Source organism: Lycium barbarum, chromosome 3, assembly GCF_019175385.1.
Source record: "Lycium barbarum isolate Lr01 chromosome 3, ASM1917538v2, whole genome shotgun sequence".
Classification (NCBI taxonomy): Eukaryota; Viridiplantae; Streptophyta; class Magnoliopsida; order Solanales; family Solanaceae; genus Lycium; species Lycium barbarum.
The window spans coordinates 30,131,199-30,203,287 of record NC_083339.1 but is presented as its reverse complement, the minus strand read 5'-3'; the positions used below and the strand labels follow the sequence as shown (position 1 = coordinate 30,203,287).

The 72,089-nt window shown below is 36.7% G+C and overlaps 2 protein-coding genes across 2 annotated transcripts; one reads left to right on the top strand and one right to left on the bottom strand.

The window, feature by feature from the left end:
• Positions 1 to 27,928: 27,928 nt before the first annotated feature.
• Positions 27,929 to 32,372, bottom strand: LOC132630921 (protein trichome birefringence-like 34). Its single transcript, XM_060346503.1, has 5 exons — positions 31,922 to 32,372; positions 31,058 to 31,235; positions 29,818 to 30,014; positions 29,340 to 29,498; positions 27,929 to 28,763 (listed from the first exon to the last, which is right to left on the bottom strand). The coding sequence occupies exons 1-5, from the start codon at positions 32,323 to 32,325 to the stop codon at positions 28,412 to 28,414; spliced, it is 1,290 nt and encodes a 429-aa protein (XP_060202486.1). The 5' UTR covers positions 32,326 to 32,372; the 3' UTR covers positions 27,929 to 28,411.
• Positions 32,373 to 46,150: 13,778 nt separating this feature from the next.
• On the top strand, positions 46,151 to 47,777 carry LOC132630640 (uncharacterized). Its single transcript, XM_060346201.1, has 2 exons — positions 46,151 to 46,926; positions 47,186 to 47,777. Exons 1-2 carry the CDS (start codon positions 46,151 to 46,153, stop codon positions 47,775 to 47,777), a joined length of 1,368 nt encoding a protein of 455 aa, XP_060202184.1.
• Positions 47,778 to 72,089: the final 24,312 nt, after the last annotated feature.

Sequence of the window (72,089 nt, the reverse complement as noted above, 5' to 3'; positions counted from 1 at the left end):
TCATACAAACAACTGGAATGTAAATAACTAAAATGAAAAAAAAAAAGAAATCAAAAAGAAGATTACCTCTTTGATGCGCAACCCTAGTCGAGTGTTTGGAATTGGAAGTTTTTTTTATCTCCCTTTCACCTCACAACTCAGCCACAAAACAAAGAAAAGACTCAGAATTTTTAACTTAGGACTCAAGATCACAGTTTCAAAGCAAAGTTGCCAAAAACTAGAGAATCAAGTCCTTTTTTTTCGTGAATATATGTATATATCTCTGAAAGTCCTCTTTTGTTTGCAAAGTTGGGGTTCTATTTTATAGAACCCCTAAATCATAAAACCCTAATTCCAAACGATATGGGACTCTTCAAATTTTAACAATAACATGCCATTATAAACCATATCAACGGCTAAGAAAGCGAATACACAGATGAAGGGTCAGATTTAACCTCCAAAAAAATCGATCTTATCAGTTCCTCATGAACCAATAACAACCCAAGATTAAAATTCACAAACAACCAAAAGTAATTAAAGATTCACAGAGTTTTTACCGTTGAATCTACTAAAAGCAAAGCAAAAAAGGTGAAACATACCATGTTTGGACGATATTTGATAGCAAAGATGTAAAGCATTAAATGTATTATTCAAAATGGCTATACCAGACCTGCTAAAGCATGGTACATCTGAAATCTTGCCACAAATAGCAAGGGTGACGCAGTCGTGGGTCCACCGCCTCCATGACGGCGCTAGGGTTACCAAGAGAAAAAAAGGGAAAGGGGAAGCGGGGCCTGTTTGGCTGAGAATAAAAATGAAAGGGGTTTTTTCCCTCTTTAATTAATCCTTGGGCCGAGTCTGGCCCTTGTTAAGCTGGACTCGGCCAGATATTCTTCTTTTAAGAAAAAAAGGGTCCAACCTTCATATATATATATATATATATATATATATATATATATATATATATACATCTGAAATCTTGCCACAAATGGCAAGGGTGACGCAGTCGCGGGTCCACCGCCTCCATGACGGCGCTAGGGTTACCAAGAGAAAAAGGGGGAAAGGGGAAGCGGGGCCTGTTTGGCTGAGAATAAAAATGAAAGGGGATTTTTCCCTCTTTAATTAATCCTTGGGTCGGGTCTGGCCCTTGTTGAGCTGGACTCGGCCAGAAATTCTTCTTTTAAGAAAAAAAGGGTCCAACCTTCATATATATATATATATATATATATATATATATATATATATATATATATATATAAAGAAATGTGCAAATCAATAAATGGATAAAAACTAAAAAGGGTGATTACCAAAGCAATTTAATAAAACTAAATAATTAACTAACTTTAAAAAAAAAAAAAACACGACTGATTTTCACAAAATATTGGATTTACAAGTATGGCCTTAATTGAATTAAAACATGAATTTTTTTATTTCAATTATGGCCTTATTTGACTGACAAATTGATTTATTTAAATTGTAGCCATAATTAAACACATAATAAGCAATTTACAAATATAACCATAATTAATTATCTAAATTAATTATAATTAATTTGAGAATTGTCCATATAATTGATTATGCAGAAATTAAAATTTGGGGGGTAAAAATGATTATTTATTTCAATTATTTATTTTTCCTTGAATTAAAATGTGATAAATATTTGCTGATTAATTTCTGATAATTTGAACAATTAAATAAATAGCTATTTTACACTATTTCCTGGTTGAAATTAGTAAAATGCATCATTAATTGTTGTAAAGTAATTTCCAAATGGTTTATTATAGAAATTATTTTACCAAACAATAAGGGTAAAATATTATCTGCATAGTTTATAAAATCATTCTGATTTTCTTACAAAAAAACATATATTGCCCCATTTAATATTCAAGTACTTTGAGCAAATAAAAAAAATTATGGGAGGTCAAAAATTAGGTGTCAACAATCACAGGGAGTTCTCACCTCTTTATGATTATGTGTGTTGCATTGGGGACAATGCAACGTTATTAGTGGGGGTTGGGTAACCCTAGTCTCTTGTGGGTTGGAAATCCGAGTTGGATGTGGATGTACTTTGATACTTTTGATATTGTTTATGTTTGTCGGATATTATGTAATTTTTTTGTTTTAATGTTCTGTTTTAAGTATTTATGTAAAAATATGGTGTGTGTTGCCCATGTTTCTTTTATGTTGTAGTAGTAGCTTTAATGGTGTGGAGTCGGCTTGTCCCAATGATAGATATTTGGGCGCTTTCTTAAGGGAACTAAGCTTTGTAGGGTCAGGATGTCAGCATGACTTGTTTGGTATCAATACATTTAGAGTATTACATGTTATTGCGCACCCCTCCAAAATTTTATTTGTTGTTTTTATGAGAAATGATGAGTTGTGGCAATATAGGCCTCACCTTATGACTCTTGAATACTCTTTTGTTGAATGCATGAATTGAGCTTGTCTTAGAAATTATTGACCTATCTTGAACAATGCATGTGCCATGAGTGGTAATGTTTTGCATGATGACTCCTGTGATCGCTTTTGTAAACTAAAGCTTGCTCGATTTGTCTATCTAAACTAGTCTTGATTGTGTCGATTGGAGAAAGCATCTTAGGCAATCTTTGAAGTTCCTAATGGAAACCCCTTAGCCTTGTTAGACCACCAAATGCATATATGTATCATTAGTTAACCCTTTTGAGCCTTTAAACCACTTTCTTGTTGGCATATTACAAGCCATAACACTTCTTTCGTTTACTTCTTTTGAACCCGTCCTTCCTTGAACTTTAAGTCCCAACGTAGGCTTTTAGCCTAAGTTGGGGGTGAGAGGCCGTGTGAGTAAGTTGACCTAAATAGAGGTGGATTGGCGGTTGGCGAAATTTGATATGTTGCCCTTGCACAAATAAGTCCAAGAAAAAGAACAAAAAGAAAGAAAATCAAAAGAAAAGATGGATGTTTTCATTTAGTGTTAATACCAACAAGACCAATAAGTGCAAAAGGGCTAAAAATAAATAAGGCAATAAAAAGATGAAACGAAGGAGAAAAGGTGGGGAAGGGAGTAAAATTTTGGTGAATCAAAGAAAGGACCTATATAAAGTCAAGTGTAGAGTTCAAGGAAGGGAAAGTCGCTTTTGTACCCAGATGTGTAACCTACCCAACCCAACCCAAAGCCTTCACTACAACCCGAAAAGCCCTTTGTGATCTCCAACCGAACACTTTTGAGTTAGAATGGAAAGAAAGTAAGGGCAAGCTTATGTGTTGATACTTATGACACTTGAGGTTCTTTGTGAGTGAGAGTGTTTTCCTTTTGTCCCTAGATATTGATTGAAATTTGTGTGTGAGGTACTTTCTTTCTCGTGAGGTCACATGTGTTGTAACATTAGACGGTCAATGAAACCACTCAAGTAAGTCAATAGAGTGTGAGCGTGAAAAGAGTAATTTCTAGACACAATTTGAGGCTTGTGGTTGTCGCACAGTCATCTTGACTATATTTGTGAAATGACAAGAGGGGATTGATATGTTTATATTAGCATGTGTGTATTCTAATTATTGATACCAACCGATAGTCAGATGCATCCTATGTAGGTCAGTTGAGTAGTGTGTGAGTCGTAAGTCTTGTGTTGTTTGCTTGAGGACAAGCAAAAAGTTAAGTTGGGGGTGTTGATAAGTCGTGGATTTTATGAATTTTTACATCTACTACTTATACTTTTAAGTAGTCTTTTCAAGTATTTGTTCGTGTTTTCATAGTGTTTTCGTGCGTTTTCAGGTTTATAAGTCTGAAAGCCTAAAGTGAACAAAATGATAGAAAAAGAGCAAAACTAGCATCAAATGCACAGGGAATGCGACACCGCATCTGCGATGTGCGTTCGCAAAGTCCACCACAAACTCAGATTATTGAAGGTGTGAAAACCATTAAGATGCGATCATTATGCGGCACCGCATTCTCATTATGCGGTCACATACTCTCAGCTTCTGGCAACCAATGAACTCAAGAGAAGAGGAAAACTTACGGAGCAAATGCGGCATCGCATATTCAGGATGCGGCCGCATTCTCGAGAGAGTGAGAACATCAGAACGCAAAAGATGGGAAGAAAATGCGGTCGCATTCTCGATATGCGACCGTATTCTCGATATGCGACCGCATTCTCTTTTCCACAATGGCTCATTTAAGTTGTTTTGGCTACTTTTTGACTTTCCATATGAATACTTTTACCTAGCGCTTTGTGTAGGACATTGAATATTCTCCACTTTTACTTTTTGTCTTCCATTAGCATTAAAGGCAAACCTTGTTGGGTAGTGAAGATTCTTGCACCCTTTTTGTCATCTTCTACATTAAATCATTGTAAGAATTATGAATACCTTCTTTGTCTTTGGTTTGTATTTAATGAAGATGAGTAGCTAAACCATTTAGCTAAGGTTGTGGGACCAAATATGTTAGTTATGCGATTGAGTTTCATATTCATACTCTATTTTATATGTTAAAGATGTTTTCTATTAACTCTTCAAGCTTTAATGTCTTTTAATGGTTGCAAACACTATTTGTGCCTATTTACTTACACTTTTCTTGGAAAAGAGAGTGTAAGTTAGGAAAAGAGTTATCGGCAATAATTTGGGGTTTTACACCAGTAACACCCCGTAAATTTGGGTTAGGTGCGAAAGTGTAAAACTAGTAATAAGATTGATATTTTGGCTATATTAATCCATTCGGGAGAATTTGGGTGATAAGCAGTCGTTTTGAAGTCAACCCAAATAGTGAAGTTCGTAAGAGTTCTCAAACTCGTCTAAATTTCAGTAGGTCTGACTTCTAAGCCAGTTTCATGAAAATAGGTTGGGAATTTGGGAACACTTCCTCAATGAAACTGTAGGTCTTCGAAATACCTTTTCAACGGTAGGTCGCCCAGCTCCAACGGAGCTCTGTGCTAGGAGTTATGCCCATTTTACTGAACATCGTCTATGCAGTGTAAAAATTAGTCGTGCGCGGCACCCCAGGCTAAAGTTTCAGCAAACTCAAAATTTTGACTCCGTCGAAATGGATACACAGTGTGCACTGCCCTGGGCGACGCCCCAGGCCATTTTATGCCTGAAGCGATTTTTTCCCGAAATTTATAAAAGCCTAACTTCGTTATATTCATTCCCACTTCGTTTTGGCTGACTTTTTAAGAGGAAACAACCCTAGGGTTTCCCCAAAATATATAAGGTAAGTTCTTGATTAATTCTCATCATTACTTCTGTTATATCCCGCATTTTTGTGCAATCGGATAATTTAAGATAATCGCGGGAAGATAACAAGCAAGGCCTTATTCTTATTTTGTTTGGCATATGAGTTGTTTATGAAGAATTTAGAAGCGAAAATATTAAGAAAGGCTAGGGGCAGAAAGGTAAATTCGCAATATGACTCGTGGAAATATGGAGGAAGGCGAAGGGCAAAATTGGAATTTGGAAAAAATTTAATTTTTCATGAAGTGCAAAATAAGACAAAAAAAAATGGGCTTATGTTTTGGGCCATGTTGGCCGTCCCACTTAGAGTGGGCTTAGCCCACTTTGGAGCTTAATGGATAAATAAAAAGATGACTTAGTCATCTTATTTCTAAAACTTTCTAGACATTTCAAGAAAACAAAGAACAAGAGAAAAAGGGAGAAATTCCCTAAGGCCATTCGGCCATAGCAAGGGCAACAAGAACCTTGGAAAATATTTCTTCAAAAATCATTCTCTTCCACCCAAACACTCCATTGAAGGGTCCTTAACAAAGTGGAGTTGTTATTGAAGCAAGAAAAACACATATTCAAATAAGTTGCAAATCCTAGACAAGTGAAGAATTAAGGAACAAGGTAAGAATTCATCCTTCCTTATATGTTATGGATGTTTGTGCATGTTGTAGTGTATGAAAATGAATGAAATTGTGAAAACTATGGATGTAGGGTTGAGGCCGTGTGGTGGCCATGATTGTGTAACATGTGTGTGGCCGTGTATATTTGGTGAATTATGAAGGAATGGTGAGCAAGTTTTATTTAGTATTTTGGTTGTTGTGTTGTGGATTTTATGTTGCAAGAAAAAGCTTAACGAGCTTAGTGAAGTTTAGTAGTTGGAGGCTTGCCTTGGAAATGCATGTAAATTGAATATGATGTTCTTGCATGTGTGGAATATAATGTTGTTAGTATGATGTTGTTAGTACATAAATTATTAGGTTGTTATTGTTTTTATTGGAGTTGGAAGGTCTTGAAGAAAGTAGTATATTGATTGAGATGTTAGAATGTATCTTGGGTTGATTATTGAAATTATTAGTATGATTGTTGACATTGTTGTTGATAGTTTGGCCGGGTTGAATTCCCGAATTGTTGTTGATTAAAAATTAGCCAAGTTGAATCTTTGGGGATGGTGTATTTACAGGGGAAATGCTGCCGAAATTTCGGTAGACAAGTGTTACTTTAAGATTCAATCCTAAAATCTCTAATTAATGTTTGGTAAATATGACCAAATTGTAGATTTTGGCGAATTTGGAACTTGAGTTTGGAGTGGCGTAAGAGGCGGAAAAGGTATGTAAGGCTTCACTCTTCCTTCTTTGGAATGTCTTAGACATAATAGGCTTGGATACGAACCTCGGGGACTACTCTATTTCTAGAAATCTGAGTCTGAATTTGACCCTTATTTATTCAATAGAATTGAATTAGATACTCTAGGTTTAGTTGGAAAAGTAGTTTGAATATATGCAACTTTCACAAACGGAATTGGAATGTCCTAAAACTTTTGTAGGTAATTCCATCAAGTCTAGGATTCTAAGGCATAATTTTCTTTCTAATAATTCGTAATGTTTTCCAAAACGTCTATTCCTCTCCAAGACAAAGGTGTATAAGTTTGTAAGCTTTTATGACTATACTGATGAACGTGCTTTTGTAATGATAACGATGATATCAAAGAAGAGGATAAGTCTAGAATGGTTATGATAAGAATGGTTTCGTGTCAAAAAGTCTTGAGTTAAAGATTCAATCCGAATATAAGAATAGTGAGCTAGTTCTTGATTTTAATTCCATTCCTTTATTATGACTGCATTTTCAAAAAACTCCAAGGTCTAAGAGTCGGTGTTTCAGGAGGCTTATGATCTTATTCTATGTTTTCCTCTTAGTGTTATCCTTCGTTGATAGTCTCATCTTATAACTATCGTTCCTTCAAGGTGAGACAAGCGGCCATGGTTATTCCATAAGGTAATCGGAGGTTAACGACCTTACGTCACTCCGATGGATATATGACTTTCTTTGGGCTCTCATGCATGCTATTATATGTTATAAGTATATGTATATGTATATGGGAAAGATGGGGAAAAGGGCAGAGCGCTATAGACGCTACCCACCTGATCAGTTGGCGTAATATCATCCCGGACGCGGGATATATGGGTGAGCCGACGTATTTCAGCGCTATGTGGGCGAGCCGACGTTGTTCGGCGCTATGCTATGACATGATCTGATATGACATGATATGATATGATATGATATGACATGATATGATATGATATGATATGATATAAGTTCTATTTTCTATGTCTATGAAAAAGAAATACTTTTTAAAAAGGGAAAGACAAGCATACATGGTATCCGGCCTAAAAGGCATTCCTATATACAGGTTACTTTCTTATCTCAATACAGGTTCTACGATCCCATGATATTGTTATTCGTACCTTATGTTTCCGTTTATATTATCTTCCATGCCTTACATACTCGGTACATTACTCGTACTAACGTCCCTTCTTGTGGACGCTGCGTTTCATGCCGCGCAGGTCAGCAGGTAGACAGATTTGACTCCTAGGAGCTTCATCAGCAGTATTGTAGCAGCGCTCCAGTTGTTCCGGAGCCTCAGTTTCTTGGTACTACTTTTGTGTACATAATCGGGCACGGCAGAACCCGGCCCTTCTTATGTATATATGTACTTTGTTTAGAGGCTCGTAGACAGATATGTACAGTTAGATCTTTTGCACTTTTATTTGTTCTTGAGGTTGTATAATATGTTAGCAGGGTTTATTAACACATGATTATGATTATGCTATTAATGATAGTATTAAGTAATGAAATAACGATATCACTCATACGACCCACTTGGTAAAATGAATAAGATACGGGATAGGGGGTGCTCGGTACAAGTATCGGGTACCCGTCGCGGCCCCTAGTTGGGTTGTGACAACTTCATCAATCTAACATGAAATTAACACTAGTTCATCTTCCAAAAACCCTAGATTCTTGAAACCCAAGAAAGAGAAGAAGAAAGGGACGTTTGGGGTCGTTGAGATTACTTCAATAAGGTATGATCCCTGAATTTTCTGTTGTTATTGAAAGGGTTTAGACTAGTGTAGGTTATCTTATGGGATTAGAATCCATGATTGATTCATGAAGTATTCAAGAACACGTTCTAGACATGAAAACCCTAGTTTTTCAATAAAGGGGGTATATTGGTAGAATTAGATTAAAGCTCTAATCTTTTCTCATCTAAAACCATTGTAGTGTGATTGTTGAATCTTGGAAAGTGCGTTTGAGCGAGATTTGAGGTATGTCTAGATTTTGAAAAATCTTTCTTGAAGTATGTCTAGATTTCCAAAAATCTTTCTTGAAGTATGTCTAGATTTTCCCAAAAATCTTTCTTGAAGTATGTCTATATTTCAAAAATCGTCTTTTCAAGTATGTTTACTTTTGAAGTACGTCTGTATTGTGAAAGCATGATCTGTATTTGAGAATCCTCCCTTGATTGTTTGTATAAGTCATAACTCTTGTCTGGTGGAAGTTCTTTTGGAATTAAAGATGATTTCTTTTAGGCAAGGTCATGCGTGTGTAGGGTCAAGCCCGCATCGAACCTTATATGAACTATACTACTTTGTGAAACTCGCTTTTTCCATTATTGGATGATTGAACTTATTTTTCTAAAGGTTGGACCTTAAACTTGTTTTGTTGTTGAATGGATTTCTTGAACTTGAAAATTGAATAAGAGATTTGAATAAGATTCTAAATCGGTTATGACTTGAAATGCCTCTTTTTTGAGATGATGACTTGAGAAGTGAGATTCGGCTCTAAGCCATGATTGATGATTCGGTAATATGCCATGATTTGTATTTTGTTTGTGTTTGGGCCTGTATGGGCAAGCTGTGCTAGTCCAGAGGATGATTAGCCGTTATGGATCCTAACGTATCGATACAAGTATTGTTGTGTCAGTCCTGAGGATGATTGACCTCCATTGCTTCCTAGCCCGGAGTATCTATTGTTGTGCTAGTCCAGAGGACAATTAGCCTCCGTATCTTTCTAGACTGGAGTATCTATTGCTATGCTAGTCCAGAGGACGATTAGCCTCCGTATCTTCCTAGACCGGAGTATCTATGGCTGTGCCAGTCCAGAGGACGATTAGCCTCCGTTGCTTCCTAGCCCGGAGTATCTATGGCTATGCTAGTCCAGAGGACGATTAGACTCTGTTCCTTCCTAGCCCGGAGTATCTATTGTTATACTAGTCCAGAGAATGATTAGCCTCCGTGGTTTCCTAACCCGAAGTATCGATTGATTGATCCGCCTGTGAGTGGCTTGTGTAGTTCTTTGATTAGCATGTGAGTGGCTTGTTTCGTATCTTGTTGCCTGTGAGTGGCTTGTGGTGATAGTGAATTCGTCAGTGAAATACTTGGCCTGGTAAATGGTAAGGAGTTAAGTTAATGTGTCTGTCATTGTTGGATTCTTTGATGACTCTTTAATATTGCTGACTCACTTTATTCCTGGGTTTGAACTGTTATTTTCATTGATATCATTTTATTGATTTTATTCATTATATCTTGTTTTGTTAACTATTTGCCCTTAGACACTCACTGAGTACCCAGTACTCAGGCATACCATTGTTGTTTTTTATGGTATGTTAGGTATCATTGAGGAGCAGGTTCGTGATACGCTTACGACTTAAGAGAACTTGCTGCTTTCGAAACTATTCGGTGAGCCCACATGATTGTTCGTGGGCACCATTCTATTTTTACTTTTCATATTTGAGTTTCGGGCTTCGTCCCGATGATTTAGACATTACTCATTATCTTAGAAGCTCCTTAGATTGTCAGATTATGGGTAGTGTGTTGGAGTCTCGTATGACTCGTTGGGACATTTGTGCCACGTTTATTAACTAAGTATTTGATTTCACTTTCGCTGATTTTGTTTCATAATTGTGATCTTAAATTTTATTTAGTTGTTTATCACTTGTTTAATTAAAATAAATGAAAGATTATCGAAAAAGGATTCGACGTTATTGATTTATAAGGTTCTTCCGATGTTATTCATGACGTCGGATGTCGGTCATGTCTAGGGTGGGTTTTGGGGAGTGACAACACCCATCTAATAGCTTGAACTAGGAATAGGAAAGTTATTTGAGACTAAATGGGTGTTCTCATGTGCAACATTCTAAGGCTTGGAAAAGCTTAGTGATGAAATTTGCTAATTTGGTTGGAAGACTTTTAGTAAGAATGTAGTAACCCATGGTTTATTACATCTATGCATATAAATAAGTTGATTTGATACCCAAGCGCATTACTTTCCATTAGAACCACAACCTTAGTCCCTTTACCAATAGTTACATTTCATAACAACAAATCTTAGAATTAATGATCAAACTCAAAACCAATCATTATTATAGTCCCCTTTCCCTTGAAATATAGGCTAATAGTCGAGCATTACACTTAGCAAGTATATTTCTTCGTTGTATTCTCTGTGGATTCGACCCCAACCTTATTGGGTTCTATATTTAACAATGACCGCTTACTCCTAATATTAAAGGTGTAATTTGGGTGTATCAATGAGGCTTTGGTAAGTTTACCCCACTTAAACTTAATTAATCTTCTTATATATTACGATACAAATTTATTCAATTATTAATATTTGCAAAAAAAAATACAGCTACGAACCGTACAGACGCTACACTGGGTGGGTATTGACCATATGGATTCCCCCAAGACAGCAAGATTTGCAGCCCGGATCGTTGAGCTAGTCGATAGTGGTATGCGACAATCACAAGAGCTCGGACGTATCCATGAGCGTGCTCCAGAGATACCGTATTAGGCAGCAGGTGGTCATGGTCATGGTCATGCTCGTGGAGGCGGTGGTGATAGAGGTGGTAGTGGTGGCAGAAGGGTGTCAGAGGGGGTGGGGCCAAAGGGGTTGATGGCCGAGGGGGTAGGGACAGAGGGGCTGATGGCCGAGGTAATGGCGGTAGAGGCCCCCGTATAGTAGATGAGCCTGACGAGCATGCTACCGTTCCTGCTCCAGCCAGCAGCATTCGTCGACTTCAACGCTCCCGTTGACTTCAGAGCGTCCGTAGACTTCTTACCGACCGTCGCCACCTCTATATACGCCGGTGGAGCTATATTCAGATCATATAGACTGGGGATCAGTAGAGGCATTAGTGTCCGCCTAGCCGCCAGTTTGTCATCCACAGGGTGAGCGACCAGTTTGTGATCTACAAGGTGGCAAGGAGCTGGAGTACGACTACACATTCATGGACTTTGACATGTTTTAGAGACAAGATGTAAGTGTTTAAAATAATTATTTTAACAAATTAAAATACTTATACTGATTATTATATAATTTTTCATTTCTTAGGATCCAGCTCCCCACCATTACAGCTCCGGCTCCGGGGCCCGCTCGGGAGACCACTAAGGATCCAGCTGAGGAGCCCTCTCATCAGCCATCTCAAAAGCCCGTCGACACACAAGTTTTATTGTTTATCAAAAGATAATATATTAATTAAATCTAAATTAAAATTAATACTAATTGTTTATATGTTATTTCAAGTTCATCCTTTTGCGCCTGTGGACCCGTCTCCTGATGCTGATGAGATTCCGACCGTACATAGCGTACGTAAACCCTATAAGAAGCATACTATGCTCAAGGGCGCAAGGAAGGGAATGAAGGATGATCATGACATAAAGCATCATATTATTAAGAGGAAGAAGGGTGATGGAGATGATGGTAAGGGTGGTGGGGGTGGTGGAGATCGCCTTAGGCCTAGAGTTACTCTAAAGGCTCCCACATGTGGGACATAAGGTTACTCTAAAGGCTCCCACATGTGGGACACATTAGAGATTGTATATGTGTAAATAAATTGTACATTTTATGCTAATATTATATTATTATTTTCTTAATGATAATTAGTTATCTTAGTCTTTATTATCGTTTATTAATAACTCGTGCGATATCCTAAATTAATTGTGAAAAAAATCTCGACATATTCCAAATAAAGTAATGTCTTGACTAAATAATGAAACGCTTAAATCAAAACCTTATAAAATAAAACACTTAAACCTAACAATAACAAGTTTCCAAACAAAACTTATTTTTGGGCACTTTACAACCCCTCAAACGACGATCCAAACGTTTAGGTATACTTGATGTATTGAACCTACATTATTGTTCGCAGGAAAAGATATCAGGTTCTATATAAAATATTGATATTTCGGAGTTTTGAGACATGAATAATCTTTGGTCAAAGTATGGAAAAAATGTGAATTCAAAACTTTGAAATTATACAAAGTGTGGGGAAAATAAAACTAACACATATTGCGCACAAAATTAATGCGCAATAGGACTTAACTGTAGCCATCACAGTTAACGCCTATTGTGCACTAATTTTGTGCGCAAAAGGCACTTTTGTAACTTATTTTTTTTGTGGGTTATTTTGGATCAAAATCCCACTTTTGGGGTCATTTAAGCTGCGGACTCCAAGTTTAGGGGTGATTTTATGCATTTTCTCTAAAATTTATACCTTTAACTAAACAAGGTATAAATTTTATCCAAACTTAATCCTGGGTATCCCACCTTATCCCCAATACCAAACGACTCCTTAGAGATATACAAAATTTATTTAAAAACTTTAACCCTATTAATTTGGGGACTCCTAATAAAATGTTTGATTCCGTGAAAGGAACTAATGATATTATTAGAGTCCATTGCATTTTGCACCCCTAACGTGTGCCCTCTTTTGCGATTTTCACCCTATCCTATTTTTATTTTTTTATGACTTGCACCCTAACCTCTTCAATTTCTTGCAAAACAATAAAAACACCCTTTTTATAAATTTAGCATGAGGTCAAAATAGGAATACAAATAAGAAATCATGAAATTAAAAAAAAAAAAATGACATTATATTTAAAAAGAGTTGAAACAATTTTTTTTTGTCTCGTTCCCCTTCCAAATCAGTCTATCAGCCACCTAACTTTGCTAAACATTAATAAGAACATTTGCCCATGCTTCACCCACATAGAAAACATCGAAAACCCCTTGTTAGTTTTATCCTCTTTTCCTGAAAATAGAAAAAGGATCCAAGAACCACATTTTGATTTATTGTTTTGCATTTGCAGGTATTTTGCTTCTACTGTTGACAGCAGCAATTGATTTATTAAGACCTCTAGCGTGTGGTGATGGATCCAATTTCTGTACTCGACAAACCAATATGTATTTTTGTATGTGGCTCGGCCACTAGCATCTGTACGGATTGTGGGTACACATTTTACGATTGCACCTATGGGAGCTTATCAATTTGATAAGCCAAAACATCATGCAATGTTTTTTGATTGGTACATATTCATCTTTTACTTGTGCTGGGTTTTAAGCACCTCGTTCATCGGCTATATGGAAGGACAATATCAGTTGCATGATGGGATTTTGGTATACCTTTGGCTTGTAACATCCTTGGCTTGGCAATTTTCCTTGCTGGCAAATGTTTGTATCTCTATACTCCATTGCCATGTTAATTGTTAAGGAACAAAGAGGCATAAAAAAAAGGGTGGTTTCCTTGATGGAAAACGTTTCAGGATTTCTTATTTGTATTCCTATTTTGTCCTCATGCTAAATTTATAAAAAGAGTGTTTTTGTTGTTTTGCAAGAAATTGAAGAGGTCAGGGTGCAAGTCAAAAAAAATAAATAGAATAAGGTGCAAATTGCAAAAGAGAGCACACGTTAGGGTGCAAAATACAACGGACTCGATATTATTGCATATCCGACTTAATACATGGAAGATCATATAGTAATTACTCCCTACTTAGTTAATATGTTGGACAAGTTAAATATATACTGTCTCGTCTGACACTTTATTTACACCCACAATATGTACAGGACAAGGTCTGCCAGAAATCTTTGTCAAATGAAGGATTTGGTGTGTCTCTGTGACACTCCCATGTGATTGAACGTTGCGACTATTAATGCATTATAAGATTGACATTTGACTGTATCTAAGGGTTGAATTCTCCTTTTTTAATTTCAATTGGTGCTCAGAAAGACCAAATTGACCATCATTAAGCTGAAGATTTTGTGGAAGAAACTCGTAGGCAATGATGAAACATACGTAGAAATTAGAGGGAAAAATTGGAGCCTACACGCACACAGTTGCACTCTATCAGTATCAAATTATCTTTCTCTTTTACACGTTTTTCTTAAGAAAATATTAGTTAGGAGGAATTTTTGACTTTATCATCATTTATGTCTTAAGATATAATATTTACTTTATTGAGATGTTTGCAATTTTAGAGAACAATTATTACTAAAGATAGAATAGTAAAAGTGATTAATTTTGTCTTGAACTTCTAAAATGATAAATAATTTGAGATATCTATTCTTAAAAATCACTACAGATATTTTGAGACGGAGGGAGGTATACTGAACAACGGGGGCTGATTTACTAACCTAATTATGGTGTACGTGAAGTTGTGAATTCATGGTTTTTTCACAAGCTTTTAAGTGTGTGTATATATGTGGGTATATATATATAGTATTATCTACTAATTTTCATAATCTTAAAAATTGAATGATGCACTTAATTGCATACATATAATTATTTTTTCGAAAAAACATGGATCAATTCCCACTTGTAAAGCAGAGAAATATTTTCTGAATTCTCTATAGGTAATAACCGTACCTCTGTATCTAGTTTCAAGATTGGTGAAGTAACGTAGTCGGCAGAGCATTAAAAGGAGTATTCAAAAGATTGGTTTGGACTAATAATAATATTATTATAATAACCAAAAGGAAAAAATCAATGAATAGTCTTGACCAACAATTATAGAGACAAATACCACACAAGTTGAAGAATTAAAAAACTTAGTCAATAATATATCCCCACGTTAGTTTGCTACTATAAATAGGCTTCTCCTTTCCTTCAAAACTCCCCCAACCATTCATTCATTATTTTTGGTGTTGTCCTTTCTCTCTGTTTTTTCTCCTTTCTTAAACTATAGTGAAGATTTTTAATTTCTGGTGGAAATGCATGGAGAATCTGTAAAGCTCAGGAGGGATAGCGCCATGGATGGATCATGAGCTTATTAACTATTGTTTTAGGCTTTGATCTCTTAGCCATCTCTGGCGCTATCCATCCTGAGTTCCACAGCTTTTTCATGCTCCCTTCGAATGCATCATGTTTTTTTCTCACTTGATATTTGGTACCCACTCTAGGGTCTGATCAAGTTGCTTGGGTAAAGGAAATTCTATTTCGAAGGTAAAGCGTTTTTTATCAAAAACGATTTCACTTTTAAGACCCGAACTTAAAACTTCTCATTAAGGATGGGGTACTTACCAATCGGCCACCAAAAAGTTTGGTGGTTATTCATGATGTAGAACTTTTGATGTTCTGCGTTAATTTCACGTTTAACATCTCCATTAATACACTACTCCTCAGTGGTTCAACTTTAATTTCACCAAGTAAAATGGTGCTTCGGGTTTTCTTTGATTTGCTAATTACCTATTCATTTCCAAACACGTATAACTCGTGCACTATCAAGGTTAATTAATTTTTTTTATATTACTGGTTTATTTTGATACGTTATAATCCCTCCGTTTCAATTTGTTTGTGTTACGTACTTGACTTTTTAGTTTCTTTAAAAAAAGAATATCTCTTGCCTTTTTTGAGAGCTATTGAATTTCAATTTTTTACGCAGTATATTTAAGATTACAAAATTAAAGGACATTTTGGGATCTGGCTCACCTCTAACAGGTGATCTCTCCGGTTCCTCCAGTACCATGTCAAATGACTTACACGTGTTCCCTTAAATATTTCAAGGCCCAGATTAATTTTGTTATCCAAATATCATTAACTATAGTTACACATCTTTAATTTAAGATCACAAGATTCAAAAGTCATTTTTACCTTCTTAAAATTCGTGCGCAGTCAAAATTGGACAAACAAATTGAAACAGAGGGAGTAGCAGTTACTTTGTCTTTCGAAAACAGCTTCTCTGCCTTCACAAAGTCGGGGTAAGGTTCGCTTACAAACCATCCTCCCTGACTCACTTGTGAGATTATACTAGATATGTTGTTTATAGCAATTAGTTCGTTTTATATTTTTAGGTTATGAATCTAATCTTGAATAAATGGTTGTTTGTATAGTATCTTTTGGATAAGTTGAGACATGTCAGTTAGGGGTAAAATGGAAGAAGCAGGATTAGCAGAACTCAATAATTTTGATCTAAATATTGTATTTATGTCTACTATTCTTAATATGTACAAAATACTAATTTAAAATTGAGTAACTCAAAAAAATTAAATTTCGAGCACATAAGCTTGAAATTCTAGTTCTGCCTCTAATGTCAGTACATCTACAAAAGTTAAATTCCGTTAGGATTTAAGCTTATTTTATGCATTACAATGCAAAAGTATTTTGCACTATCAATATAATTTAACTTATTATAATAGATTAATTAATTGTTTTTATTAAATTATCAATTAATACTCCTAAAACTACTTTATAGTTTATGTAGTACTTACATAATATACAATCCTTATCTAGGACCGGTGCATGCGTGAAAACTCTGCGACGATACTTAAGGATCAAGCTGTGTAACACTTCAAACATATACATGTAAACACTTAACTTGCAATCGATGGTTATTAAAGGGAATTTTACACTGTAAGCCAATTATGGCAAAATATTTACACATTTTAGCCCATCTTTTTTTAATTATCTGTCATAGCCTTTTTTTTCCTCTTCAGTTTTTTATTAGTCTTATACATTATTATACACGTTTATATAAGGTTTATACATTGTTTACAGTAGATGTATAAAGTTATATATTGTTGTATAATATTGTATACCAGTCTTATACATTATTATACACTTTTATACAAGGTATATACATTATCTACAATAGGTGTATAAAGTTGTATATTGTTATATAAAGGTGAATATTCATGTTAGGCCATGAAATGTTGGGTTGTAGGTTTGTAATTTAAAATATGGGCTATGAATATATAATTTTGACCCATAAATTGTTTATAAGTGAAATTTTCCCTATTAAATTAAATTAAATAATTATTTTATTATGCAAATATCATTAATCGTAAACATGCATCTCGAGTGTAACTAAATTCTTGCCCTAAATGTACATGATTAAGCCAATACTCAGTCCCAAATGCACATGCCGTCTTCAAAGTCCAAGAGGATCTTAAACCTAAACGAATATATAGAATTGAATTTATTTTCAAAAAAAAAAATGAATTTATAATTAGATGGAGTATGGATTGGTAGAGAAGGGAAAAGAAAACAAAATTCAAGCCTTTTTTATGGTTAAAATCTCATTATCCTCTTTTCATGCTTAACAATTGAACAACGCATCTAACCAGCTAGAGTTAATACCTAAATCTCGGTAAAATCTTACCTGCACAGAGTGTCTACACCAAATCAATGCAATTTATCATGGTTAAGTGATTTAATAAAGTGAATATATATATTAATTAACCATAGTCAAGTGATAATTGTATATATCCAAACACATGTTATGCTTCCATTAATTTGGTGTAAACACGAGGTGTGGATAAGTTTTTACCGTCCCCAAATTAGTCATGTTTTGTGAAAATATTTTTCTTTCTAAATCCCTCTGTAATGTCAAGTGATATGGAAAGTAATTTCACTCTTTTTATATCATGTTGGAGCTAAGACTAGGCAAAAAAAGCATCTATATGGCATATTATATTATTTATAAAAATTAATTATTTTTAATTCTTAATTTTTATTTCTTCTTTTCTTTTTTATTTTTCTTTTTCATAGCTACATCTTTTGCTAATAGTAACAGCAAAAAAAAAAAGAATCTAGTTAAAAAATAACGATTAAATTTTATTGTGACGATAAGCTTAATTTAAAAAAAAAAAAAAAAACCTCAAAAGTAACAGTAACGCTAAAAAATACACAAAAATGAAACCAAATATTATACATTAAAGCGTAAAATAAAAAATTCTTGTTTGTTGTTTCTTCTGGCCTTATCTAAATTTATTGATTTCTTTTTCTTTTTCTTCAAAATCTAATAAGTGAATTTTTATTGACTACAACGAATCTAGTTGAAAATTCATATTTCTAAAATAACATTAAAATAAAAAATAAAAATCAATAACAATGCGAATTAGAACAAAATTTACTTAATAATAATAAACTAATTGAAAACTTTGAATAATAAAACATACATAAAAATAAATATTGTGCACGTTATGATTATTTCTTCTTAACGGAATCTTCCATTAAAATGAAAAAAAAAATAACAAATAAAAAATAAAAATAATTAATTCTAATATATATATATATATATATATTCGCTCCACACGCTATAAAAAGGATTAGAAATATGAATTTTCAACTAGATTCGTTGTAGTCAATAAAAAATAAAAATCAATAACAATGCGAATTAGAACAAAATTTACTTAATAATAATAAACTAATTGAAAACTTTGAATAATAAAACATACATAAAAATAAATATTGTGCACGTTATGATTATTTCTTCTTAACGGAATCTTCCATTAAAATGAAAAAAAAATAACAAATAAAAAATAAAAATAATTAATTCTAATATATATATATATATATATATATATATATATATTCGCTCCACACGCTATAAAAAGGAGTAAAGCCACTCTTCATGTCATGACGGGAGAATGGGAAATGAATTTTGTTTTCTAATTCTCAAGCAGTAATGACTGGTTTATGTATAACAATCAATAAAGATTTAATTTTTATTCTGGTAATGTAAGTATTCATATCGTCAACGCAACTTTAAGATGATCAGATACTAAAAAAAAAAAGTTTACACTATTAATATATATGCTTCATCGGTATTACACCGATTAAAGTTTTAACTATTTTTCTTAATTAATACACCAAGTAGCAAAATATTTTTCTTTTGTGTGCTTTTTGGTGAAATGATATTTCATTGGCATGACAGCTAGCTATGAGAATAGTTGTTTGGTTCTCTGATCATTTTGTGGTGCTAAGATTCGGAACTGTGGATTTCAATTTCTGCTTTCATATTTGTTTCTTGTGCAGGTACAAGGAATCTTATATATTATCAGAGTCCTATAACTATATAGCATAGTCACTCATAAAACAAAAGAAAGCTAATATTGGGTGAGTTGTCAGCACTGAACAAATTTTGACCCAATTCCATTTTCAAGTAACTCAATGGCTTGATAAGTCTTTTCCTTTCTTTTCTTTCTCTCTCGATGGACGTTAATAAGATTCTGAATCTGAATAAATCCAATGCATCTTTTTGTTTTTTATTTTTATCATAAATTAGTATTAGAACCCGTACGATATGCAACAGATATTAAATACTCCCTCCATCCCAAAAAGATTGTATCACTTTCCTTATTAGTTTGTAGCAAAAAGATTGACACATTTCTATATTTAGAACAATTTAATTTTATGAGATGATTTACAACTACACAAATATCTAAGGCTTGTTTTGGACCACACATTTCAAAAACTTTCTTTATTTCTTAAACTTTGTGTCAAGTCAAACTAACACAATCTTTTTGGGACGAAGGGAGTAGTATTAATTATGACAAATTATAATATGGCTTGTTTATGTAAGGCCGCATCTACAACGAATTCGGAAAGTGGTGAAAGTGTGTGCACCTAAATCTTATGTTGGGAAGATTGTAGGAATGTTTAGTAGAGGGAAGACTTAGTTTAATAAATTGAAATTTGCTTAATGGATAAAAAGGACTTTAGTCGCACATGTTCTAATTACTTCAAACGATCAAATCTCTCAGCTTATTAATCGAGCTATGAGCTATATATTCAAATGCAAGCTCTTTGAATGAGTTTCCAGAAACCGTGTGTCATTCGGATATTTCTACGAGAAGTTATGACCTTTTAATTAAGGATAGCAGAGTAGTCACGCGGGACCCCCAACAACCGTGGCCAAATGGATGGCCAACCGTGGCCAATTCCCATCTTAGGCTGAAGGGAAGGGTCCAACTATGGGTCCCGGTTGCCTGACCGTTGCCTAGGGTTGGCCGAAGACAATATATATACAACCCTTAAACACGATTTTATGCCATTATTTTCAATATTTTGCAAAGTTTTTTGAGAGCTATAAAGGGGAGAACAACGTAGGTTTCACCAATCCATCCAAGCTAAGATTTCTATTATGGTTTTGAGTTAAAAACAATGGATTACACCATTAACATCCATCAATTCCACAACTCTGGGTCTTTTATGAAACATTCATGAAGTTCTTTAAGACCTAAACTTAGGGATTTCTAGAGACCCTTCGAAGGGCGAGTTTGCTACTTTATAGTACTAGAACTAGTAACTTTACAACATAACATGATGTTTGGATGGTAAAAATGATGAATAGGGTAGAAGCGACGTGAAACCACAAACGGTCAAAACTAGACCTCAATTGAGGAACATCTTTATTGAGAAGGTAGTTGAGTTAACAGTTTTAACCATTTATCGTAGCTTTTCAAGGGATTAAGTACACAAAGTTGTTGATAGAGACCGTGACAGTTGTTTTCAGGTAAGTTGAGATTTCTTTCCTAAGTCAAGGGCTAGATTAGAATGTGCATACTAAATTACTTGATTGTTTGCATTACATTTTCAAAATAACTTACATAAAGAATAGAGTTGTCAACATATGTTTGCTAATGTCACGACCCGAAACCGTAGGCTGGCACTTGAAGATCCACTACCCCCAGACATACCCTGCCATCTATACGATGGAATTCTGCTGAGGATCAATTCTAATCCAGTTGTCCCATCAAAAGGACAACTGTGCATTGTTCCTTCAAAAGATGAAATGTACCAAACTAGCTTTAATATCCATAAGATCTCCCAAGTGAAGGACTGACCAAGTTTGAATTCTTTAGCTACAACATGACTTTATTGACGGTATTTGGTTAGCATGAATTGTAACCCCAATTTGTTCTGAACGCTTAACCTCTATCATTTCTTTGCAGCACCAAATTTGCAAATATCCTCCTGACAGTAATTGAAAAGGGAAGGTGAATTTGAAAATATCGTTCTCAAGTGATCCGAAAATAAGATATTGATTATTTTGAACAAATTTGTGGTCATCAAGAGAATAGAAACAAATTTTTATTAATTATAATTTATCGATACAAGTTTTGATGACAATCATGTTGATTGTTACAGTATTGATATTGCTTTATGTATCGAGATTTCATGACGTGATAGTAACGAAGCACGACTTGGCACCAGAGTTGAATTTTTTATTCTAACAAGACTATGGAGCCGATGAGGGAATGAATTAATCAATAAGCCTATTCTCCAGCATTTATAAATAAAGAAGAAGTTATATAGTGAAATGGTAATAAGGCTATTTATCATAATGATAAAGCAAATGAGTCAGCTTAAGTTTTTAAAAATGGAGACAAAAGTTAAAGGCCAAAGTCGATGGACCCCTGAACTTGTCCTGATTTTTCATTTAAATCTCTTAACTGAAACGTTGACCATCTGGACCTTCAAACATAAGATAAATTGTGTCATTTGGACACCTCGTGCTAGTTGGGCACACGCGTGCAGTACACTTGTTGTGGCATGGAAAAATAGACCAATAAAAACAAATCATGTCAACAAAAAAAATTAATTTTAATAAAAATTAATTTTAAAATCTATTTAAATAATTTTTAAAAAATCTGAAAAACTCAACCCATCCTCTCCGATAGCCCACTTCGCCGCCGCCACTGCTGCCTCCGCCACCCCGCCGCCACCGCTTCAAAATCTATTTAAATAATTAAAAACAATGGTGTCGTTTTTCGTCGGAGATTTGTTTAAATAGATTTTGAAGTGGAGCAACGGAGGCGGCGGTGGCGGAGGCAGCGACGGTGAAGTGGGCTATTGGAGAGGATGGGTTGGGTTTTTCAATTTTTTTAATTATTTAAATAGATTTTAAAATAGAGTTTTTGTTAAAATTAATTTTTAATGATTAAAAATTTTTAAAAAGAAAAAAATTGGTCTCTCACGCTCTGTTTAAAGAGTGTACTGCATGCGTGTGTCCAACTGGCACGAGGTGTTCAAATGACACAGTTTATATTATGTTCGAGTGTCCAGATGGTCAACGTTTCAGTTAAGAGGTCTAAATGAAAAATCAGGACAAGTTCAAGGGTACATCTATGACTTTGGCCAAAGTTAAATACCTACCTTAGCGGCATCCTCCCGCGCTAATTTTGCTACATCGATTGTCTTTCGGCCCATTGCAAAGCCCAAATTAAATTCCTCGAGTTGTTACTGTTATTAGCGGGTCATTGGCACTTGTGTCCCTATTTTGTGATGGTCTTTAATTTTAGCCTTCATAATAAATAACCTTTTCGCGGGGCATGAGTTTATATTTCACACCATTATATCCCACAAGATATGCCCCGCACCACTAAAGAACTGATGTCCTGCTAGGCATTAGATTGATTGCTAAGGGAAAAAATAACCATCCCATTTGAAGGATTTTTTTGGGGTCAATAGTACTATTGTCCCTATTTTGTGCTAGTCTTTAATTTTTGGCTCTCAAGACAAATAACCTTTTTCGTAGTATAAACTTATATTCTCGCATCCTAATATCTCACAAGTTATGCCTGATCCTTTAAAGAACTTATGACCCGCTAGGAATAAGTTTGATTTTGAAGGGACAAAATTATAACCAGCCCATTTGAAGGACAAAAATTAATGACCAGTCCATTTGAAGGGAAAACCGTGCAATTATAACCAAAAATTAATTTTAGTCCTCCATCACTTTAAGTAACATAAAAGTGGCCGAAAATATCCCTAACATCAAAAAAATAAAAAAATAAATTCGGATCTATGACCTAATTTAGCAAGGCAAAGTTATATAGAAACTATGTCTTGTCCGGCATAGTTCCTATGTAACATTGCCTTGCGATTCTTTTTTTTTTTTTTTACTCTGCTGGGGATCGAATCCAGAATCTCTGGTTTCGTAGACCAGCGTATAAGGGTACTTTGACCTACAAATTTTCATTAAATGAGAAGTAGGAATAAAAATTAAAGACCAGCTATTGAGGGAGAAAAAATTAAAAACCAATCCGCGCAAAACATTGGATGACAAACCGTGCAATTTTTTTTCAAATTAAAGACCAGCCCATTTGAAGAGGAAACCGTGCGTTACTAGCGTATGGACTGGGTTAAGCCCATGATCCGTTAGTTTGGTGCGGCTATAGAATTAAAATTTCCCGCTTTTTTGGAGTTCACTCTATTCCCACAAATTCCTCCGATTCTCTTCACCAATTAACGCTTGTTACATCACTCAAATTGCCGGAAAACTTTGCGGGAAATGATTTCTGATGGAAAATCTCCCATAAAGAGACTCAAATCGAAACCGTTAGAGAACCGAGCTTAGCCCCTAGCTATAATCCATGGCTCATCTCTTTCATCAAGGAAATTTCATTTTTTCACACCGTATAAGTTCAGTACTTGCCACATTAATTAATTAACTTAAGATACAGGAGCTTCCAGATTAGCGGGGAATAGCGATACATGAGTTCCGCTCGCTGGGCCTCCCTGCATTAAGCGGATACTAGTTACTCCCTCCATCTCAATTTATATGTCACCTCTCGAATTTTGACATTGAAACAAGTCTTTCTTTCATCGTAATTATTTCATATAACCTTTTATATATTTTGAATTGTCAATTATTGTGACTTATAGTACCTTTTACGTAGTTTTCAAATATGTAAATTTTATCTCAAAAATGAAAAAACTTAAAAATTCCATGTTAGAATGCACGGTCAAGATTAAACTGTTTGACTCTCGAAATCCAAACTGTCTGTGCCACATAAATTGGGACCGAGGGAGTAGCTTTTAACAATTTAATAGCTTTGCGCTTCCCACTTGTACATTTATCGCTTATTTTAGACTGTCGATTTGACTTGCATCATTTATAAACATCGCTATATGTATGCTGAGAATGCGTATTTGTCCTCTGTCACTATTTTCTGCTATCATGTGCTTCCTTGAATCTTTTCTTGTAGTAAACTCCACATTATGACTTTTGTATCCTCCTGCCAACTTCTTGCAATTTGTGTGATCAACTTCTTGCTTTTTCTCCATCTGAATCCCATGATACATCAAATTTTGCCCACTCTGCATCTGATGCTAGTTTAGTGGCATTCGTGTTAATAATCTTATGGATCACTCGCAAGTCCAGATTTGATTTATTTGAATATATGATTTCCTAGGTGCAACATTTATAAAAGCGTTACACTTGGTTTATCCGTGAAAAATTTGTGGTGGATCACTCATCTATGTCAATCTATTATATAAGCAATAGCTATCAAGAATGGTATAGCAGATTAGTCTCTTAAATGGATATCATCAAAAGAGCTGAGTAATGCTCTATGTCAACTAATTTGACCATTAATACGACAGTCACAAATTGCATCAAACACCTAAAAACCTTCACTTGAATATATTTTACTAATCAAAATGTATGACCTTTGCTTTAAGATTTGAGTGGTTCGACTATTCTGATCATGTTGAATCCTGGAATAAGTATGAGGTATAAGCATGATTGCATGAGGTTAGTGTTGATAGTATCTCTTTTTTCATTAGGCAAAGGATCGAAAGAAAATAACTTGCACTTTAGCTGAACGAATAACAACAAATAAATCAATAAAATTTGCATGTTATTAGAAAAAAGCTAAATCAGATGGAGGAGAATAGTTAGATGAATGCGAAGAAGAGTTAACATATGAAAGGATCCGAAAAGATAGAGGGTGGTAAACGTATTCTCATACAACTCAAGCGGTTAATGTTCTCTCCCTCCATTGTGTGCATGCTGCGTGGGGATTAGGCTTAGATAGTTCTTGAACGAGGCCTATAATACAACTCTCCAGTTGAAGTTGCTTTAGTAAGCCTTCAATTTTAATGGGAATGAATTGTCTGGACTTGTAAACAATTGCTTAGCATCCTCCACCAGACCAGTATGACATAGTTAAATGCAGTCGAATTCCCAATATCTGTTAAATCCAATCTATTGGGTACCTGATGCTATTTTAAATAAATTATGCATAACACATAAATATGTTTGTTTGTGTCATTGTTTATACATATGACTTGCGCAAGGACTAGGTAGTAAAGTGTGGTGGTTGATAATGGTGGATTTAGCAGCTGGTTCTAATTGTTGGTCTTGTGGGTTGACAATAAAGAATGATAAGAAGTGACAGTAAACAAATAGTACAAATGTAAAGTTTGCTCAATACTAAAAAGTTTAATCCAGCTCTAGTTATGAAAAGCTGGTGCTGGCTTTTCCTTCTCTGAAAGATAGTGCAAGCAAGCACTTGAGCCAATTCTTCGAAATTATGATGTAGAAATTTTCATAAAGTGTCATAAGCTTCTGTAACAATAATCAAGCTTGTGAGTTTTCCAATAAAGAAACCAACACCTTTTGCGTGCTATGTCATAGTTTTGCCTGTCACCTTTTTTTCCTTCATATATATTAAGAAAATGATGTTCTAGGATGGAGTGTCTTTCTGTTACAGCATGCCTATCTCTTGGATTTGTTGTATTTTCCAGTACAACTCCAATTTTTATGTAATTCTATTTCATTACTGTTTGATTGGTTTTATTTATGAGCATCTGTGATTTCTACTGATAAGACCTATATTTTTGAGTTGTCAAGCTAGAAGCTCTAGAGTTGTGGAGGGAAAAATCTTAGAATCTAAAAGGGAAAACAGAGGCGCCTCTGTTGGAAGCGACTATGAAGCGAAGAAGGGGCTAAAATTTTAAAGATACTTGAGTAGATGCAGAACCAGAACTTCTGATGGCAGAGATGACTCTAGAATAGTTGAATTCGTTGGCATCCTATCATGCAAAGTTGGTGGTGCTTTTTTTACACTCATTTTAGCCGGAGGAGGTTAGTCATGATTCCTTTCTCATCACTTTTCAGGCGTTGAGGCAGTCCGACCTGCCGAAAGAGACATTACTCCTTTTATGCGAGTTAGAGTTGTTGGATGGACTAGAAAAATACTGCATTGAAGTGCTGCCCACAGAAAGGCTTAATTACAATATGGAATCCAACTGAGAAGGAGGTACTGAAATTGGAATTTAATATTCTCTTGTTTATCTGACTTCGTCTTTCTTTAACCTTAAATCCCGTCATTTTGCCAATATATTTCTCAACTCTGTGCTAGTTCCATTTCTAACTGATTTGTTTTGCATAGCAAGCCAAGCTTGCAGAGGGTCAGGCATTGCTGTTACAGGGCTTACACCGATAAGCTCAGACTCAAGCACCCTTTACTTGCAAGAAAAGGGTCCACAGCCAAATGGCTGACTTTGTCTCCTCTGTCAGTTGGCATTAATGGCTGACTTTGTCTCCTCTGTCAGTTGGCATTTTGAGTAAGTATCTGCTGCTTCCATGCTTTTACTGCACAAATTTATGCACCTGATACCTGTCCCTGCAGGCCTTGTTTTCGTCCTCGCCAATCAGTTCCATTGTGTAAATTGAGTGAAGTTAGTATGTTAAGTTGCGGTAATATCTTGGTATAATACTTGTGCTCCTGAAGCAAGAAACTTCACTGTTCACTTATTTTGTTGCTTTGATTCACTCAGGGAGTTTGTTATCGCTGCAGTGGTTATTCTTGTGAGCCAGCTGTGTACGCAAGGTAATTACAAGAAGCAGTGGATATTTGTAGCTGATGGATCCACAGCTACGTTGGATTCAACTAATGAATTAGAAACCTTGATGGTCATCAGCTTCGCGCCTCACCATGCATAGGAACTGATTCATTTGCACCAATAAACTCTAATCTTGTAGGGTCTATGGTGAGTATGGGGGTAAACTACTTACAGTATGTAATTTTCCTCATAGCCACCAGTATTGAACTTCTTATTTTCTGGAATCAACTTATTGTTTATTCATTATCCTTCTAACTTCAAATGACATTTATACGTTAAACGTTCAGAAAATCCTCTGTTATTAAGGGTTCTGTTGCATAAAGATATCTCAGATCGTTAATTTACTACTACATAAACAGATTTTTTTTTCTCTTATGGTCTGTGGCTCTTTGCATCTATCCATCCAGAATTATGCCATTGACGCACTACATGATGTTCCTGATTAATGAATCCAAGGGTTGTACGTTCAGTAGAACTCAATGTTGAAATCTCTGGTGTTTGTCTAATTTGTACCCAGCTTAAACAATGAAGTTTTTGCAGGTTTTGTTTTTGCTATCTCATCAAAGGATCAAGAGATAACATTTGTAATCTCTGTGTAGGCGAAGCAACTGAAAATTTAACCTATTAATTAAATTTTGATCATTCACATTGTTCATCTAAACGCTTTCTGGCTCCGTATGTTTGCTGGAATTCGGATATTATATCACATGTAAGTCTTTTTGGAAACTTATTTTCTACCATCATGCAGAGACTGGAAAAACTTAGGAGGAAAGTTCTATCTACAATTGGCTTTCTTATATTTTTCCATCTTCTTTTTCTTTTTCTTGAAAGTGGAAGGTAGATAATTTTGACCCCCTTATAGTAATGTTTACTAGAAATTTAAAATATAAACTGAAGTAACTTGCATATCTCCTTTCAACAGCAGAGACATTAGTAAAGCATTTTAGAAAGACAAATGACTGGAATGCGAGTTTGAGTTTCTTGTGGACACATTTAATTTAGGAAGACTTTTAGATTTCCCTTTTCTTTTATTTTTTTTCTAGAAGTATTTCTTTGGTCATAAGCCCAAGAAAATTACCAGACTCTAGCAACTCCAGCTACATTTCTAGATTTCTAAAACAACTAAAAACAATGTTTTATTTTTTCTTAATTAATCCACCAAATTTTGGAAAAATAAATAAGACAGAATAAAGAGTTAAATATGAAGTATAACAGAATAGTCGACCATAAAATCCAAATCGAAACCTAAATAATGAAGCGTACATCATTTTCTCAATCTCAAAAAATTGATTTCTTAAGGAAAGAGGAAAATCTTATAGCAATTGTGAGTTTGTTACTTATATGCAACTGCCAAATAGACCACTTACAATCTTGGATTTCAACAAAACCACAAAGAGAGAAAAAAAAAAAAAAAAAAAAAAGCCCCACATGCTACGTTTTGTTCCAGGGTAAAGTCATATGGGGCTATGGGCTAAATGAAGAACCATTTTGATTCTTTTGGTAAAATGGTGTAAAAGAAAAAAAACTTTACAAATCCCGAGTTTCTTTTAACTCTCAGTAGTTATTAAAGATGTATGCATAAAGAAGCTCATTCCAAACATCAGGAACTCCAGGAAGACACCAATGTATACAATCTGCATAACTGCTTGGATTTGCAATCTGTTTTTCAGTAAGATAGTCCCATTGCTTCCTATAAATAGAAGGGTGGCCTTCTTTTCTGTACTCTGATAGCTGTGTTATGTTGATTAAGTGAACATTTAATCCTCTTTGTTCGAGGTCATGCATAGTTGATTCAACTATTTTCATCATCTTTGGATCTGATCCCTTTCCTTGGTATCCCTCTTCTTGTATTTGCTCTGTCTCACTGTAGCAATTTTCACCTTTTGCTTTGCCCCATTCTTCGGCCCTGTGATATGAATAAGACGCTTAAGAAAAGGACTGATGCGGATGATTCAATGTTGGTGGGGCAATTGAATGACCCTTTACAACAACAACAACAACATACCCAGTATAGTCCGACAAGTGGGGTATGGGGAGGGTGGGGTAGAGAGGTTGTCTCCGGTGAACCCCGGCAAGTTTGAAAGAAATTAAAGAGTCAAAAGCTATGATGATTGATGAAAATATGAAGAAAAAATGCACTGACAGTAGAAATAGTATAAGATAACCGGAGTAAAAGAAATAATACTAGCAATAATATTGGTAAGGGAACGAATACGTACTCCAGAATGAACGACCCTGTGATCTATGAATTTGTTTCAATAAGTTTATAAGCCAGTCAAACCAGCTTATAGATACAATACTTTTTAGCTTATAGTGCTTTAGAAAGGACAAAAAAGGTGGTCGATCGGTTGAAGTAGAGTCGGAACTTGTCATAGAGTGTTGGAAAATGTTGGTAAGAATAGTTCATTTAATACTTTAAAACTAACTTTCGAAGTAAAACCAAAGACTTACGAAATTGAAGAGCAAGAGTGTTCTGAATTACCTTTCATGAACTGGTGACATGCTCATGAAGAACAACTTGGTTTTGGTGCGATTGACATGGATTTCCAACCAATCAGCCCAAGCTTTTAAGGCCATTTCATAGCTTCGTAACATTTTTACTTCTTTGTAAATTCCATCAGACCTCTCAAATGAACCCCACCTGTATAAAGAGTAGTAAAAGGATTGCAAATTGTCAAAAGATACTCTCTCAGGTTTCAAACATTAGTTTGTGTGGCCAACTGAATTTGTTTCGAAATAGTTGATGTTTTTAGAAAAATAGAAGTCACTTATTACTTTTATTTTTTCAAAATTACCCTTACTATTCCAATAACCGGAGTGTTATTTGAGATGTTTAAGGGAGAAATAAAGGGTAATTTAGATAAAAATCTTAGGTTAGGCTATTCAATGTCTTCTTTAAGGCTGTGCGAAAATTTTAAAAGACAAATAATACGAAGAGGAAATGGTATATATTTACTTACAAGACTTTGATATGGGGTCGTCTCCACCAAAGGTAAGTATTGAAGACAATAAAATCAGCATTAGTCCAACGGCTACCATGTTTTTCAATGGAATTGGCTCTAACAATTCGTTCAGGGAGACGATGGTGCACGGGGTCATCTGAGTTTGATTCCACCAACAATGGTTCCCAGTAGAACTCTATTGTTGCATTGTAATCCTGTATTTGCATTCATTTGTAAGATTTCAAATATATTAAGACACTAATGTTTGCATTATGTTTGGTTGTGTACATCACACTCTTTGGGTTGCGGTCCTTTGACGAACCCTGCTAACGCAAGATGCTTTGTGCACCGGCTGCCCTTTTAAGAGCACTGTCATATATAAAAATTAGAAAATTTGACCTGTATATAGTTTAAAATTGTCAGTATATTTTGCTCTGTTTTAGTAATTTGTCTGTTTGCCATATTTTTTCAGATTACTCATAATAATCGTTGCGGATGGTCGCCTTTTAATAATCTTTTATCTATTCTGATAATTTAAATATGTTTACACTGTTAATATATAGATATATGTACCAAATATAAATAAATTAATCTATAGATTCAGAAGTTACACTCAAACTTAAATTCATATATCAATTGGGTTCATATTGGCTCTCTCTTTCACAACAGTTCTTGATTTGGTAAGCAAGACATTTACCATAATTGATAGTATTAGTGGGAGACAAATTAATTATGAGTGTGATTAGACGCTTCTACCTCAAATTAAGACATTCCAAATTGACTTTGCAGCCAACTATGAAATCTGATTGCTACTAAACTACTCTTATGATATATTATCTCGTCTTGAAACTTAATGATTCCATAGGACTGCTATGCTAATATAATAATAGAAAACTTTTATTTTTCTAAACTTCGAAGAGTTAAGGTTAAAGATTTTTCTTAAGAATTGGTCAGACCGTCAAATGTAACATATGACACGTAAACATATAGAATAAATGAATTAAATATTAGTTTTAAGGTATATTTATGTAATTGCCTAATTAGTTTCAGTATCCTTATAAAATTTCAACATTGTGTCTTGACTGGAGTAAGATATTGACTCCTGACATGGGACCGCTAAAAGCATGCTGTTGATCTATCAAAAACACATGAAAGATATGAAAAATAACTTCACAAAACAACAAAGTGCAACTTGCAAATATTGGCAGTTCTTTTGTAGTTAAGAATTAGAGAAGAATGAATTTTTTTCATCTCTTACTTTAACTTTGAAAATGATCAAGGAAGCATTGTATCTGTAGTGCATGGATTTAAGTGAAGATTGAACTGCTGTATCTATCAAGCAAACCATGGAAACCCACTGGCCTCTGTTCAATGAATCTCCAACGAATACAAGCCTTTTATTCCTCAGTTTCTCCAGTAATGCTGTGGCATTGAACCTTTTTTAAGACGAAAAACATTCCACCCAAAGCTCAAAAATACTATATCCAAAAATACCAAAGAGAAAAAAGAATACATATCATGATCACGTGCATATTTCAAAAAGAGACTAAGCTAAACATAAAAACAAAATTATAGCTCGTCTACTTTACAAAGTCTTTTATAAAGTCATACTAGTTCTTAATGCCACTCCCATGTGTTTTCCCTATTTCTCAACTAGTACTTTTATACATTAGAAATAGCTTTTACACTATCAAGTTCTAAAAGATAACTAGCGGATACCATCAATAAAGAGTGAGAGTAGTAACATGAAAAATAAGGTAGTTTACCCCTTATAACAGGTTAAAATACACTAATAGTAGAAAAATCTTTATACTGTCAAAATCATTTCACAATTATTAAGCTCTTCTTTTTGCATGTGAAAATAGGAACAACGTAAGTAACATATATCATATCAACTAGGTTTCAAACTAAATTAGTAGGGGGTCTATATGAATTCTCAGTTTGTAATTAACCTGCTTTAATTTTATCCTAACCTGTTAACATACCGTAATCCACCTTTATTCAGACTTGTTAGTCCATGTGAAACCTTCATAGGAGAATTATGTAATAACATGAAGAGAAAAGTCTTTTCTTTTTCTGGATGATAATTGAAAGATAAAGGGAGCAAGTGAAGAAAAAAAACCTTGGTATATCACACTGATGAGGTTGCCACCTCCAATGTTGGTAGTTCAAGTCCTTTCTTCCAAACTTCTGGCAAGCTAACTGATCAGACATGAACTTGCAATTTTGTTCCTTGTACAAAGGATATGACTTGTTATCATAAACCCACTTCCCAGAAAACAAATTACACTTATTATTTGAAGATGACAAAGACTCATTTTCATGATTTCCCCTAGCCAAACTACTATTACTATTACTATTATTATCTTCAAACAAGAACCGGCCACTCTCTCCGGTCAAGTAAACGACTCCGGCCACGAGAGAAACGATTAAAAGAACAATAAGGGAATGGAAACTGCATTTGATATCCCAAACAGGAGCATTTCCTGCTGGAACTGAAACTAGTAACTGGTGACTTTTAGCCATGATGTTACTAATTTTTTTTCTTCAAATGTGGCGAAGGAGTCTATGTTCATTGGTCCTTTTATGCTCTATAGTAATTATATTTGTTTTCTTTTTTTAGTTGAGGATTATTAGCAGAAGTGCGTTTGGTGAGAAAGAACTTTCAAGGGTTGTCAAATGATGAAACAATTGGGATATGGAGTAAGTGGAACTGCATTCTTGGTAGTTGATCAGCCAAAGCAAGCTGGTCATGTTACTTCAAAGTCATGCTTTTCCCAAATTTAATAATTTGGCCATGTCAATTATTTTTATGGAGGAATAAAATATTGTTCTAGGCTGGAGAAATACACTATGAAGCATCACTTTTTGTTTTTCAATAAAGGTTTTTATAACAATGGTGTCCAGATCGGATCAGTTTGCGCGCATCTTAATTAATTAATCGGCGGGTATTTACTATTTTCCACCATCACAGATATCAAATAACTCTACTGGTACCAACATTTAGACAAATGAGATGAAATTACTTAAACAGTTTTGTCTTTCTGAAATTTAAAGAATAAAAGGTAATTAGCGTAATTTTAATTCTGTTGATAGTGAATTTGAAAAAAATGAAATGTCCTCGAACAGCGTATAAACTATGAAAGGGTTCTCCCTTCGGTTCATAATAAGTGTCCACTTGGTCTTTTTGTCTTGGTCCAAAATAAGTGTCACTTTACATAATCAATAATTTTTTTTAAAAAAAAATTTACTCATATTTAGATAAGTGAGTTTTTCTTTAATCAAGTAGAATTTAATTGAGGGTATTTTAGTCAAAATATATATTTTTTTCTATGAGTTAGTATTTTCTGAAGGGGTGTGCAAACAAAAAATTGCGCGGATTGCCCTTCATATGGACTTGTCTTTAATTTTTGCCTCTCAAATCGGGGGTCTTTAAATTTTGCCTTTACTTCTCATTTAATGAAAATTTGTGGGTCAAAGTACCCTTATTCGCGCGTCTACAAAATCAGAGATTCGGTTCGAACCCCAGCAGAGTTAAATATATATATATATATATATATATATATATATATATATATATATATATATATATATATATATTCGCAAGGCAGGATTTTCATAAAAACTATGTCTATTCGGGGTGAAGTTCTGTAGTATGCCGGACAAGGGGTAACTTAATAGAAAGTATGTCTTAAGGATAGTTCTGTAGGATAACGTAATTTCTACAGAATTATGCCTTAAGGCTTAACTTTACCCGAATAGGCATAGTTTACTATGTAATCTTTTCTTGTGATTTTTTTTTTTTTGGACTCTGCTGGGGTTCGAACCCAAAATGTCAGGGTATTTTCGGCCACCTTTTTAGCCAAAGGGTAAAAGTTAAAGACCAGTAATTTGAGGGGCAAAAATTAAAGGCCACTCCGAAATAAGGACATTCCTGCGAATTGCCCGTGTACAAAAGGCTAAGTGGATACTATTTTGAACCGGAGAGAGCATATGACTTGGAAGGCTTAAAATTTTTATGTGAAACCCAACTTCTGAGAGTATCTTAAAATAAATGAACGCTGGTACCGTAGAGTTACGTTGAAGGGATATCAATTGAGAAACTTTTGTCCGTGGATTATCCATTTATCCTAAAGTTCAAACTGGCCTGGTGACTTCTTTCTGTTTTTAAGATTACTCAGAACTATGTACTCTTTCCAAATATAGAATCTCGTTCGTTAATTTGGTCGCTTCTGTAGGAAGTTTCATCATTACAACCAAAAGCTAATCTTAAATTTAAATTTGAAAAGTAGCACTAGAATAAGAAGGAATTTCTTAATTAATAAAGGATTGATGTGGGACGGATAGGATCCCTCCATCTTAATCAGATGTCTCAGGTTCGAGCTCTAGATTATAAAAAAAATCCCCTTAGCACTTTTTCCCTTAAATGGGCCTCACACTATGCAAATCCAATCCTTTTCCAATGCGGTTATTGAATGCCGGGTGGAAAAAAAATACTTAATTAATACAGAAATTCAACAAAATTGATTCCATGTGAAGATTATTTATCTGTTACGTATTTAATAGTTTTATAACATTTTTAATACAATACGTGTATTTTAACATGTTGTATCAGGTAATTTATATTTTCCATGTCAATAGTTTTATTAAAGGTTATTTACATTTATCTAGAATTCTAGGTGATGGATGGTGCAAAAGAGTTTCATCTTTTATGGAAGATGCTAGAGGGTCAGGTTGTGGGCAATGCACTTAACCTTTGGAAAATGTCGAGCTTATAATACTTAAATGTCCTGGTTAAGATTAATTTTGGAACATGACAGGATAATTAGTGCCAAAATTAGAGGGCTGTTTTAGGTACAGAAAACCAAATTAGCTTTGGTTTACCGTGATTCTAGTTTTGATTTGTTAACAAATGAACTATTTGGATTGCATATTAGGTGGGGAGTGGTTAAAATCTCTAAATCTAATCCATCCACTATATAAATATAACTGTCTACCGCACATGGAAAGTACCTGTGGCTGTGTATAAAGATATTGAAACTCATGAATAATGTGTAAGGGGTCATTTATATAGCAATGGTTTCTATAATCCTCCTAAAAAATACGTAAGTTTTGTGTGATTCCATTGAAAATGTTGTTAAATTATAAGCTACAATTTTTTAATAAAAATAAATTAGGCATGCAGTTATTGAAATTATTAATTTACCTCTAGCGTCTAGATGACTTGCGTCCTAACAGTACTAAAGAAAATATTAGAGTGGGTATATTCAAAGCGTTAAACTGAAATAATAAGTAAAATTTAGTTACTTTAATGCAACTCAATAAATTTATTGACTTTACTATGAAAGATATTGGATTTTTAGCATAAATCGGGACCCGGAACTTTTTTAATCCAAAAAATAACTTTTGGAACTAAACTAACCCTTTAAAAAAAAAACCAAACTAGGCTTCACGCACATAATCTATGTGAGAAGGGACCTTTAATCTGTGCGTGAAAGAGGGTATCTTTTTTTTTTTTTTTTTTTAAGCTATCAAAATCACGATTTTTCCATACTTTGGGCAAAAATTAGTCATGTTTTAAAACCCCGAAATATCAATACTTTCTATAGAACTTAATATATTGTTTTTGCGTACAACAACGTCGGCTCATTACATCAAGTATACCTAAATGTTTAGATCGTCGTTTTAGGGGTTGTAAAGTGCCCCGAATTAAGTTTTGTTTACTTGGAAACTTGTCATCTTTGTTCTTTGGAAATCAAACTCAAAATTAAGCTTTTTTCCATACTTTGACCGAAAATTAGTCACGTTTTAAAACACCGGAATATAAATATTTTATATAGAACTTCATATTTTTTTGAGCGTAAAATAATGTCGGCTCATTACATCAAGTATACATATATGTTTGGATCGTCGTTTTAGGGGTTGTAAAGTGCCTCGAAGTAAGTTTGGAAACTTGTCATCTTTAAGTTTTTTTCCGTACTTTGACCGAAGATTAGTCACGTTTCAAAACGTCGAAATATAAATATTTTATATAGAACTTAATATTTTTTTTAGCGTACAATAATATCGGCTCATTACATCAAGTATACATATGCCTTTTCACTCACGTAAATAAAAAAGGACAGGAACATAGGTAGAAAACTAGTTGTAAATTGTTGAAACTTTAAATGGTCATAACTTTGTGCTCGGATGTCCGATTTACGCTATTTTTTTTTTTGAACTAGGGTATTCGGCGGTTTGGCCGAGCCGATTTTCCAAAAAACGCCCGTTATCCTATTCAATTTGAATTTTGCCCCAAATTTGTGCAAAATTTGCATTCTTCTTTAGTAAAAATCTAATGATAAAAAATCTATTTTGAGATGCTAATCCCGTAGTAATGATGTTTTGAATTTCAATTTCGAGATTCGAAATTCAATTTATGAAAACGAGTTAGCTAGCATTAGTGAACATTATAAAAAATAAAAAGTGTTTACTTTGTTGCTTTCACCAATTTGGCTTGGTAGTTTAGCCTCTCTTTTTTACTTACTTCTTTTTTATGCCAACAACATGGGATCAAACCGTGGTGGGAGCATTGAATGAGATATATTATACCTTGATTGAACATCTCGTATTTGATGAATTATTTTTTAATATAATATTTTTATTTCAAAACACTTAAATTAAAACCCTATAAAATATGACACTTAGATCTAAAGATGACAAGTTTCCAAGCAAACAAAACTTACTTCGGGGTACTTTATAACCCCTAAAACGACGATCCAAACGTTTAGGTATACTTGATGTGATGAGCCGACGTTATTGTACGCATAAATATATAAATTAATTTCTATATAAAATATTGATATTTTGTGGTTTTGAAACATGACTAATCTTTGCCCAAAGTATGGAAAAAACGTGATTTTGATAGCTTAAAAAAAGAAAAAAAAAAAAAAAGGTACCCTCTTTCACGCACAGATTCTGTACGTGAATCCTAATTTGTTTTTGTTTTTTTTAAAGGGTTAGTTTAGTTCCAAAAATTATTTTTGGGTTAAAAAAGTTCTAGGCTCCAAAAATCGAGGATTTGGCGTGATGGGTGTTCCCAAAAGTTCCAGATAAGTGAAAAGGATTTTATTTTCCGGACATAATTGAGGTTTTGGCTTCCTTGGGTGCAAAGAATTATATTCCTAGCAGGGATTAAAATGCACAAGTGGAGGACCAATACTAAAAACTAAAAAGTAGTAGCAAAACTTGTCCCAAATCATGAAGATTTTGCTTTCTGGTTTGTTACAAATGTTATACATTAGTTATGATATTTTTCACAAGATATCAATGAAAGATAACATCAGATGCTTTTGTAAACCAAAAATTGAAGGATCATTTTCTTCTATTCCAATTATTAATGCGAATTGGATAAAGTTTAGTTACTTTAACATGACAAAGAATATTTTGTCTCTACTTCTATGGCTAATAAAGTCTAACAACCATACTTGAAATTAACCAAAGTTCCTTAGCTAGCTGCTTTTGTTCCATTCAAACTGAAACATAAAAATCTAATTAAGACCTAGGCTCAGCATGTAATCATAGTCAATACATTGGCGTATTCCACACTATGTTGTGCCTTGGGAAAAGAGTTGTTCTGCAAAAATTGGAGTTAAGTTATCTTCCAGAAGAACGTATAACTTACAATTTAAAAAAGACAAAAATGGCCTTCAAATTAAAAGAGCGAGAGAGTGATGGAAAATCTTAGTCTATACGTTGTTTGTGAGTCGACAAGTACATATCAATATAGCAAAAAGTATTGTCTCGCTTCTATTCTTTGACAAGCAACTAACAGTTTATGTTTTTTTACGACTATTGAACAATAACTTTTGTTTTAAAATGGCAAAAATCTTAAACTATGCAGGTGTTGGGTCAAAATATCAAATGCAGTAGTTACTCAGTCACTTCAAAATAATATGTGCTCTATTTGATAAGTAGTTCGTCTTCTCGTTTTTAATTCATTTTCAATTAATGTTTGCTAATCCTATGTGTTAACTCTCAAGTAGATTCCCACTTTTTTCTGAAAAGAATATACAAGAGATCTAGTTCTGTAGAATTTGGCATTTAATTGCAAGTACCAAGTAAGACATAGGAAATTTTTAGAGTTTAAATTGCATGAGAACGAACGATTTTATGCTCATTAAAGACAAACAATACTTCTTTGGATTATCAAGAGTAATTTCATATAAAAAATATTCATACAATTATCAGGCCACTTATAAGGTAATTAACATATCAATCTCTATAATAAAAATATTTATTAATAATCTGGTAAAATGACAAATAACCTAGTATCACAAGCTAAATAACATTAATAATAATGTAACAAATCTTTACGCTTTTAAGCATGTTAATCTAGATTTTAAAAAACTATTTGATAAAATCGTAGAATTTATCATTAATATTAATTCTGAGTAGTACGTACTACTTAGTAGGGATTTAGTAACTCAGTTAGTTGGCTACCTGAACTTTCATCTTGTTGGTAAAGATTCGGATCCCAACGTTGTAATCCCCTTCCCCTACCCCACTCCTATGTAATAAAATAAAATAAAAGTTTTTTTTTTTTAAAAAAAAAAAAACCTAGTACTTCTAGGTAAAACTGTCTCTCAGACCACTTTTACTCTGCTTCCTTAACCTTTTTGAGTACCAAACGGCTCACACTTTTCGCAAATATTTCCACAATAATAAAATATGATTGAACTATTAAATGTATAAAAAATAAGTCTTAGACCCCGATAGCGTGTAATGTTCCTTAAAGTTGTGTTGCCACAAGCCTAAAACAAACTATATTACCACTACACGGAGTTGCATGTGATGCCTTATGGAAATTTCGCATTTATAAAGTATAGTAGAGATGCTACGTGTATAAGAAAACAAGTTTTAGATATTGGTAATTTGTCTTACAGCCAGTGTTTTAAAAGACAATTTCAGGACTCGCCTCGGGGCTCGCCCCGGGGCGGGGCACTGGCAAAACGTCTCGGGGCTCACGTGCGGGGCTTAGTTCCTGTGAGACTTACGCCCTAAGCGCCCGACTGTACGCCCTAAACACTCCTAACGCCCAACGCTCGGGGCTCGCCTAACAGTTCTTACACAAATCATATATTAAATTCTTTAATTATAATCGTTGACCCTCATAATTCTTTAACAAATGAAAGATGCTTAATAGTTTTTCATCTATAGAAATAAGAAGATTAGGTGTAACTCAAATAACAAGTCGTAATATTGCATATTTACTATTTGAGAACATCGTGAGGGTGAATATCACTTAATATTTCTTTTAAAACTACATAGCCGAATTGTACATTTCACTTATCTTTGGTCTTTTGTCCTATGTATCAAAATTGTCATATTTTATTATTTCTCTATTTGAAAGTAATTTTTTTTTATTCATGAAGGAGTTACATTTTAATTATAGTACTGATAAAGCTTTATTGATTGTTTGCTTATAGGGAGATAAAATAGATAGTTTGATAGTAATATTGTTTCAAGAAATTGTGACTTTTCATTGTTTGAAAGTTAAGAAGTTAGAGTTAATTTGCATTTCATAATAGCTTTTATTTCATTGTATTGTTTATACTTGTAAAGTTATGTTATATATAAATACAAATTGTAAGTGGTGTATAATCGATTGCTTTAATTAGTATTTTGTGATCAGGATCAAACACATCTAATATATATATATATATATATAATATTATTTTTTCATTTATTTACAGTTTTCTTTTATTTTTTATGTAATTTTACCTATTTAAAAATATTTATTGTAATTATATTATTTTATGAAATATTAAAAATTAAATACCCATGGGGCTTACGCCCCGTGCCTCGGGGCTTACGCCTCGTCGAGGCATATGTAAAACGCCCCGCCTTACGCCCCCGCCTCTTAAAACAGTGCTTATAGCCATGCAAACTAGGCGCAAAACAAACAATATAAATAGTTGACTTGCTGCAGCCTACAAGCACGAAGGAAAAGTGTCAAAAATACCCTCAACGTTTATTTATTAGCTAATTTTGTCCTCCGTTACAAGTTGGAGCTATTTATACCCTGCCGTTATCAAAGTTAACAAAAAGGGAAAAGGATAAAAAGTATCCCTCTACTTTGTTTTAATGGCTAAAAATATCTTCCGAACTAATTTTAGGTCATTTATGCTCCTGCCATTATGAAAGTTAACAAATATACCCTTCATTTGACGGAAATTCCCAAATTGATTCAAATAACCGATTTCATTAAAAAAAAAACTCATTCTCCTATTTCATCTGCTCCGACCCACTCCTAAAATAACTCATTCTTTCTTCTCTCTCATATTTTCTCCTCCAGCTATCAAGGACTTGATTCCATCAATTATAACCAGAAGGAAGATTAAGAAATGGTTTTTGAAACAAGAAAACATTTTAATTAAATTTCATCTTTGTCGAACATCTATAATTTATAGACCTGTTATTCATTAATTAAATAGAAATTCTGTTCAAGCTCTTCCCTTAGAAAGGAAAACAAAGAAAGACGAAAACAACTGACAGTCATTTTGGAAACAACCGGTACATACCTTTAAATAGTTAATACTGCAGAGCAACCAGCTAAGCAGATTAATAGAGCACTAACTTATCACTAACCTATGACCTGAAGTAATGGCTAAAAGAGTTGACCCCATTACCTAACTAATTTCAACATAATTAGGACTCCTAAGTTGACTTAACTGAAACATAAAAATGGTAACTCCTAAAACATGACACTAACTTTTGAATCATTCAACGGCTAAAGAGAAAGTAAGTCCCCATCGACGAGCTTGATAGCTAGAGGAGAAAATATGAGAGAGAAGGAAGAATGAGTTATTTTATGAGTGGATCGGGGCGGGTAAAATAGGATAATAAGTTTTATGAAATCGGGTTATCTGAATCAATTTGGGGATTTCCGTCAAATGAAGGGTATATTTGTTAACTTTCATAATGGCAAGGGCATAAATGACCCAAAATTAGTTCGGAAGATATTTTTAGCCATTAAAACAAAGTAGAAGGATATTTTTGACCCTTTTCCCTAACAAAATATCCCTCAATTTAACGGATTCCCCCAAATCAACCTAAATTCCCCAATTCACTGAAAATTACCCAATTTCCTTTTTAATCCGACCCAAACTACTTCCTAAAATAACTCATTCTTACTTACCAAATTCTGCTAAGTCCTAATAGGAAACGAAGGTCAATTTTGGTTTGATTACAACGAGATTTTGCGTTTCTATTTTACCAGTTTGACTAGTCACACGCTTCGGGTCCTTTCCGATTTGAACGAGAAGCAATTGTTCTTCACCGAGATCAATTTTTCACAAATAAAATACAAACACAATTTTTTGGAAACCCGGCTTTACTTTTTAACAAGACAATATAAACCAGATTTAAAAAATAAATAAAAAATCAAGCAATAAAAACATTTGATAAACTGAAAATTAACTATTAACTTTTTTTTTTCTTGTTAAGTATAAAAAAACTTGTTTAATGTTTTTGCCAAAACTTAGATAAATGTATAAGTTATGAAGACTATGAAGAAGAAAAGGAAATAGTAGCCTCACTTGAAACAAAGATGAAGAAGAAGAGAGAAGAGAGAAGGAAGAATGGGTTATTTTAGGAGGTGGGTTGGGTCGGGTTAAAAGGGAAATCGGGTAATTTTAAGTGAAATTGGGGAATTTAGGCTGATTTGGGGGAATTCGTTAAATTGAGGGATATTTTTATTAACTTTCATAACGGTAGGGGTATGAACAACCTCAACTTGTAACAGAGGATAAAAACTAGCTGATAAATGAAAGTAGAGGGATACTTTTGACCCTTTTCCCATTAAGTAATGATATCTAGCTTTGTGGGCAATGAGTCGTATTAGAAAGGGAAAAGGATACTATACGACCATCCGAAATTTATTTGGCCCATGTTTGGGCTTAATGCCGCGAGTTGACCCTTCAGCCCAAATTATTGCGAAGCGCTAGCGCAACAGCCCATTCATTACAAAAAGATCAACAAGTCGCCACTAAAGGTCGGCGAAAAAAAAATTCATATTTAGCCTGAAAAAAATATCCCAAAACATGTACAATATGTGTATAATTAGTAAGTATACGTTGATTGGGCCTTCAAAAAATATCTCAAAACATGTATAATTAGTAAGTATACGTTGATTATACATTTATTAAACAAAAATTATACAACGATGATACATTTTTAAACACTTGCTTTAGGGATACATATTTTATACAACAATGATACAGTTCCTATGTATGTATGATACATTTTCTATACAACAATGATACAGTTTCTATATATATGCCCAAATTAATTGAAAAAGGGCCATGAAATGGAATTATTTTAAAAAGGCTAAAATTGTCTTTTAAGCTTCTTGGGTCATCCGGTTGTCAATAGTTTGGGCCGGATGGCCATTTTGTCCTTTTCCCTATTAGAAACTGGAAAATAAAATTCTATTAAAAGATATTTATAATCCATGAGTTAGCTAGGCAACTTTCGTCGATCATTTCTAATTGAGTTAATAGCCTGTTTGGCCAAGCTTCTAAAATCAGCTTATTTTAAAAAGTGTTTTTTTTCAAAAGTACTTTTGGCTAAAAACAGTTTGTGTTTGGCCAATTAATTTAAAAAGTAGTTTTGAGTAGCAATTAGTGTTTGGCCAAGCTTTTAAAAAGTGATTCTAAGTGTATTTTTCTCAAAAGCTATTTTTTTTTAGCTTCTGAAAAACTGTTTCTGCTACTCCTCAAAAACACTTATTTTCTCCAAAAAGCTTGGCCAAACACGTCACTTTTTTAAAATAAGCACTCATTAAAAAATAAGTACTTTTGAGAGAAATATAAGCTTGGCCAAACAAACTATTAATAGCTTAAACCCCTCCCCCTCCTAAATTATTCATGTTTTATCAATTTAATAGTTAAATTATGAGGCTTGCTACCCCTTTGAGCTATAACATTTTCTGTCTAAACCCCCTGCAATGCAAGTTGCATGGAGAGTAACTCCACTCACTTTATAGTGTGTTGGAGCCAGAATATAAGCCCAAATTAGCATTCATGTGGCATTTTACATTATTTTATTTTTCTTATTTTCTTATTCTTCATTTCTTCTTCAAATATCCACACCTTTTGCAAATAACTTCTAATTGAAACCCATAACCTTAAATAATAGTAACATAAATAAAATAATAAGAACAAAATTAATCTAGTTATGTTACGAATGAATTTTATCATAATAATAAACTCAACTAGAAAACATAACTTTAAAAAAATAGTAATACTAATAAATTAACAAAAAAAATCCGAAAATATACATCAAAACGTAAAACAACTTTTTTCTTTTTTGTTCTTTCTTATTGGATAATCTAATAACTCCAAATCCAATTTAAAACTCATATTTCTAAAATAACAGTAAAATACAAAATTTAATCAATAATAGTAAACCAAATTGCAAATTAGAACCAGCTTTACTCAATAATAATAAACTTAATTGAAAAGTTCGAATATTAAAACATATTAAAAGAGTGATGTCACTCTCCATACCACTTGTCACTGCAGGAGGATAACAATAACACCCAGGGGCGGATTTAGCTAATTATATGGGGTTCGCGGGAACCCCGTGTATTTGTGCGGATTCTGTATTTGTATTGAAAAATCCAGCAAATACATAAAACTAGGACTTGGGAACCTAATAACAAAGTGTGTTGTTGGTCTAGTGGCAAAAAATAACTCTTAAAGCTTTGCTTCCTTTGGTCAAGGGTTCGAATTCCTTGATCACCTGTAGTAGGTCTTTGTTTTGCCTCTTTATTTTTTAAATTTGAAATGAGTTGGAACTCACAAGCATCAAATCCTGGATCCGCCCTGATAACACCCTATAGTTTAAATATTATACAAACAAAACATGAATAATTTAGGAGAATTTTGAGGTGCTAACTCTTTCTAATTTGAGAAATAAGTACTCCCTCCGACCATATTACTTGGGCATAATACTAAAAACATATGTCCCAAATACTTGTTCATTTATAAAACCAAAAAAAAATTAATTAAATCTTTTCCATCTTACTCTTAGTATTAAATGTTCTTGAAAATAGTCAATATTGATTAGAATGTATTTGTTAGAGAGAGATAGGGGTAAGATAGTAAAATACATCTTTTATTTATGATTTCCTAAGATAGTAGATCTTTGTTTTGCCTCTTTATTTTTTAAATTTGAAATGAGTTGGAACTCACAAGCATCAAATCCTGGATCTGCCTGATAACACCCTATAGTTTAAATATTATACAAACAAAACATGAATAATTTAGGAGAATTTTGAGGTGCTAACTCTTTCTAATTTGAGAAATAAGTACTCCCTCCGTCCCATATTATTTGGGCATATTACTAAAAACATATGTCCCAAATACTTGTTCATTTATAAAACCAAAAAAAAATTAATTAAATCTTTTCCATCTTACTCTTATTATTAAATGTTCTTGAAAATAGTCAATATTGATTAGAATGTATTTGTTAGAGAGAGATAGGGGTAAGATAGTAAAATACATCTTTTATTTATGATTTCCTAAGGGGCGTGCAAAAGGAAAAGTGACCGAGTAATATGAGACGAGGGAGTAATTCACTTAATTATTAAGTCTAACTAAGAAATCAAGTTTTATAAGTTGGAAATCTGATATGATACGAAGTTCTTGGATCCTTAATTAGGCGGTTCATGTGAAGTTGCCTATTAATTAACACATGAATTAACAAGGGAAAAGTAATTAAGATCGCTTCATATGCTTGTCAAGAACTCGAATGATCGCTAGATGGTTTTTAATTTGATCCCGAATACAAGGATTCATATTCTTTTGGGAAATTTACACATATGTACAGGTAGGGTGTACACCGAAAATCGGAAAATCAAAACAAACCAAATCAAAAATAGAATCAAATTGAGAAAAAAACTAAATACTTTTTGGTTTGGTTTTGATTTTTAATTTTGCAAACCGATAAAATTTTGTTTATTTTACGGTACATATCAGCCTTTTGCACTCTTAATTCGTAATTTAGGTTGTATACGGTAAAAATCGGGGTCTGCGTTCCCGACCCAACGATCAATTGCCCGAACGAAAAGCGAGGGGCAGTAAATAATAGAGCTCGACTAACCGGATAGGAACATTTCTGGCTCATGCATTCGAACCCAGCATTTCCCGAAGGATGTGTGTCCAGTTGATGATAGTGCGAGAAATCTGGTCCGTTGCGGATTTCACTCCACAAGGCACGCCAAGCAGCTGTCAAGCCCGAGATTTTGGGGATCCTTATCCTTGATTGATTTAGTTACCATGTTGAATGTAAATTCTTGTACTATAAATAGGGGGGAGTAAATCCTCATAAGGCATCTGTTTTTCACCATCTTCTACACGCTCATACTAAAACAACTTGTTCTCAAGATTCTATAAAACATAAAAGAGATAAGGATTCCCACAGATTGGTTCGAGTAGCTCAGGCTCCGGTCCGAGCCATTCATTGCAATCAACACTTAGGCTATCTTATACCTTTCTACTTGCAATCTTAATTTCGTTACTGTTATTTTTCTGTTCTATAAATGAATCAAACCGCATATCCTTTAAACCACGTACAAATTCAATTGTTACCTTTTTAAGGGGTAAACAGTTTGGCGCCCACTGTGGGGCTAAGGATAATAGTGGTGATTTGTTGCAACTCGACTTTCACTTGTTCTTTTGTCTTTTTTCTTGATTTCAGGTTAACTTCGACATGTCGAATGCAAACAACGTGAATAATGACAACCACGACGATAACCCCAACAATGGGATATCGTTGAACATCATGCCACTGAGTGATCCGGTCAAAGATCTCCTGCTGATGCGAGTGTCGCCAACTCAAATGTAGCCGTTCATGATAGTGGAGATACGCCCGTCAATAGGGGAACTGCTCGTAGGGCAAACAGAGACGCGGGAGAGGAGATTAACTTATGGGTGATTTATGATTTATTGCATGGACAACATATAACTATGCTGCAACAACAAGAGGCCATATCCCAACTCCAAAAGAACAACAACGGGGTCAAGGTAGCGAGCCAAACCGAGTAACAACACCGACCAGGAGAGAAGTGGAGATAAGCAGTGACCATGGACGGCCTGTGCCCAACGAACCGTCCGAACTGATAATGATGCTCGAGGCGCTGTCTAAATGGATTGACTCCAACGAAAATAAGGTGGAGGATTATAATTCCCGAGTGGATCAAATTTCGGGGGCACCTCCAATTCTGACCAGGCCAGAAACTAAGTATATTGTTCGGAGGCCTTTCCCGCCAAGTGCGGCTCCGAAGTTGATCCCGAAGAGATTTAAAATGACAGATATTCCTAAATATGACGGAACAATGGATCCACAAGAACATATAACCACTTACACATGCGCCATAACAGGCAATGATCTGGAGGATGATGAAATCGAATCGGTGATGTTGAAAAAGTTCGGTGAGACATTGACTAAGCGAGCCATGCAATGGTATTGCATGCTGCCCCAGTACTCTATTCCATCATTCGAGCTGCTCACAGGCGCCTTCGTGAAGGCTCATGCCGGGGCCCGGAAAGTGAAGGCTAGAAAGGCCGACATATTCAAAATCTGCCAACAAGACGACGAACGGCTCAGAGAGTTCGTTACAAGGTTCCAGAGGGAAAGAATTTTGCTGCCCCCGGTTCTTGATGAGTGGGCGGCTCAAGCTTTCGCAAAGGGACTTAACCCCCGGAGCTCCAACGCTTCCCTCAAGCTGAAAGAGAACCTATTGGAGTTCAGAGCTATTACTTGGGCGGATGTCCATAACAGGTATGAATCCAAGATACGGGTGGAGGATGATCAGCTTGGGCTTCCATCAGGTCCAATTAATCGGATAAAAAATTTGGACAGACTGAAGAGGATGTTAGAAACGAAATTTCAACCATCAAGGGATAGATATCATCCATACTCTCAACCCGGAAGGTCTACCTTCAGATCAAATAAGGGAAGAAGTGGTCCTGGCCCCAATACAGCGAGAAGTGAAAGACGAAGCGATCGTTGTTCGGGAAGTAGGGGTTTACAGTTCAGAAACAGATCTGTTGGGAGGTCCGACACCGGTGAAAATCTGAGGTTATCCGAATATAACTTCAATGTCGACTCGGTAGGCATGGTAGTTGCGATTGGTCATATTGAAGGCGTGAGATGGCCAAGGCCTCTGCGAACCGACCCCTCGCAATGGGATCCAAACCTGATATGTGAATACCATGGTATTCATAAGCACCAGACCGACGATTGTAAAAGGGCTAAGGAATGAAGTGGCACGACTTCTAAAGAATGGTCATCTCCGAGAATTCCTGAGTGAACGAGCAAAAAATCATTTCAAAAACAGGGAAACCAGCAAGAGGACCGAACCAGAGGAACCCCAGCATGTGATCAACATGATCATCAGTGGGGTAGAAGTACCCCAAGGCCTGATGATGAAAAAGATGAAGTTCTCAATACCTCGAGAGAAGAGGACCAGGGACTATGTACCAGATGGATTTATATCCTTCAGCGACAAAGACGTGGAGGGCATCATTCAACCACACAATCATGCTTTGGTTATTTCTGTCCTTATAAATAAAACTCATTTCAAAGGTATTTTGATCTATCCAGGTAGTTCAACCAACATTATCCGATGGAAAGTAGTGAAACAGCTAGGACTGCGACACCAGATCATACCAACGACTCGAGTCCTCAACGGGTTTAATATGGCTTGCGAAACTACCAAAGGAGAAATCACTCTACCAGTAAATGCTGCCGGCATTGTTCAGTACATAAAGTTTTATGTCATTGATGGAGAGATGAGATACAATGCCTTGCTCGGAAGTCCCTGGTTACACATCATGAGGGCGGTACCCTCGACCTTGCACCAGATGCTGAAATTCCCAACCCTGGAGGGAGTGAAAAACATCCATGGAGAGCAACCAGCAGCAAAATAAATGTTCGCGGTTGAAGAAGCGGTTCAAACACTAAAGATAACCATTCCCGAGGACATGCACAAATATAAAAATGCCAAATAGAAATCACAGGACGCTGATCTGGCCAGATCCGAAGGGGAAGCAAAGACATATATGGAAGAGGATGATTTCAGTGTTCCCAGGTCATTTCTACTACCTGATGACTCGGATGCAACAAAGTCGGCGGTGAAAGAGCTTGAACAAGTCATTATGTTCGTCCATTTACCGGAAAGAAAGGAATACTTGGGCACGGGATTAACCTCGAAGCTCAGGAGTAAATTAATCAAATTTATTCAAGCTAATGCCGATTGTTTTGCATGGTCCCACCTAGATATGATAGGTATTCTTCCCGAGGTCACCACACATCGGCTGAGTCTTGATAAGAAGTTCACCCCAGTAAGCAAAAGCGGAGTCGCATAGCCGAGGTAAAACATAAATTCGTCAAGGAGGAGGTAACAAAGTTATTGAAAATAGGATCCATCCGGGAGGTTAAATACCTGGATTGGTTAGCTAACGTAGTGGTTGTACCTAAAAAGGGTAACAAATTTAGAATATGTGTGGACTACAAAGATTTGAACAAAGCATGCCCAAAGGATTCCTTTCCTTTGCCTAACATCGATCGCATGATCGATGCGACAGCTGGCCATGCAATACTAAGCTTTCTTGACGCTTACTCCGCGTACAACCAGATTCGGATGAACCCAAAAGATCAGGAAAAGACTTTTTTCATAACCAAGTACGGAACTTACTGCTATAACATAATGCCTTTCGATTTAAAAAATGTCGTTGCTACCTACCAACGCCTAGTTAACAAAATGTTCGAAAAATAAATAGGTAAAACAATGGAAGTCTATATTGATGGTATGCTAGTTAAGTCTTTGGAAACAGAGGACCATTTGAAGAATTTGTAGGAGACCTTCGACATACTACGCAAATACAACATGAAGCTGAACCTGGAGAAGTGCACCTTCGGAGTAGGTTCGCGTAAGTTCCTAGGTTTTATGGTGTCAAATCGAGGAATTGAAATCAACCCGGATAAGATCAAGTCCGTTGAGGATATCCGGGTAGTCGAGAATGTAAAAGGTGTGCAGAGGTTGACCGGAAGGATTGCGGCCTTGAGCAGATTCATTTCTCGGTCTTAGGATAAAAGCCACCGATTTTTCTCATTGCTTAAAAAGAAAAATGACTTCGTATGGACATCGGAGTGTCAGATTGCCCTTGAAGAATTGAAAAGTATTTATCGATCCCGCCTCTATTGCATACCTTGAAGGTAGACGAAAAACTGTACTTGTATTTGGCGGTGTCTGAAGTCGCGGTAAGCGGAGTTCTAGTCCGAGAAGAAGAAGGTACGAAATTTTCGATTTATTATGTTAGTAGAACTTTGAGGGATGCGGAGAAACTCTACTCCCACCTAGAAAAATTGGCCGTAGCTTTATTGAGTGCATCTAGAAAGTTAAAGCCTTACTTTCAATGTCATCCTATATGCGTAGTAACGACATATCCATTAAAAAAATTTATGCACAAACCAGAATTATTCGGTAAGTTGGCAAAATGGGCAGTCGAAGTCAGCGGGTATGACATCGAATATAAGCCCCGAACGGCTATAAAGTCTAAGATTTGGCAGACTTCGTAGCGAATTTTAGCCTTGCAATGGTACTCGAGGTAGAGAAAGAACATCTTTTAACCTCGGATAAAACCTTATGGATCTGGACCTCTAAACGGACGGACCTTCTAACGTGAAAGAGACTGGGCTTGGGATTATACTTAAAGCCCCTGTGGGGGATATCATCCGGAAGTCTATAAGAACTTTAAAATTGACTAATAATGAAGCCGAGTATGAGGCTGTGATTGCAGGTTTAGAATTAGCCAGGAGTTTAGGGGCAGAGATCATCGAAGCAAAATGTGATTCGCTCTTAGTCGTCAATAAAGTAAATGGGGTTTTTGATGTGAAAGATGATAGGATGCGAAAATAATTGGAGAAGATATAGGTGGTTTTACACCGATTCAAAGAATGTACTGCATGTGCCGAGGGAACAAAATACCGAGGCAGATGCATTGGCAAATCTGGGTTCTTCGGTAGGAATGGAAGAATTCAACTCAGGTATGGTGGTCCAATTAATGAACTCTACCATTGAAAGCAGCCACGCTGAAGTCAACGTGGCAAGTTTAACTTGGGACTGGCGAAATAAATACATAGACTACTTGGCGGAGGGAAAATTACTAGCGGATCCTATGGAGTCATGAGCTCTTAGGACTAAGGCGGCAAGATATAAATTAATCGATGGGAAATTATACCGATGTTCATTTTACGATCCTTTAGCCAGGTGTCTGGGGCCCGGAGAGACGGATTACACAATGCGCGAGGTCCACGAAGGAACCTGTGGTAATCATTCTGGAGATGAGTTATTAGTTTGAAAGTTGATTCGAGCCGGTTACTACTGGATCATATGGAAGAAGACACGAAGAATTTTGTTCGGAAATGTGATCGATGCCAAAGGCACGCCCCAATGATCCATCTGCCAGGGGAATTTCTCCATCCGATATTGTCCCCATAGCCGTTCATGAAATGGGAAATGGACATCATCGGCCTTTTACTTTGGGCACCAGGTAAGGCTCGTTTCATTTTGTTTATGACTGACTATTTTTCTAAATGGGTTGAAGCGCAGGCCATCGAAAAGGTATGGGAAAAGGAGGTTTTCAACTTCATATGGGATCACATCATTTGGTTGTTAGGTATCCCGATTGAGATCACATGTAGCAATGGTCGACAATTCATAGGTAACAAGGTCAATAATTTCCTCGAGGGCTTGAAGATCAAGAATATAATGTCCATTCCGTATCATTCGAGTGCGAACGGGTAGGGAGAATCAACAAACAAGACTATTATTCAAAACTTGAGGAAACAGTTGGATTAATCCAAAGGCAGGGGGAAAGAAATCTTGCCGGACGTACTCTGGGCTTACAGAACAACCTCAAAGTCGAGCACTGGTGAGTCACCATTTTCCTGGGTACATGGACCGGACACGCTGATCCCAATTGAAGTCGGGGAGCTGAGCCTTTGATTCCAATACACCATAGAGGATTCAAATGAAGAGGCTATGGCAGTAAAACTCGACTTAATGGAGGAACTACGCGAAACCACATTAGTCCATTTGGCAGCACAAAAGCAACAAATGGGTAGGTATTACAACCAAAGAACCAACCTTCGGTACTTCCAGATTGGGGACTTGGTCCTTCAAAAAGTCACATTACACACAAAGAACCCTAATGAGGGGAAACTTGGTCCGAACTGGGAAGGGCCGTACAAAGTAACCGATGTAACCGACAAAGGTTCGTACCAACTCGAGTCAGAGGATGGCCAGCAGCTGCCAAATAATTGGAGTGTAGCACACTTGAAAAGATACTATTGCTAAAGTACGACCCGTATCCTCTTCGTGAATTTTTTAACTTACCTATTTTGGTCCCTACAGGAACAAAGCCCGAATGAAGTCAAGAAGATTAGAGTTAGGCGTGAAAACATGTGTTGCACTCTTTTTCCCTTAGCTCGATTTTGTCCAGAAGTTGGTTTTTCGGCAAGGTTTTTAACGAGGCAACAAAGTAAAGCGTGTTACTTTAGTGGAAAAGTCTAGCCAAGTGCTAGGACCGGGGACTGCTAGGTATCAATGATAGTGTTTCTCTTCTCATACTTCAATCACAAACACTAGGGGACCATCATATTATACAATCCCAATGAGGCCAAACCAATTGTATCGTGTAAGCCCAATGAGGCCAAATCAATTATTATTTCTTTGAAAATTCCTGCATTAGTATTTTTTGTAAGGGAAAAACGACTGAATGAGTCATGCCCGGGTAGTTAATTTTGTTATGACAAAATCGGATGCCCCTCGGCATTTGAACCATACAAGTTTGTGAAATGAGAAGAACACTTCGGTTTAAACTTTGCACATGTTACTATTTCGCAATATATCCACTTTATATTTGTAAGTCCGTTGTACTCCTAAGTTTGTAAACAACCCTGAACCAGGGACTATGAACTAGAGACTTCCGTTGAACAATCATCAGACAAAATAAGGGTTCGACTCAAACAAATTCTAAGCGAGTCGAGCTCGACTCATTCACAAAGGCTTTAAAAAGTCTCAAGTAGACTTAGCCTAAAGTAAAAGACTCAAGTCTAAAAGGTTGGAAATACCAACCCAAATGCCCGAAGCAATTTGGAGACGTCCGAATTCACGAGCATAAAATATACAAAAGTCGCCAACCCTCGGTGCAAAACTCGTTTGTTTTCAAAAGGTAATTCACCTCAAACAAACGAACTTGTGCAAATATCACTCAAAGTCGAGCCCGAGTCTATATCTGAATAAGTTAGGACTGGGACTAGTCACCTTTGTGAGAGAGAGAGAAAGGGAGTCTGGACCAGGTTTAAAAAAAAGTTAAGCTAGAGTGAAAAGAAAGGACTATGTGTTATTAATCTGTACCTGGAAAAATACTTAACCAGAAAGTAAAACAAATTTCAGAAATGAAAAAACAGAAGAATAGTATCTGGAAAAATCAGTAGGAATAAAATCGAGCCCACTGAATACACAGTGTGTCTTTAAGGAAATTATTCCCCTCAATGTACCCGAGGTTGTGAAATATATCCTTCCAGGATAGAACGATTTACTCACCGTAGTAGCGGTACTGCGAACTTTGGTGGCAACGAACCACTCGAAGGCTGTAAAATCACACGAGAATTTTTATGAAATGCAGAAGAAGAAGATAGAAGATTTCAAAAATTTCGTAAGGAAAAAATCTGAGGACAATCGAAATTTATAGCCATTGACGCATTGGTTCTGAAAAGGTTTGTAACCTTTCAGAAAGGCCATGTAATAATGGGCAGGAAATTTAAAACAATCCGGGAAAGAGAAGTGGTTCAGAAGCGTGGATTCGGGTCACTAACAGGGTCAGAATTTGGATAATTAATTAAATAAATTTGGTCAAAAAAGATTCTCAATCAATCAAATCCAAAGCCAGAGCCGAGCGAGTGACGACGACGGCGACTCGAGGCTTACCTTCCTCTTAACCATTTAACAACTAGAAGGAATGCTTCTATATTTAAGTACAAGGACTTTTCTTTCCACTACCTATGTGGGAGAAACGCTTCTTCCATAAAGCAAAAGGTAACAATTCATTTTCCCTCCATTTCCTGTTTAACCAATCATTAAAACCCAACGATCCTCTACATGATTGGGGAATGGCTATAAGATAAAGGAATGCACGTACAAGTGTATGATTTACAAGTAAAGATTAATTGCATCGGGATAAGTAGGTTTCCCTTTGAACTTTCTATAGTGAACTTATATCGGATATACTCGGTCAATCGATAGATGTGATATCTTTGAACCGTCGAGCTTTGTTGTATACCTAGACAACATAAGTCACATAATTAACCCTTAACCGTCTATGGGTCTCACGGTTGTGTTCGTTTCAGCCGTGAACACTTTCATGAGTGCATAGAGAATGGGCTTTTCCTATCATTCTCCTTAAAGCGGCTTACACTTTACACTCACATACGTGATTTCCAAACGTGCAATCCTATAGATACACTATCTTATCATTTCTTGCCAAACTTAGAAAACATTAAAAAAACTTTAATGCTTTATTAACTGATTAAAAATCCTTAATGTTTTATCCTTGTTTCTGAACATTGTTTTCATCACAAGAATGGGTTGAGTTATTTGACAATATTGAACCGTCTTTCATAACTTTGTTTGATCTCTTTGAACCTAGCTCTTGGGGTCTCCAGTCTACTAGGTAGAGTTACCACTGTGATGACTTATCCTAGGCCTTAACCCCATTCCCTTTGATGATCTTTCAACTGCCTCTCTAGACAGGCCTTTTGTAAGTGGATTCGATACGTTATCTTTTGACTTTACGTACTCAATAGTGATAACACCACTAGAGAGTAGTTGCCTAATGGTATTGTGTCTCCGTCGTTTATGACGAGAATTTCCATTATACATAACGCTCCCTGCCCTACCTATTGCCGCTTGGCTATCACAATGTATACGTATAGGTGCCAAAGGTTTGGGCCAAAATGGAATATCTTCCAAAAAATTCCGGAGCCATTCAGTTTCTTCACCGGCCTTGTCTAAAACTATAAATTCAGATTAAATTATAGAGCGGGTGATGCAGGTCTGTTTGAATGATTTCCAAGACACTGCTCCTCCACCAATGGTGAAAACATATCCACTTGTGGATTTAACTTCAGATGATCCGGTGATCGAATTTGCATCACTATATCCCTAAATTACAGCGGGATATTTATTATAGTGCAAGGCGTAGTTTTGGGTGTGTTCTAAATACCCCAAAACTTGTTTCATTGCCATCCAATGAGTTTGATTGAGATTACTTGTGAACCGACTCACCTTACTAATAGCACATGTTATATCCGATCGTGTACAATTCATGATATATATCAAACTTCCCAAAACTCGTGCATAGTCCAATTGTGAATCACTTTCACCTTCATTCTTTTGAAGTGCAAAACTTACATCAATTGGAGTCTTTGCAACATTGAAATTCAAATATTTGAACTTGTCAAGTACCCTTTCAATATAATGAGACTGTGATAATGCTAGACCTTGTGGAGCTTTATGGATCCTAATACATACGATCTGATCCACAACTCCTAAGTCTTTCATGTCAAATTTTCTAGCAAGCATAATCTTAGTAGCATTTACGTCGGCAATATCTCTACTCATTATTAACATGTCATCAACATATAGACAAACAATGACTTCATTATTTGGAGTGTTTTTAATGTAAACACATTTGTCGCACTCATTGATCTTAAATCCATTTGCCAACATTGTTAGGTCAAATTTTGCATGCCATTGTTTGGGTGCTTGTTTATTTTATAAAGCGACTTAACAAGTTTGCACACTTTCTTCTCTTTACCAGGAACCACGAAACCTTCAAGTTATTCCATGTAAATTTCTTCCTCCAAGTCTCCATTTAAGAAAGCTGTCTGATATAACCTGTGAATCCACCAAACAGTCTAAGGGACCAGGTCCCTGTACTGCTTTCACAGATAAAAACAGAAAGTGAATAAGGCAAGATATTTACATGAAAAATTCCTTGCTTAAGGGATAGAAAACCAAAACCCACCGGAGTGAGATTTCCAACTTCACTAAATTGAGCAACGTTTCAGATTACAAGCTTTTGCAACCTAGGAATTAAACTCTTAATCCCTTCCCCTTACAATAACTCTATTGTAATCTCACCCTTGACTAACTCTAGCCAAGCACCAAACTGATCCAACTAACTATAGCTGAATCCCAACCTCATTGTGACTAACTATAGCCAAGTGTTTACAACAAAAGCTTGATCAAACAAATACCTACAAAGGATCTTCTTAAAGAAGTGTAGTTTTACAGTTTAAAGGTCATAAAGACACATAACTAAGCAACTCTAAGATTCAATATCGTCCATTGTGAGATCTGGTCCTTGATCTTGTCTTAGCTTTGTTCTTCAAAAGCACCAAGTAAACTTGTGGCGGTTGCACTTGTAAAGAATTAGACTTATTGATTTTCAAGTGTTAGGTTAACAATTTCATCATGTTGTTTAAATAGTGACCCAAGGAGAGCATGTGACCCTATATAAAAATGTTGCACTGATGTTCTGCTTTATGGCATGTATGCAGCTGTGCTGCTGTGGTACTGCCTGTCGGAACAGTACACACAGCTTTACAGCTGTCATGAACGTACAGCCCAGGGGACCTGATCAAGGACTTGGTCCTTGGCACGTTTGTCAAATCATCAAAACTACAATATGTCATAACTCATCAATTTCCCCCTTTTTGATAATGACAAATTTGTAATTGATGTTCCTATTAAGAACCAGGTTTCTCTTTATAAGCAGCCGTAAGTTAACGTTTTACATCTTTCATCAATGCATGGAGACCAGCTTCCCCCTGTGGATTAGAGCCCCAATCATTTATGTTGACATTCATATCCTTTAGCAGCTAGGACCAGGTTCCCCTTGTCGATTTGGCCCTTTAGACAACATGTGACATTTGTACTTTGTCACTTAGCCACAAGAAAGAGTATGTTAATAACATAGTATTAGCCAAATAAGATTAGCACAACCATTCCTCAATTATCAATAATCACATATACATCAATTCATCAAATTTACTTCCCCCTTATGGCATAATTGAAAGAGAATTAAGATTAGCACACGCCTAAAGAATTTCAGAAACATTAACTCAAGTCATATAGGAAACTTACAGTGAACAACCACAAAAACAACCAGAAAGAAATGAAGGAACAACGTATGCACAAAACAAAGAATTTGCCATTAAGAAGTAGCAGTCAAGAAAAGCATAATTATACAAAATAAAGTTGCCTTTGTGCCAAAGTCATCATTACAGGCCACAAAAAAAGTTCACAAAAAGAGTATAGGACTGGGATTTAAAAAGGATTCAACAGGAGTAAAATCATGGTTTCACGGTTTTGAAAATTTTGAGGAACATGTCCACCCTGGCATCTGTAGCTCTGTGGTTATCCAAGATCTGTTCCTGTAGTTTGTCAATCTTCTTTTGCAGATTCGCATTGTTTTTCCTCAGCTTAGAGACCTCTGATGTTTGTACCTTGCTAGGACCAGGTCCTCCAGCTTTCAACTTAGAAACTTTAGCTTTCAACAAGGCATTTTCAACCTACAGTCTCTCTACCTCAGCCAAGGTCTTCTGATTAACCTCAATAAGACTAGAGATAGTTGAAGTAGATCCAACTCCCTTTTTTGTTTCACAAAACCACACTCCTCTAGTGTGCCCGAGGAAAATATCTGTTTTTTAGTCCCTTTGGTGACTTTTCCAGTGACAATTTTGAAGTGCTCAAACACCTTTGTCAAGGAGAAACCATAGGGGAGACCATGATTTCCATATTTCACATTTACCACTTTCATCATGTGTTCAATCATGATGGAGGGTAGACTGACCAAGTGTCCTCTATTATCCAATACCTCCATCATGTACAGGTCCTTCTGAGATGTAATACACCTTTTCTCAGTCCTGGGTAGTATCACCTTGTTGACCAACTCAAATAGGAGCTGATATTGTGATTTCTTTTGCTTCTTATACAGAGTATTAGTGGTTACTTATTTCTCAGTCTTGACTATAAAGCTTTTGAAGTCATCAGAGGCCTTAACATCCTTGTCATTTCCCAATCTTTTCATTCCCTCAGTGGGGACACCTAGAGCCTTTCCCAGTTGGACTTCATCTAAGGTGAAGTCCACCTTGCCAACCCTGCACGCTAGAGTATATTCATCTGTGTACTGCAGATTTACAAAGAAATTAGCTACCTCATTCTCATGGACATAAATAGGCCCTTAAAGTAGATGATCCCATTATTGAGTACTCAAGATTTGCACGAGTTCATGCAGTCCTTGGTGTCCAACTACTTCAGGGTGAAACACTCTACCAGGCAGCACCTTTTGCCCCCTCAGAGTTTCAACTCTCAATTTTTATTTATTTTTCATAAGTCCCGCCTGACTGGAAAGACTAGGTCCCCTCTTAACATCTACCTTTCTCTTTTTAGCTGAGCCTGTTCCTTCAATTTCATTGCTCTTCCTTTTGCTTCAGGACTTAGGAATTTTCAGAAAAAAGTTAACTTTACTAGCATCTTCCTTAGAACTTCATTTCACCTTTTTTTTAGAGCTTGTTTTTCCAGGGAAGCCTCCTCTTCTTCCTCTTCCTGAAGCTCATCCACATTCACCACTACCTCTTTGTCCTTTGACTGACTTAATTCAGCAGTTTTCATTAATTTCTTTTCTTCTTTGTACTCTTCTCTTTATCAGACTGGAGAGTAGATGTAGGTGGCGTTTGAGTTCTGAGTCTGACAGAGAGAGGATTCTTACTAAGTTGGGAGGAAGTTTTCTTCTTGGCAACATGCTTAGTGTTGGTAGCTTTTCCCTTCCTAGACAGTTTTGAGGAACCAAGTTCCTCTCTTGGAACTCCTTCCAAGAGCATAGTAATGGGGGATAGGGGCAGAGGATTCCCACATTCTTCCTCAGTACCAGGTCCATTCCTCACATCCTCTTTTTTATCACAATTTTCTTGTTCTACTTCTTTTTTCTGACATTTCCTCTTCAGTCTCACCAGGTATCTCTTGTGCTTCCATACATACTTTCTCAGATTCCTCTTCACCAACTTCTTTCTCAGCAATATCACTCACAACACTTTGTATCAAGACATTGAGGTTATCTACAATATTTCCTAATCCAACATCCATATCTTCACTTACCATTTTGACAGTGTTACCACCGACATTGATAGCACTATCATCTGTATTTTTACTAACTTCATCTACAAGATCACCCTCATTTGTTTCAAAGTCAGAAATACCCTTTATAGATTCATTTTAAGAGTCTAAAATGACATTTCTACTAGACAAATTCACCCTTTTTTTACAACTACCAGTCATAGCATCCATATCAAAAGCACTTACTACTTTTTCAGTACTGGTGAAGGGACTAGGATTACCTGATATTTGGGGGTGTTCTTCTGCAACCCTTTCTTCAGTTGTATGTGTCACCTCAGCGGACCCGATAACTTTAACGCCTCTGTCTTGACTCGATACCTCTATCTAATCATCATTTTCAAATGCTTCTTGCCTGAGACTGAAGAGTTGGGAGGTAGTAACAGATTTAGCGCTGATTTTAGAGTCGGTTTTTTTTTTTAGAAAAAGAGGGATTTGTAGATTCAAGGACAAAATCTTGAGATTTTTGTTCCTCTTGAGTTTCAGAGGGATCGGGAACAATTGTTTTTTTGAAGACACGTTAGGGTTTTGGGTGGTGGAAGTGTGACCCTTTTGAGAAGGCAAGGGTGAAGGCGGGTCTGTTGGAATGGACTCCTTGGAAGGTGAGAGAGTGGGGTTGATTTTGCTAGCAGCAGGAGATGAAGACTTGGTGTTAGACATGATCGAATTTGAGCAAAGAGATGGAGAAGAAAGCAAGGTGTGATAGGTTTGAATGTGTTAGAGATGAAGTGAGAGAAGAGAGAGAGAGAGAGAAAGTGTGACTTTGGTTTAAAAGGAAGGAAAAGAAATGGTTCCTATTGGATTGACCAAAAAGGTACCTTTTCAGCTGGGTCGGTTCAGAGATAAGGAAACATTTGGGCTTGAAAAGAGCGGGAACTAATGATGAAATGGCACTCAGGAAAAATTAAAAAGTATATGAATGCTTAAAAAGACTACTAACCTGAGTCGTCAGGACCAGGTCCCTTGGCCCTTTTGAAGATGGCTTGGCAAAAAACCCTGAGAGTGCAATGTTTCTAATACTGGATTATCCTGAGATTACCATGTGAGCATACCTGAAACGGTATAAAAATGAGTTAGATGTCTTTGAAAAACATTTCAAAGCATTGTACCTTTTCTCTTAACATAGCTAGTCATCCAGGTGCCATTTAATAATTCTGAAAACATGCAGCTCTGACTAAACCACTTCACTATGCTTCATACTTGAGACCTGGATGAGTATGTGTCCAAAATTGATATATGTGTGTAACGTTTCGCTTTTTACACTGGGCGTTAAGGCATAAAAGGCTACTCAAACTCGTTGGTGCTCTTTCGGACTTTGTTTTAAAAAAGTCGCCACCTAATTTATAGGAAATTTGAAAAACCGGGGTGAAAGGTTTATTTAAATACCGTGAAAAAACCTTCGTAATCTAGAGTTCTAGGTAAGGGTTCTGATGATCCCCTAGGGAAGGTGTTAGGCACCCAGTATTAAGGATCCGTACTATACGGTTAACCTTCGAATTTCAAAGTATAAGTACTTGCCTGAACTGTTTATTTAGTGTTTATTCTCGCAAAAAAAAGAAACTATCATTTTGTAAATTGCATATCATTTTTTGGAAAAGAATTTGAATATGTTCCCCTTATATACAAGGTATCATAGTTTTCAGATTTACAATATCCGTGTATAAATAGTCTTCTTTTATATACAAGAAGTATATTTTATAAATGACGGGTAAAGAGAGTTTATTGGTTTTTATAGAATTAAGCTCATGTCATACTTATACGTTGGCTCAGGTCGATCTGTTTTTGTAATGACTCTTCCGGTCATTATGGGAAATATAGGATCACCCCACCAAATAGAACCTTTCCAGGGGTAGAACGAGCTAGTAGAAACTCGATTGGGTAAGCCTAAGAACTGAACTTGACTTGTTTGTGATTTTTATTTATTTTGTTGAGTCCATCGGGATGGGGTGACGTAGGAAATTAGAACTCCGTTGGGAATTCCAAGGCCATGGGTGGATTTGTATGATGTTGTTATGTCTAAATGCATGTTTTGTTTATGTTGTGAGGCCTCGGATGAAATGTTGAGCGATAGGGTGGAAAATTGGGCAAAAAGTCGAGCTCACTCCCCAAAAGGCACTGCTGTGGTAGAGGTTCTACCGCTGCGGCAGTACCGTCGTAGCGGTGAATCCCTCGCCACCAGCGGTCAACCCCTTTCGGTGTGACCGCTGTGGCGGGCAAAGTCCCGCTATGGCGATGCCGCCGTAGCGGGATATGGCTCGCTATAGCGGAGGTCATATTTCTCTTGGTTCACTATGGCGGGCACTTGGTCGCTATAGCGAGACCGCTGCAGCGGTGAAATGACTGCTGTAGTGGTCGACGGAAAACAGTAGCCCCGTTTTAAAAGACTTAGTTCCAAATTCTTTATTAACAAAATACCAACACAGTTCCCCACAAGCACCTAGGGTGAAATTCCATGCTAGGGAAAGAATATTCTTGAGAGGTAAGTCTCAAACATTCCCTTCAATCAATTCCTTATCTTCTTCATGATTATCATCCTTTTTATAGGTATTCAATGGTGAATTAGTAATGGTAACCCTAGAACCTAATAGACCTTCAACAATTGATGGGTTATGATTATTATCCTTTATTTATCATCTAATGGCTTGAGTTAAATCCTCTTAATCAAGAATTGCACCTTTAGATCCATGAACTAAGCAAATTGAAATATAGGGTTCCATAAAAATGGTAGCTTGACCATGGAAACTGCTTGTAATTGGAATGTTGATGTAATATGATTGTAGTTTGATGATTACTGATTTCTAAGGCCCTTGATTGGTTGTTTTACAACTAGAAAATTATTTATCCATTGGAATGGGGTAAAGGGAAGGGTATTCTTGAATTGGTTTTGTGACTAGAGTATTTATGACTCATTGAGCATTCTATTTCTAGAGTTTGAGCTTTCCGAGGCTTTAAGAAAGGGAAAAGCTGTAGAGGAGTGATTCGCGTTGTTCCAGCTCTACATTTGATATAGGTTACGGTCTACTTGAGTTAGACTTTGATTAGTTGATTGTATGTGTTGTGAATTCTATAGGAGAAAGCATGTCTAGTCTTCATGCATGATATTGTGTGGTTGAACTCCTATATTCAATTGATTTTGTGACTGTGTAGGCTTCATGCCATTGGTCACGTGTGTTCAATCTACAGTTGATGTTGTTGTGATGAGAAGTTAATATGATCTTCTCGGTGAAAGTGTGATACGAAATGACGATTTGAGCATTGATAATACGTGGGCAAGCAATACTATTACATATAGATATGTGAAAGGGCAAAAGGGTGACCTAAATTATGGGCTCGTGGTCCGAGGTTCGTTGTAAAAACGAGAGATACATTGATGTGGCCCGCGTCCGAGGTTCTTTCCGGAGCGGAGGTTATGCTCGGGTCCGATGAGTATCCGAAATGAGTGGTACATGGACCCCATGGGTCCCCTGCAGGTCATGACTACTTAGCAATGACATCAGTCAACATGTGCGTACAGCGAGTATGGTTATTGTGGTAGACTTATTCCCGTTTTGTGGTTTCTGTTGATTTGAGTTCTTGAGATTTTGGGTGACTTGATTGGTGATTATCCTTGGTTGACTTGTTATGGTTCATTTATTCTATGTCTGATGGCTAGCGTGTTTCTTGTTTTTACTTTATGAGATATGCATAATACTAATCTTAGTCGGTCTATGATGCTTACCGGTACATAGTGTTTATACTGATACTATCTTGCTGCATTCTTTTGAGTGTAGATTGTGATACAGAGACTGCTACCCGTCCTCACATCTAGCGTTGAGGTCGTTACTGACAGATTTGGGGTGAGCTTCTATCCATGCCAGGCCGCCCAAAGATCTTCTTTTATGATGTCTACTTCTACTCCATACATTTTGGTTATTTGTTAAACAAATTTCATTCCTTAGACATGTTTTAGATTAGAGTCCTTTTACGGTGACTTTCGAATTTTGAAAATTTTGTAATAGTTAGAACTTTCACATTGACTTCACTATTTTTATGGCATGACTTATTTTGATTATCTTATACTTGAATGAGTAATAACTGATGGATTTTGCTAATATAAAAACGGACTTGGATGAATAGATGACTTGTGTGTTGGTTCGCTCACTAGGAGTTAGTGTGGGCCAATCATGGCGGGTTGGGTCGTGACAAAGTTGGTATCAGAGCCTTAGGTTCGTTGATCTGATCATACAAGGACATGTCCAGTAGAGTCTTGCGGATCAGTACGGAGACGTCTGTACTTATCTTCGTGAGGCTACCAAACACTAGGAAAATTCCCTTTTCTTTGTTTCTTTCTTTCTTTCTTTCGTGCTACTTGATTCCAATTGGTTTCTGATAATTCAAATTGGTATCTAACTATCCTTCATTCTCTTGCAGATGGTGAGAACACGCGCAGCAACAGCCAGAAATAGAGGTGGAGGCAGAGTAGCTGGTAGAGGGGCTACCCCAACTGGGGGCGGAGTCCCAATAGTTGATCCCGTGCCTCCAGTGGTTCCTAATGAGGCAGTGAGAGATGCAGCCGCACCAGCCCAGCCAGCAGCAGTACCAGTTCCGCCAGAAGCTGCAGCTGCTCCGGGTATACCAGATGCTACGCACAGGTGCTAAATTGGTTGCATGGGTTAACACAGGCCGGGGCTATGCCAGCCGTTCCATCAGGTAGGGGCACAAGAGTAGCAGTCCCAGGTCCGGATAGAGTTCAGGCTCCGGGCATTCAGTATGCCGTAGCAGTGGCACCTCGCTTGGAGAAAGTTTTAGGTTTTGAGGCCTTTCCAAGGCCAGTTGCAGGGCCGGTAATGACTGGTGAGGAGCATGATCTATTTTGGAGGTTCACTAAAATAAAGCCTCTTGTGTTCTATGGTACTGAGTCCGAGGATGCATACGAGTTCATCATAGACTGTCACGAGAGGATCCATAAGATGGGGGGCTGTGGATAAGTACGGGGTAGAGTTTGTGACCTTTCAGTTCTTGGGTGATGCCAAGATATGGTGGAGGGCATATGTGGAGTGCCGGCCAGCTAAGTCTCTTCCGTTGACTTGGGTTCATTCTATTCTATGTTCTTGGATAAGTATGTTCTGCATACTCTGAGGGACCGAAGAAAGAATGAGTTTGCTAATATTGATCAGGAGAACTCATCTGTTGCTGTGCACGAGTCCCGTTTCCATTCCTTGTCCCACTATGCTCTTCAGCTGCTGCCTACTGAGGGGGAGAGGATCAGGCGGTTCGTGAAGGGATTGAACACTGGACTTCAGCTATCAGCTCTTCGGCTTATAGCCACTGGGGCTTCATTCCAGGAGGTAGTGGAACATGTCAGTGTTGTTGAGGGTATTAAACAGGAAAGTCAAGCAGAGCAGATAGAGAAAAGGCCTGAAGGGGTGGACATTTCAGTAACACCTTCTCGAGGGGTCAGAGTTCGCAGGTATATTCAGGGCGTCCGGTCCAGTACATGATGCAGGTGTCGGCTGGGGGCCCACCAGGGGTGAATTATCAGTCTTCAGGTCAGCATAGAGGTTATACTGCGTCATCAGCTTCTGTTCTGCGATCTACGTTGGATCGTGCAAGTTACGAGTGGGGTGAGACAGGGCATATTAAGAGGCATTGCCCCAGACTCAGACAGGGTGGACATGAGACTCAGTATTAGGCTCCCGAGCTCCGTTTGCACCAGATAGAGGGGGTAAAGATCACGCACCGGCAGGGCGGGACGGCCACACTGTGAGTAGGGGTGGTGCCCAGCCTAACCGAGGCGGTCGTAAGGCAGGTAGAGGCAGATAGCAGCCCAGAAGGGGCTGGGCTCTGACTAGTCATGGTAATGGTGGTGGTTCACAGGCTACAGGAGGGCGCGGTCATTTGTGCAGTTTTCCTGGTAGACCCGAGGCTAAGGCTTCTTATGCTGTTATCACAGGTACTATCTCAGTTTATGACCGGATGACTTCTGTTTTATTTGATCCCGGCTCTACTTTTTCTTATTTGTCTACATATTTTGTTGTGGGTCTGGATATGTTGTGTGATACCCTTGATGCCCCTATTTATGTATCTACTCCGGTTAAGGATCCTGTGGTGGTGGATAGCGTCTACCTTTCTTGTACAATTACTTTTATAGGGTATAGTACTTGGGCGGATTTGATGATCCTATATATGGTAGATTTCGATGTTATTTTGGGCATGAGTTAGTTGTCCCTACATTATGCCATTCTCTATTGTCACTCTAAGACTGTTACCTTAGATATGCCCGGGGCACCTAGACTTGAGTGGAAGGGTAACCTTAGTCCCCTCCCTAAGAAAGTTATATCCTTCGTTCGTGCTAGGAAGCTAGTAGAGAAGGGTTGTCTATCTTATGTGGCACATATTCGTGACACCAGTGTAAATACTCCATCTATTGATTCGGTTCCAGTGGTACGTAAGTTTGCGGATGTGTTCCCCGCCAACTTGCTTAGTATGCCACCTGACAGTGACATTGATTTTAGGATTGATTTAGACCCGAAGACTCGTCCTATCTCTATCCGACCTTATAGGATGGCGCCAGCAAAACTCAGGGAATTGAAAGAGCAGTTGCAAGATATTTTAAGTAAGCCGTTTATTCGCTCGAGTGCCTCTCCTTAGGGTGCATCTGTGTTGTTTGTTAAGAAGAAGGATGGGTCTATGCGTATGTGTATTAATTACCGTCAGCTGAACAAGGTACCTGTCCGAAACAAGTATCTCATTCCCCGTATTGATGACTTGTTTGATCAGTTACAAGGAGCTTCTATGTTCTCAAAAATTGACTTAAGGTCAGGGTATCACCAATTGAAGATTCGGGCAGAGGATGTTCATAAAACAGCTTTCCGGACCAGGTATGGACACTATGAGTTCTTGGTTATGTCTTTTGGGCTTACTAATGCCCCAGCTACGTTCATGGATTTGATGAACAGTGTGTTTAAGCCCTTTCTAGACTTTTTTCTTAATAGTGTTCATCGATGATATTCTGGTGTACTCTAGGGGTAAAGAAGAGCATGAAAAACACTTGATAATTGCTCTTGGGGTATTGTGGGAGAAGGAGCTGTATGCTAAATTCTCCAAATGTGAATTCTGGTTATCTTATGTGTCCTTCGTGGGGCATGTTATTTCGAAAGAGGGTATTACGGTGGATCCTCAGAAAATTCAAGTAGTCAGGGAGTAGGCTAGGCCCACATCAATGACCGAGATCCGTAGTTTCGTGGGTCTGGCTAGCTACTATCATCGGTTTGTGAAGGGGTTTGCCTCAATTGCTTCTCGTTTGACTCGCTTAACTCAGAAAGAGGTGTCGTTTCAGTGGTCCGACAAGTGTGAGGAAAGCTTTCAAAAGCTCAAGACTCTGTTGACTACAACGCCTATTCTAGCATTGCCCATGTAGGGCAAGGATTTTGTTGTTTATTGTGATGCTTCATGTTCTGGTTTGGGTGCTGTTTTGATGCAGGAAAAGAAGGTGATTGCCTATGCTTCTCGGCAGTGAAAGTGCTTGAGAAGAACTATCCTACTCATGATTTAGAGTTAGCAGCGGTGGTGTTTGCATTGAAAATATAAAGGCACTACTTGTATGGTGTCCATTGTGAGGTGTACACTGACCATCGCAGTTTACAGCATGCGTTCACTCGGAGGGATTTGAACCCGAGGCAGCGAAGGTGGATGGAACTGCTGAAAGATTATGATATCACCATTCTGTATCATCCTGGTAAGGCAAATGTAGTGGCTGACGCGTTGAGCAGGAAGTCGGCTAGTATGGGAAGTTTGGCTAATTTGATTTCTTCGGAGCGTCCGTTAGCTAGAGAGGTTTAGACTCTGGCTAACAGTTTTATGAGGTTGGATATTTCTAACACAGGCAGGGTGTTGGCTTGTGTTGAGGTTCGGTCATCATTTTTAGAGCAGATTAAGTTTAAGTAGTTTGAGGATGCTAAGTTGTGCAAAATACGTGACAAGATGTTGCGTGGTGAGGCCAAGGAGGCCATGATCGATGAAAAGAGTGCGTTACATATTAAGGGGTGATTTTGTGTGGCACGTGTGGGTGATTTGATTAAGACTATTCTGACATAGGCTCATAGTTCGAGGTATTCTATTCATCCTGGAGCTACCAAGATGTATCGCGATTTGAGACAACATTACTGGTGGACTAGGATAAACCGTGACACAGAAGAGTTTATGCCAACAGGTGAAGTATGAACATCAGAAACCTGGGGTTACAATTCAGAGGATGCATATTCCTGAGTGGAAGTGGGAAAGGATAGCCATGGATTTTGTGGTCGGTCTTCCAAAGACGCTAGGGAAGTTCGATTCTATCTGGGTTACTGTTGACATGTTGCTAAGTATGCCCACTTTATTCCGGTGAAGATAACTTATGATGCGGAGCGATTGGCTAAAATCTACATTTGTGAGTTGCTTAGGCTTCACGGGGTTCCTATCTCCATTGTGTCCGAGAGCTGCACAACGTTCACATCCAGATTTTGGGAGTGTTTGCATGAGGAGTTGGGTACAAGGCTGGACCTTAGCACAACTTTCCACCCGCAGACTGACGGGCAGTCTGAGCGGACTATTCAGGTTCTTGAAGATATGCTTCGTGCTTGTGTGATAGAGTTTGGTGGGCATTGGGATCAGTTCTTTCCTTTGGCCGAATTTGCATATAATAACAGCTATCACTCGAGTATCGATATGGCCCCGTTTGAGGCATTGTATGGAATGAAGTGTAGGTCTCCTATTGGATGGTTTGATGCGTTCGAGGTGAGACCTTAGGGTACTGATCTTCTGAGAGAGTCCTTAGAGAAGGTAAAGGTGATTCAAGCCAAGCTTCTGGCAGTACAGAGTAGGTAGAAGGAGTATGCGAACCTTAAAGTCCGAGATCTTGAGTTTGGAGAGGGAGAGCAAGTGTTGTTGAAGGTCTCACCCATGAAGGGTGTGATGAGGTTTGGGAAGAAGGGCAAGCTTAGCCCGAGGTACATTGGGCCGTTTGAGATCCTCAAACGCATGGGGGAGGTGGCTTACAAGCTGGCCTTACCTCCGGGTCTATCAGGCGTTCATCCGGTATTTCAAGTTTCAATGTTGAAAAGGCACCACGGCGATGGTTCGTACATAATCCGTTAGGATTCAGTGTTGTTAGATGAGGATTTGACTTACGAGGAAGAGCCTGTTGCTATCTTAGATAGGGATGTTCGCAAGTTGAGATCCATGGAAATAGCCTCTGTGAAAGTTCAATGGAAGAATCTTCCGGTGAAGGAAGCTACTTGGAAAACAAAATCTCATATGCGTAGCAAGTATCCTTAGATCTTCACCGAGTCAGGTAATTTTTCCCTGGGTTCCTCATCCTTGTCCGTTCGAGGACGAACGGTGTTTTAATTAGTATCTAGTGTAACGAACCTTCTAGTCGTTATGGGAAATGTAGGATCACCCCACCAAATAGAACCTTTCCAGGGGTAGAACGAGCTAGTAGAAACTCGATTGGGTAAGCCTAAGAACTAAACTTAACTTGTTTGTGGTTTTTATTTATTTTGTTGAGTCCATCGTGAGGGGGTGACATAGAAAATTAGAACTCCGTTGGGAATTCCGAGACCATGGGTGGATTTGTATAATGTTTTTATGTCTAAGTGCAAGTTTTGTTTGTGTTGTGAGGTCTCGGATGAAATGTTGAGCGATAGGGCGGAAAACTGGACAAAAGGTCGAGCTCACTGCCCAAATGGTACCGCTATAGCGGAGGTTGTACCGTTGCGGCGATAGCGGTGAGTCCCTCGCCGCCAGCGGTCAACCGCTTTCCATGTGAACGCTGTGGCGGGCGATGTCCTACTATGACAATGCCGCCGTAGAAGGATATGGCTCGCTATAGCTGAGGTCGAATTTATCTTGGTTCGCTATAGCGGGCACTTGGTCTCTATAGCGAGACCACTGCAGCAGTGAAATGACTGTTGTAGCGGTCGACGGAAAATAGTAGCCCCATTTTAAAAGACTTAGTTCCAAATTATTTATTAACAAAATACCAACACAGTTCCCCACAAGCATCAGTCAGCATGTGCGTACAGCGAGTATGGTTATTGTGGTAGACTTATTCCCGTTTTGTGGTTTCTGTTGATTTGAGTTCTTGAGATTTTGGGTGACTTGATTGGTGATTATCCTTGGTTGACTTGTTATGGTTCATTTATTCTATGTCTGATGGCTGGCATGTTTCTTGTATTTATTTTATGAGATATGCATGATACTAATCTTAGTGGGCCTATGATGCTTACCGATACATAGTGTTTATACTGATACTACCTTGCTGCATTCTTTTGAGTGCAGATTGTGATACAGAGGTTGTTATCCGTCCTCACATCTAGCGTTGAGGTCGTTGCTGACAGATTTAGGGTGAGCTTCTATCCATGCCAGGCCGCCCGAAGATCTTCTTCTATGATGTCTACATCTACTCCAGACATTTTGGTTATTTGTTAAACAAATTTCATTCCTTAGACATATTTTAGATTAGAGTCCTTCTACGGTGACCTTCGGATTTTGTAATAGTTAGAACTTCCGCATTTACTTCACTATTTTTATGGCATGACTTATTTCTATTATCTTATGCTTGAATGAGTAATAACTGATGGATTTTGCTAATATAAAAACGTGCTTGAATGAATAGATGACTTGTGTGTTGGTTCGCCCACTAGGAGTTAGTGTGGGTGCCAGTCATGGCGGGTTGGGTCGTGACAGTTTTATACTCATCTTTTTGGCCTTTTTCTTGGCCCAAAGTTTTGCAAGCATAAGTAAAAGCTTGGTTTTGTTTTAAATTTTCAGGAAAGTGAGTTGTGTGTTTTTTTTTTTTTTTATCAAAATTTGGTCCCTTCCAGTTTTAAACTTTAAGTATGGAATTGGTCCATCTTTTTTCTGAAATTTATAACTAATACAAAGTTTGTTTTTGACTGGAATTCATCCGTGGGCTGAGGCCCAAAATCGTTTTTAATTCATAAAAATCTCTTTCTGCACAACTTGAGGGAAAACTAGTGAGTTATTTGAAAAGTGTTTGTAATAGGATTTATTAAGTTTCTAAAAAATGCTTTTGTTACCAATAACTGCTTTTAACCTTTTGGAATTTTAAAAATATCAGTTACACTTTGAAAAGTAGTTCAAAAATTCAATTTTTTACACTTAGTATCAAAACCCGTTGAGTTTGATCGGGGTTTTGAAAATTCGCTGGGGAGCTAAAGTCATCTAAACGGTATAAACACCGTTGTCCTAAGACGGCTAATTCCAACCATAACATTTTCCACTAGAATATGAGTTTGATACAAATTACAAATACAGTACAACTTTTAACAAATAACACAAAATGGAATCATAAAAGAGTAGAGTTAGACTAGGGGCGTACCAAGCCCATAGTTAGCAACTTTCACCCACGGCTGGGCCTTCTGCGGCCTCACTATTTGCTTTGCCTTTGCGGACTCGATTTTGAATTAATTTCCTATTAGGCCAAAGGCTTTGATTGGACCCGAATGGCCATGAGAGTGAGGAGGGGGAAAAAGAAAAAATAACTCGGGTAGTTTATAAACGTTGTTCTTATCACTAGAATAACCAAACTATATATATACAAAAAACATAAAGAGTACTCATATTGTTTTTATACTTGCCCCATTTTTATCCTTGAGTCGATTTATTTTGGTTGGAAATTTCCAATGGCATGGGGACTAAGTCCTTGCCTTATATTCCTGATGTCACACAAGTTTCAAGGGGCTTCTAAGAACCCCAGGCATGGCTAACACCGAGAAGGCCTGGACAACCCCAAACTACCATAGTTTATCTCAACCAATATGTCCAAACAAGAGAAAAAGAGAGTACAGAACTTAGGAGTGGCAAACAAATTTTGAACAAGCTCACAAACAATCAGCAGTCGAGTGTCACATTCTAAGGACATACATTCATATCAAGCATAGCCAGTAACATGATCTAAGTGAGACTAGATAATCAGCAAGTATAGAAGTAATGATGGGCAAATTCAGTTCCATAACTAGATGACAATGAAGAGAATACACAAAAATTGCTTCAGAGGGGCACACATATAATGATTAGTCAAGAGATGGGCTTGTTAAGATAATCATAGTAGCAGAAGGATAAGATGAAATAAATCAAGCATATCAAAGCAAGTATAGGAGAGTCCATGGTCAAATGTAGATTTGCTTCTTTCCAGACAACACTTAGCCCAGGAGTCATCATAAAAAAGGCTCCAAATGCACATGTTCAGACAACCTGACTTATCCATTTATTAAGGTTCAAGCCACTTCCTAAAGGAAACAAGACATGGTTACACTAACTCAAGTGATAGCATACATCCTATCCCAACTAACCTCAAGATTACACATAATCAAGTCCAAAAACAAGCACAACATTCACAGAAAAGGGCCTGGGAAGATCTCACAGACAGCCAAGGCTCATGGCAATGTTCAAAAATTTAGAGCACACATTCAGAACTGGCATCCTTTAAAACTTACCCCTCTTTATTAATTCAAACACACAACAAGCTGATGCACAAAGCAAGGCTACTGGTTAATAGAAAAGTGAGCTTTGAAAATCTTTGTTAAAGAAAGGGAGATCCCAATGGATAAGTCATATGGGCACATCAGTCATAATAGTCTAAAAAAAGAATAGTTTTGATTCCTAGGGGTGGTCCTTGAGCATGTTTGGACTAATCAGAAGTTCTTCTCAAAGAACAAAAAGGAAAGGGAAAGGGAAGCAAGAGACAGGCTTATGGCAGGATTACAGCCTGATAAACAAAGGATTCAATCATCACATAAGGAGCAAGCCTCAAACACCAGTCATGGATGAACAAGCTAGGCAAAGGTGGACAGAGACACGTGGCCAAAAATAGAAATGAATGAAAGTAACCAGTTGGCACTCAGCTTTTCATGGTATGGATTCATGTCACCATACTACACTTATCAACCCCATTTTCCTTACACACAACTAGTTTAAACAATAAGACCCAAGGCAAGCAAATTCCCCATATAAAGGAAACACACTTAAGGGTCACACATAGGCACACTTTTAAAAGACATGGGAGAAATCCCACATTACCTAAACTCTCAAACATTAACAGCAATTTATTTTATTCTAGGAGTATCTTCCCTTCTCTGTTAGATACAGTTGAGTCATTCTAATCTACGTGAGACCTTTTTTGTATCCCAGGATGGGGTCTCAGGGTAAGAAAAGGGGAAGCAGGATAGGGTGGGTTCATCACCTCCCCGTCTCCTCCTCCTGAATCTCCTTTCAGCAAAAGGGATCCGGGGTTCCACTGGTCATTACCTCTAGTTCATGCCTAGGCTCACCTCTCACTTTCCCAAAACCTCTTTCCTCTTCTTTATGAGCTTTTCCTCATACCCCAGTGACACCACTAGAGGTCCTAGGCAGGTGCAAATAGCCTAACTCTGTCACAACTTCAACAACTGACTCATAAAACTATGCAAACTTTTAAGACTTTTATTGGTAAGCTCAAACATGGCACACTAGGAGCAGACCCACCATAAACATGTAGCAAACAAATGGCAAACTGGTTTTTCCTAACAAGCTCAAACCAAAACTGTGATCATGAAAAGGTCTTTGCTCTTAATCACATTATTATTTCAAAAGAGAGCACACCTCTCCTTTTCCATCAGGATCAAACCACACAGAAAGAAACATCAATAGACATCAAACACCATTATTCCAGCCTCATCATCACTCCTTTTAAAAGAACTTAGTTCACAACACCAAAAGGGCAACAAAAAAACATCTAGGGAAGCCACAACACAGACGACACGAGTAAGACTTATGTCAAGGAACCCATTACCCTTTCTTCCTTTATTTTTTATCTTTGCAATTATCATTACTAGGTGATCAGTCCTCAAAACAAAGCTTATGTTCACACAAACATGATTCATGGACAGTTTCTACACATTAATGGACCAAACAGACTCACACATGTACACATACTCCTTGTCAAACTATCAATCTTTAAACCCTTCTTTTTATG

Excerpts from the sequence above, each read along its gene's own strand:
- LOC132630921 (XM_060346503.1), bottom strand. The coding sequence starts at position 32,325 with ATGGCTAAAAGTCACCAGTTACTAGTTTCAGTTCCAGCAGGAAATGCT. Across the intron at positions 31,236-31,921 it reads CATCAGTGTGATATACCAAG|GTTCAATGCCACAGCATTAC; the intron begins GTTTTTTTTCTT and ends GTCTTAAAAAAG. Across the intron at positions 28,764-29,339 it reads ATGTCACCAGTTCATGAAAG|GGCCGAAGAATGGGGCAAAG; the intron begins GTAATTCAGAAC and ends TTCATATCACAG.
- LOC132630640 (XM_060346201.1), top strand. The coding sequence starts at position 46,151 with ATGACAGATATTCCTAAATATGACGGAACAATGGATCCACAAGAACAT. Across the intron at positions 46,927-47,185 it reads GACACCGGTGAAAATCTGAG|GGAAACCAGCAAGAGGACCG; the intron begins GTTATCCGAATA and ends TTTCAAAAACAG.